At 38.0% G+C, this 72,089-nt stretch overlaps 1 protein-coding gene and 1 long non-coding RNA gene across 2 annotated transcripts; both read left to right on the top strand.

The window, feature by feature from the left end:
* Positions 1–13,542: 13,542 nt before the first annotated feature.
* cdh10a (cadherin 10, type 2a (T2-cadherin)) lies at positions 13,543–39,320 on the top strand. The gene is made up of 12 exons (XM_040044240.1): positions 13,543–13,802; positions 19,374–19,715; positions 25,851–26,145; positions 28,053–28,172; positions 29,295–29,462; positions 29,604–29,785; positions 30,394–30,647; positions 31,634–31,770; positions 31,864–31,985; positions 33,007–33,115; positions 33,781–34,032; positions 37,354–39,320. The coding sequence occupies exons 2-12, from the start codon at positions 19,506–19,508 to the stop codon at positions 37,842–37,844; spliced, it is 2,340 nt and encodes a 779-aa protein (XP_039900174.1). The 5' UTR covers positions 13,543–13,802; positions 19,374–19,505; the 3' UTR covers positions 37,845–39,320.
* A 10,723-nt stretch (positions 39,321–50,043) lies between these two features.
* Positions 50,044–66,880, top strand: LOC120741095. The gene is made up of 3 exons (XR_005697550.1): positions 50,044–50,216; positions 62,782–62,786; positions 66,871–66,880. It is a non-coding gene; the product is annotated as an uncharacterized LOC120741095 (long non-coding RNA).
* Positions 66,881–72,089: the final 5,209 nt, after the last annotated feature.

Here is a 72,089-nt window from a genome sequence, read left to right as displayed (position 1 = left end):
AATGTATAGAATAGATTATTCAAATTTGTTTAGTCACATTTTAATAAGATAAGGCCATTTTAAACAAGGAACTCTTCTAAAATTTTATTGATGGAAATGATGAGTCTGTCTTGTTGTCTTGTCCTTATCTATAGTTATTAAAATATTAAGCACAGATAATGTTATAATGAATTAATTGTGAGTGATGTGAATTATGTGCACAAATTTAGGCATGAGGAGAAATTACTGTGTGTATATGTGAATTTTATCTTTTCAGTTTGATTTTCCTCCTTAAATTTTGTTTTTCTGAAAACATTTTTTGTCCCCTCAAACATCCAAACCTGGCTGAAATCAAGACATGCCACCAGAACAGTCCACCACTCTATTTCTGATGTTTCTGATGAAAACCAAACCTGGAAACCAATATTTACTCATGTGTTGGGAAAGAATAAACATAACTGATATTTATAAATATTAGACTATCTAGAACAATGACTAATTTTAACTTGAAGTGTATGCGTTTCAGTGAATTTTATGGTAGATGTTCCTAAACGTGATGGAGACAGCTTTGGTGATGTAGCGAGTGAACATTAAGGTGTCAGTTTGTAAACATGTACAGACGCTCTGATAGCAACATCTACCATCTGAATGATGATAAAAGACTTTTCAGTTACATGAGGCTTTCCACCAGCTTATTTGAGGCTGTATGTCTCCCTGAGAGTTGCCCTCAAGCCTGCATAATCAATTTTAAGTTGTAGCTTCCATGTTATTGCTATATCTGATTTCTTGCTAGGAGAAAACCCCCTCACTAGTTTAAACCCATTTCCACTAACAGCGACTTGAGAAGACTAAGCCATCACCTTTGATCTTTAAAATTGACCCTCCATTGTATTCGTTGTTTCATTCATTTTTCATAAACAAGAAGCATCTTGGATTTTTAATTTGGTGTAGTCTAATATAGAGGTATTGGTAATAACCTGTTTAAGCATGGTTGTGTTTTTTGTGTGTTGCATACTGTTCTACATACTGATTAGGGAAAGGTAACGCATTGTCTCTCTTGAAAATATCTTCAAGAATCATCTGTTTTTCAGCTCAGAATCAAGAGTTGTGTGGTCTTGAGGCTAGTATTAGTCATTAACCAATCACATCATCACCTACCCGTTATACCCGCTTTGCTGGAAAAGGATAACACATTAGATCACCATTGGTCCCTGGAGATAAACTCCAACACACACAAAACAATGAATACGGTCCACAAACAGATTGGTAATAGACTCAGTGATAATTTTCCCTGGAGTATCTACCAGCATTTGTCACCATTCATGAAGCTCTTTCCAGCAACACCACACACACACACCTCATCATTGCTGATAATAGGAATCCCCCCCCCCCAAAAAAAATAATTTATATATATTTATATATATATATATATATATATATTTAAATATATATAATATGTGTGTGTGATATATGTGTGTGTGTGTCTGTGTCTACGTGTGTCTGTGTATCTGTATTGATCATCGTATTATTTTTGTAAGGGAATAGGATGATGTGATGTTTGTGTTTTTTAGTCAGTTTAATTATTAATTATTAGGAATTTTGAACATGCTGTTCATTTATCTTGTCATTAGCAATACGGTGAAAATAAAATTGGCCAATGACCCATTTGGCTTTGGCCACTTATTCCTTAAAATAATTACTAAAAGACTTAATTATACCCTGGAAATGTAAGGTTTCAAAGAAGTCCATATTTATGAGGCGAGATGGCTCTAAAGTAATACATCACACTGTTGCCACATGGGAAATAAAGGATCCAGTAGTTATGGTGCCTGAACAATACTATGAAATGAAAAAAATTCTCAGCTTTTGCTGCTTTGATTTTCCCCACTCAATCATAAATCTGTCTCTCTAAAGTCCCCCAGTTTATGGAAGTGCATTACCAAATCACTTGAGTACTTCTTTAACAAAGGGACCACTTTATATAATTTTTTTTACTCTGCTTTTAGGCTTTGAAAAGTCACACTGGTAAACAGCTGTTAAAAGAAAAAAAAAAAACCTTTAGAAGATTGTCTTCTTAATAGAAACTGTTCCTAGGTATATCATATGGTAGAGTAACAAGTGCAACACAAAGGATGAAGTTACCTCATACCATCAAAACTTGACAGAGCAGGTGACAGGAAAAATAGTTCTCTTGAGACAAGACGATGACAACTGGTGCCGTTTCCTTGAAGGCACACATGAGTGAGCTTTGCCCGTCAAAATGTCAGCAGCTTCAGATGATGACATCACACCAGATGAAGCCATATCACTTCAATGCAAATGACATAGTTTAGCTTTACATTGTTTAATGCGATGGCAACTTTGCTGAACTGTACAATTTGTTAGTTTACCTATAACCTATATCTTCGGTTATAGGTGACCTCCTTGGGCAGTCCTGCAGGATTTTCTGCAGTATATGAAAGTGCAGTTGTACCATATGCATCTATGAGTACGTTGTATCTACTTTGGTATGTCACGACATCTTTAACTCATTTAAGGCAAGATAGATAAAATCCCAGAGAGTTAACTCAGGTGATTATCCTGGGTGGTCAGCAAACACAACTTGTGTAGCATAAAACATATATGGATTACTGATTTGTGGTTTTAATGATCAAACCTAATTGAAAGATTGCCTTGCTATAAAACATTTTTTTGAAGAAAGACAACATGTAAAAGAAAATACACCTAAAACACCAGAGAGACTCAGATATTGCGGTTTTGCACACAAGTGACCGCTAAACACATTATATTAATTCGAGACCAAAAACTCACCCCCAACCAGTTAATGAGTTTTTGCTAGAGGTTGATGGCAGTCACTGGGAAGCTGATTGCTAAAGCACCAGTCACAGAGGCCTAGAGACTAGTTTGTAATCCCCTGGGAACAACCACTGACTAAGTAAAATTACTTATTTCCTTACTGGTCGGCAAAAACCGAATATTTGCTGGTGTCGCCAGTAGATTACTTAGACTGCCCATAATTTCAATCAATCAATCAATCTTTATTTATAAAGCACTTTTCATACAGAAAAAATGTAGCACAAAGTGCTTTACATAGTTAAAAGCAGCCCACCCCACCCTCCAACGCACTCCCCACACTCTCAATACACATATATCCCCCCACCCCCACCCACACACACATACACACACGCGCACACTTAAAGAGTAAAAATTGGGCTGGGCTCGCATGAGCCAAGTGAGGAAACATTATAACAGAGAGCCGTCTGCACCGGGAGCCGGTCACAGACCGCAGCCTCCGGGCTGGGCACACAGCAGGAGGGAGGCAAAGGAGCCCCCCAACCAGGCTAAGAGGACCCCAGAGACCCAGCAGCCACGGTCAATAACAGCCCCGGTGCAGAGAGCGCCCTCCGAGGAAACACTGGAGATATGGGTAAAATAATTCATGAAACATGACTCTACAAGCGCTCCACTTTCTACTTGCCAAACAATATTGTAAAGTGCAACACAAACCAAAAACAAAGACTGTTTGAGTTCACAGTAAGTTTCAAGTTGTCTTGAAATGCGTTTGCTGTGCTGAGGTGTAAATGTTGCTTTTCAAGTGTTGTAGCGGTTTTATTTTTATTCATTAGAAAGAGTTTGAAAACAAGCAGGCAGCTGCTACAACACAAATTATATGGGAATCAGATAGTGATGAAACAGCAATCATAAGCAGGTTTTCAGTGTAGCGTTCTCTCTAGATTTGATCGACAGCAACCACCGGGAACCACTCGCCACCAACTTGTGGAGTCAAGCTGAACCTACTATTCCCTAGCAGCCCTAGGTATGGCTGTATCACATTCAGTATGGCAGACAACCATTGAGCCATGTGGGTGTGACATCAAGTGAGAAACCTCTATACCACTGCCTCTGCAGCAGAAACCTGCATCAAACCTTATATTCATTAAGCCCACAATGGTCTCATCCAACACATCATATAAATATCATCATCAAGATATACAGTCTTAGATATTTGTTCTCCTTGGTTCTACAATGCCACTGCCAAACTATGAAAATATTATACCTAATAGCATCCAAAGAGAAATAACCAGAAATGTTTTGTACAAAAGAAGAAAAATTAAAATGCCACTTATATTGGGAAAAAAAGATCCTTAATTGTATTTGTTTATCTTATACATTAACGTGTAGAATAGGAAGACTGGTGCAATAATGCTTTGACTTATGTTAACAAAATAAAAACATTCAAAACTATGAATGGTTCATTAAATGTCTTTGCTATATTCTCTAGTTGTAACGATTTAGCTGTTGCTACAGTTAGTAAGTTATCAGAACAAATTACTTTTCAAATATACTTTGACTTCTTGGCCGACCTTTTATTTTATTTACTGTAAGTGACAAATATCAGACTCCCTTTATTGCACAGAGGAATATTGTTAAGCTTAGCTGACAAAAAAAACACTGACTGTTTAGTGTCTTTCATTACATTGTCATCTGTAACCTTTTATTGATTATTTTTCCTTAGTTTTCAGAAATACACAACAAGAAAATACAGTTATGCAAATTTTAATTTATTAAAATGAGTCCAAGCATTATTATTTATCCATAAATGAATGAAAGTCCCAAGAAGACTGTGCTACAAAATCTGGTAAAAGCCCACAAGGGGAAGTGGACTGTGAAATTTTTATGATAGTGCCAATTTAGTCAATAAAAGCAGATGTATCGCCTGCTGAGCACTCCCATAAGTAAGTGTTCACAGACTGAGTGAAGTGTCATCACTTTGGCTAGGACAGGAGCATCCTCAGGGCTTTTCTTGTGAAACCATCATCCAGCACTTCTTCCTACACATGACATCACTCCACACAAATGTCACCGTACATTAGAGAGGATTTGTGCCTACCACTGAAGGAAGTTTCTTCTAAAAGTAAAACACTTTGTTAATTAAAATCATTCTTTAGCAGTAGTAAATTAGATCATGATAGAGGAGTGTCTATTCACACCTCTGTCAGGACAGCAGATTGGTAGATTTGCTGTAATCTCATCTATAATCTAATGCAGGCTATACTGTCTTTTATGTGGTCTGTAGTCTTATATGCACAGAGAAACTATCAATGAAGTCTTGTGGAGGCTGTACCTCTTCCCAGAAAAAAAGAACTGCTGTGGGGAAAGGTCTGGGGAGGGGTCCTCCATAAGGACAAAGATAGGAACAGAGAAGACAGATGGTTTGAAAGAGGAGTGAATGAAGCCATCTATGTCCACGGTGAACGACCATCTTTGAACAGAGGCGGTGGCTTACAACACCAACTGTCTGCCATCTATAATCCACTTTTGAGATCCCTTCACAGATGCCTTAACGCCCACTCACATCCTGAGCCTTCTGAGCTCAGGAAATCGCATGATAGAGTGGGGCTAGGTTTCACAGTGGGTTTACCCGAAGCGTTGGCTGATTGTGACCCACACCCGTTTTCACACCTTGGCTCGTGTGATTAGGTAGAAGATCAACAGGAGGGTCCATGACCCTCTTGGGGGACACTCCCATAGGTCTTAAATCTGGGGCTCTCCACCAATTGCTCTTAGAACTGGAGGAGCTTCTCAGATGAGAAGCTCCTCCAGTTCAAGGAAACTTAGAGAAGTCCAGACACTTTTCTTTCCAATCTCCTTAGAATATATGATCAGTATTTTCAAGATCAAATCTAATTCAGATGTGACAACATAAATTGTTAAATATTATTTTAATATGGCAGAATTGAATCCCCCTACTGTGCTATTACAGAGGTTCCATTTAAACATGAAATATTGTCGAAAATGAAACAACACAAACAAGAGAAAAGAATAAATACATATTCCACTACAATTATTTCATAAGATGATGTTTTTTCCTGCTTTCCTACAGCTCATCAGCCTCTTTTACCCACATCTGTGAATCTCCTGACAGAGAATTCAGTGACCCGGTTCATTTACTGAAGGTTTGGAGAGTTAGTGAATGTGTGAAAATGACTGGGCTCTGTTTTACAACATCATGGACAACAAGTTCTAACTTGTGAATCATGCAGTGAATGACAGTTGAGTTAGGGTTGATATTTTTTTTCCCACTCAGGAGTGTGGTTGTTTAACTCTATCAGCCCATCACAGCTGCTGCTCCACCACTTGCAACGCCAGAAAAAACATGAACATCATTTCTTTAGAGATGCCCTTCATAGCAAGGCTTTCTAACTACACAATGTCAAAAATAGCAACAGCAATTCAAAAAGTTGAGATCAGAATCTATCGAACTCACCTTTTCAGAAAATTCTAATGTAGATTAGCAGACACGTGTTTTTTGTGTATTTTTTTAAGTGTCACGCAAAAACTAGCACTCAGAATCCTTTTGATTCTCTTGTATTTAGTTAGAGGGAGTTTTCATGCTGAAGCTTGGTGGCATAATGAAAAGTGACATTAGAACAGGATCCAGATCATCCCACCATGCAGCACAAGTCCTGAAAATGAAGGGGAAGTTCTATATTTGTACTGTATAGTTTCAAGATGCAGTGCTAAAATCAGTGGGGAGGATCAATCCATCAGGTATTTGATGCTAGCCTTGATGAATGAAACATGACATAACCAGTACTGACCAGTGCTGTTTAACTATTGCAAATTCCTTGAGTATTCATTTTCTTGAAAGGAAAACTGATGGCATAACAATGCCAGGGAGGAACAACTGTACTGTGTGTACTAAATCAAATGATGGTACAAGGTATTGTGTTTACATGCTCCATGGTTTCTAATCAGAGAGAATGGATCTGACATTCACAACATAATAACCTGCAACCCCAATCAGCTTCTGAAAATGATGGAGCTCTATCAAATACATTGCATCATTAATTTACTGCTTTTCTTTCTAGTGAAGCAACAGTTTTGTCAGAATATTACACCCCTGCAGGGGAAATAGAGACACCCGCTGCACCTAACAAGAATCAGAATCCTAAACGGGAGAAAAAGTGACCATATAATACTTATCTCCTTTCTTTTGAAATGTCATACCATAATAAAACTTATTTACGCACAGTACCGCCTACAGAAAAATATTTTATGAATGCTTGCAAATGTAACTAAATGGTCTAAATTGAAAAAAAAAAACAGTACTTTACTTGAGCATCCTGGGGTGTGCACTTCAGGCAAATTTTAGCAAAGTTTATGGAGGTTAGGTAAAATGTTATGCATGAGCTGTCATAATAATTCATGACGTGATAAGAAATTATCAAAATTGAATGTTTCTGTTTACATTTTTTAAACAATGACATGAATGACTTACTCACAAAACTGGATCTCACTTACAGTAATAAACACTGGATCTAGACTATACACATTTTAAATAAGTAGCCAGCTAGTAAAAATGAACAATTTCAATTAGATGACATTGTAAGGATAAGACTAAGAAGACATACTACAATAAAATATATCCTTTACATATAAAAAAAAAAGGAAAAACAAACAGCATTTACTTGATCAACACTGCAGTATGATGCCAAGATGAATACATTTTTCAAGTGGAATAAGGACGAATTATTATTGTTCTCGGCATGTAAAAATAATATTTTCTGCATGATGTTTTTCACAGATATGCATCAGATATTTTACCTATTTTCAGTTTTCATTGCACAAAATACTGCCAAGGTTACCTCATTCCAATAAATGAGGAATGAGGTAACATTAAACAATGACTCATTGTTTAATGTATATTGAGGTTCTGTAAACTAGGCGTACTTACATTTTTACCAAATAAGCCTTACAGTATGTCTATGCTTAGATTTTTCTGAAATTAACCATTTTAATAATTTTATGTTTGAAATGTTACGTGCAAATTCAATTTCAGTTATAAAACTAAACTTGCATAACTAACCAAATTGTAATTCAGTAGTTCTACAACATTCCAGATTTTTGACATGCATTGTAATTTTATGCATTCATTTATTCATTCAATTTCCATTTTTCTGAAGTCAGGTTGAGGTAGTAGCAAACTAATCGGAATATTCTAGATGTCCTTCTATAAAGTAACCCTTTTCAGTTCCTCCTGGGGACCCTGAAGCATTCTCAGGCTAGATAAGATGTATAATCTCTCCAGCAAGTTTTCGGTGTACCCCAGGATCCCATCCCCTTTCAGCATACTCGGAAACCTCCAACATCTGCACCTAACACACATTGTAATTAGGTGCCCAAACCACCTCAGACATCCATCCCTCTGGATGTCTGAGCTCCTCACCCTATCTCTAAGGCTGAGCCAGCCGCCATACAGAGGAAGCTCATATCAGCTGCTTGTATTGACAACATCGTTCTTTTGGTTATTACCCAGATCTCATGATCATAGGTCAGTTAGATTGATCAACTGGTAAATTGAAAGCTTTCATTATATTTTTGGAAGATTTACTTTTACGCTTTTTATGCTAATTAACAAGCTTTACATGTTTAATAAAACAAAAGCAAATTTATTTTCCAATCTTTAAAGCTTATAATAACTGTTAAGAATCAGAAATAGCTATTAAACAATACTAACTCACTGCAATGCTGTCCTAGGATGGAGATATAGCAGTGGAGGTAAAGCACACTGACAAAGCACACCCTGCCAGGAGGTTTCTATGTGTCTGCCAGCACCAGAAGGGCTCTTGAGGCCTAAGTACATACAGTACCTTTGTGCACACTGATGAGCATATCACCCATTGGGTGACCATTTATATCCACTGGGTGTTAGCTAACGGCTAGCGAGCTGTCATTCATTCTCCCAATGATTCACTCTTAACCATTCTTTTCCTTCAAAATTGCTCCAAAATTTATTTAAATATTGTTTTACTTCTTTTCCCTACATATCTGCATTTTAAGAGTCCAGTGCCTTTTCTCTCAGCCTGCTTTTCAGTCTCTCTGCTTTCCGTTGCCTCCTCTCTCTCCTCTCCTTTTGTCTCTCTGCCTTCAGCATCACATTCTTTCTGTTCATTTCTCTCTCTGTCCTCCTCTACCATTCATGTTCTTTTTCCTTCTGTATTTATTGCCTGTCCATTTCTGTGTGATTCCACATGTGTCTCTCCTGCAAATGTGTGTCAAAAATCATTTTTTGTGTGATTATATAAACCAGTTTAATTCAATCCTTTTGTTCGCATCATTTTAGATCTGAATTATAAAAATGTGTCTAACAGTACCAAAACAACACATATTTATGCATTAATACAAGAAATTAAAGTGATAACATTCCTTTTTGTTGTTAAATTGAGGCTATATATTTCACTGTAATAACCAAGAAACATATGCATTAATCTCTGTGGTAATTAGGCCTCCATTACTTGATTTTGACAACAGACGGATATAATGCAGATACAGTCTCAGGCACAGTGGGCAGTAACCACGCTCCCTTTGCCACCTTCATCACTCTCTTTTTTTCCCCTTCATCTCATCAACATGTCCGGTATCTTATGCTTTTGCAGTCTTTCCGGTTTCTTCTGTGTCACTGATTGCTGTGTTAATTAATATTTATCAGCAGAATCTTGCAAATAAATGCACAAAATATAAGGAGCCCTACTCTTTCAAACCTGCTTTTTCAATTCCACACACTGAAATGATACTACTGGTTCGTTAGTCTGACACTGGATTGATGGAATTATTGCTAGCTTGCAAACTAGTTAGATTTATTCAGTAACAAGTCAAAGTCATGACAGTCATGCATTGCTTAATGTAGCAGGACCGAACGGGAACCATTCAGATGATTTCTAAGTGTAAGTGGCAGTGAGCTACAAGCAGTCAAATAGTACAATTTTCCAGTTACTAGCATCACATATTGGGAAAATGGGGGTTATATTTATTGATCAAATGAGAGAACCGCTTGTGTTGAATAAAGATTTTGTAATAAAGGCAGGATCACCAAAGTAGATGCCTATATGTAGATGTAGACACCCTATATAACATAATACGAGACAAGGAAACATGCACAATTACTTTAACATTGTGTCACCCCTGAGTTTTGTTGAATCTAGAAATATAACACATTATGACAGGCATTAAAAATTGTATTTCTCCTAAAGAGCGTTTAGCCAAAGACTTGCATATCTTGGCATGCTGTGTAGCGTGTCCTTAAAAAACTGGACAAGTGGGGGAGAAAATAAGAAGTGGAAGCCTAAAAACTATTTGCAGCAGATGAACAGGACCTTAAAGACACATACTTAAAACATAAGGAAACAAAACAAAACAAACAAAACATACAGAAGACCTTGAACCAGACCTGAAAGTTAATTTCAAAGTCAATTTGTTGTTCAACGAAGCCTCTTCAGAAATGGTCTCAGTGGAAGGGCAGCTGTCAAGACCTCATTCTTCAGTAAAGGAAACAGGTTGATGTCTGACAAACTGCACAAGAACTGGAGAGATAAATCCAAATTTTAAAAATTTTGGATTTTGGTATTAGTGATATGTATGGACAAGGTGAAGAGAGAGGTGCAACAGTGAGTCATAGTAAAGGCTCTATCATGGTTTTGGGCTGCATTTCAGTCAGTGGTGTTGAAGATCTTCTCAAACTTGATGAACTAGAAAAAAAACGTACCATCAGATTTTTACAATACATGCAACACAATCTGGAAACCATCCGATTGGCAACATATTCAGTTTTCAGAAAGAATATGATGCAAAAAACACAGTAAAAGCATGCCTGGATAGAAAAACATACATTATTGAAGCAGTGTTGGATCATTTTGATAGAGCTCAGGAGGTAGAGCAGGCTATCTTCTAACTGGTAGTTCGATCTACATGCCAAATATCCTTGGGCAAGATACTAATCCCAAGTTCCATCGATCCATTAGAGAATGTGCGTGAATGTTAGACGGAAAGCACAACGTGCCTGTATGAATGAGTGTTCATACAAGCACTGGGTGAATTAGGCAAGTTGTATGAAGTGCTTTGAGTTCTCAGGTAGAGTAGGAAAGCTTTATATAAGAACAATTTCCCTTTTTTTCTTTACAGAGAACAAAAAGCAGCCAACATCCAAAAGAGCTTCACCCTTCTAGAAACTGAAGAAGAATTCCTGGAAACTAATTAAAGAACTAACCTCAAGTTTAAGAGTAATAAAAAATAAAAGAAAGCTTCTAAATATTAAAGTTGGTCATAAATCGCTGCACCTATTTCCCATTTCTCTAGCAAAGTGTATATAAATAAGGAATGAGTCAACACTTTTGCACAGTACTGGAAAACTGGAAATAAGTAAAAAGTTATTAACTTAATAACAGTGGGTGGATGATGGAAAACTGCTGAAGTGAAAGCACATGAAAGCACAAAACACATGAGCAAGATGAAGGTGAGAGTCTGCTAGTCGTAATCTACTGCTAGATATAGCCTTTCAATGTCAAACATGAAATCAACATTTAATGTAAGGAAGGTAGGAACAGAAAGCTGCACACTCAAACCTTTTTGCCATTTTGTAAAATATCTTCATATAACCGCAAAAAGCCCCGACAGAAGATGAAATGTGAGCTTTCAGTGCTCAGCTAATGTGGTCTTGTCATTGGCAGAGCTATATCAATAACCTATCTGCAGCTGCAGTTGTTGTGCTAGCACAGCAAACAGTGGGTAGACATCCGCACTTGTGCCTTCCTTTGGGAAGGAGAGGGAAATCAGAGAACTAATCAGCAGCAGCTAGGACTGTGGAGGTGAATGCAAGTGCAACAAGCTCGTGATGCTGATGGGAGCTGACAATGAGAATTGGGAGAGGATCAGGAGACACCCTTATTTAAGCTAGCTGTTTCCTCAGCCTGGAAAACTTTGATTTAATGTAATGGAGTCTTCATCAGGAGGGAAGGAAAAAAAAAACAATGGGAATTTGGAAACTGTTTGCTTGGAAGGCCTGTGAAATTAAGATGAGAAGATTGGAGGGTTTGTTTGTGTGTGTTTATAAGGTAGTGAGGAACTCTGGCTCTGAAAATATGTTTCTATATTTTTCTGAAACAGTTGGGTACAATGCTTGTTCTTGTTCTCTGATGTTTGCAGAGTTGTTTGGGCTGCGTAACAACAGCGTAATTAACGTCCCAGGGGTGTAAATAGCAAATAAATTAATACTAATTCTATGCAGAGATGTACAAAATAGCCTCCATTTTTAGTAGCTTGTTAGCGCGCGCACACACACAAACACGCACACACAAAAACACACACAAAACAGTGGCATGTACACACACAAACACACATGTATATCCTTCCTGCACACATATGCATATAAGTAAACATGATGACACACCTCGCCTCCTTCCAGTCATACATGAGCATAAAACACACAAGCTAACACATTCAAACATGCTACCAATACAAACACACACCTACTTCTTAATCCCTCAGCACCACGAACACAACAAGGAAGTGAATTATGATGTGTGAGGACTTGGCTTGGTATCACAGGGAGGCTACCACACTGCTCATTTGGATGTTAATTAGTTTGGCCTGTTTGCATTTTTATTTATCTGGTGCACAGAGTTTGAGCTGATAATCTATTCACACTGATATTGGGAGATAAAACTTCAGCTCAGATGAGGCTGGCCAGTAAAATTGCTGCTTTTCTTAAATTATTCATCAACAGGGCGGCTCTGAGTGGCATCCCATGCATTTCAAAGTCACTCCATCCCGCCATTTATCTGCTCAAGGTACATGTTGGGGATTGATATCGGCATCTATAATAAGGTATGGCTCCCTGTCCCTCTCTGTCTCACCCCTCAGCATCAAACACCTCCATGACAAATTGGTCCCGTCTCTATTTCCTTCAGTTGAATTAAAATGCTATATCACCCTCAATAGCACATACTGTATTGAGATATATTGATATGCATCCAACACGGGGCATGTAATGAGAAGAGATGACAGAGCGCTTGGATTGCCGGTGCACCTGCCACATACTGCTGGCCAAGTCAGTGGGATGAGAGATGAAGAAGAAGATGAACAGGGCACAAATGCAACCCCCCCAGCCTCCCTCGCTGCGTGGCTGATTTACAAGTTATGGCCTTTTTCTCCTTCATTCCGCCGTCATTGAAAGAAGATTAGATGGGGCCGATTGCTTTAGACATCAAACATCATACAGTCAATCCGTCGGAGCAGTCACTTTCAGTGCCGCCCCTTACGCACAGCTTTGTGGATGCATTCACAGTGAGAAAAGAGGAGGAAAAAAACTGTATGCCTTCCCAGAGTCCACCCTCTTCTTCAGCCTCTAACCTCCCCTGTTTCTCTATTCCACAGTCAACTGATGCTCACTGGGATGTAAGGGCAGTATTTTCTCCCCCCCCCATGCTTTTTTGTCTCGTTTTTCTCTCTCCCTTTTTCTTTATCGCTAACTTGTGAATGGCAGCCAATCAGGGGAAGAGTCGCCTCAGCTTCAGCCTCGGTGACATCCACCGCCAGAAGTGATGCACGGCTAGAGAAAGAGAGAGGAGGGGATAGAGGGAGAGAGAGAGGGAGAGAGAGGAGGGGAGGGGGAGGAAAGAAGGGAAGGGAGGGAGAGAAAGAGAGACACAGACAGAGCAAGAAGAGATGATAGAAAGAAAGTGTAGAGGAGGAAAGGGGAGAGAAGCCAGAGAGCGGGGAGGAGAAATGGAGCGAGGGAGGGAAGAGAGAAAGAGCGAAGCATAGAGCAAGGGAGGGAAGTAAGCAGGAGACTCTCTCTCTTTTCCACGCACACACACTCACACACACTCCCATACACATTCGCACCAGCTGTGCTGTTGTCAGTCTTGGAATGTAAGCACTGCCGTGAGGAGTCAGAGTCTCCACCGCTAAGCACTGCTAAGGAGTAGGAACACAGTACCGTGCACTCAGTGACACAGATGGATGCTAAGCTGTGAGAATCAAAGGTAAGGGCTTTTTCTGATTAATGTTTAAGGGTATATTTATATTTTGTCTGCTCTCAGACTCCAGGGGATGATCTGCTCCTTGCACTGTGACAAAGCCAGACTAATGCAGCAGTGTGGATATCTCAGGAAAAGAAGTGTTGGAACTTCAAAGAGCTAGAAAACAGCTGAATCAAATTAGCTGTATTTTTTATTTTTTTGTATACCTTGAAATGTTTTATTATTTTTTTAAATTTTCTTGAATGTACAAGGAAGACTTGAAAATCAAGGAAACTTCACATTGTGATATCCAAGTAGATTCCAATTTTTTTGCCTTTTTACAAATGAAACTTAAGGATCAATTAGGGTGCTTTCTTTAAAAAAAAAAATTAAAAAGCTTTAGCTTTTTTAAAATTCATTATATTTTTTGACATTGTAAAATATTCAGCCCATGACACCTGTCACACAGGAGATAATATGTACCTGTAAGATACTATGACTATGTAAAATACTTAGTAGTCTGATATCCAAACTTTGTCACTTATTCTTAGTGTGATGTTCTCCATACTGTGCACCCATGGTTGCCTGCATAGCTTATATGCATGAGTATAGCCTATGCATACACCTAAGTGCACTTCTGCTGTATATATGACTCTATGTGTGTGTGTGGAGATGTATTTGTCTGTCTGCTGAAAGCCAGTGAGTGCGGCTCACACTTGTGATGTGCTGTGGGCAGATTTGATGGAGAGGCACTGTACCATTCATATCTCTAAAAATGCATGAAGGTGTTTATGATGGTGTTCGAGCACCGCAACAAGAGCAGCCAACAGTGTTACAGTGTACGTATATGTGCATGTCCTCCACAGCACAAACTTAATCCAACCCTGACTCTCTTTTTCAGCCTTTCTAGCAGCAACAGCAGCAGCCTACTCCCTCTGTGTGCTGCCTCACACGCAGACGGCTTCACAGTCACCAAAGTGATATATGAGGGTTTAGTCGTGTGCGCCAGGATGCCCGTGTAACACCATTATTGTTTAGTGCAAATTAGCCACTAACACGGTCCCTGAATTATTGTCAGCTATGGAGCGACCTTTCAGCATTAGAATGAAAAGAGGTGGAAATCCATTCTCCCACAGAGGCGAAGAGGCTCTCATGAGCATTTGCAAAGCTGGCTTTAAAGAATCAGACATGAATACATATTTGCAAAACACTACATATGTTCAAACAGAGAAGCAAGAGTGGGAAGTGAGTGCATTTTCACAACAAAATGGGAACTGTAATAAGCTCGCTTTGCGCCTGAATTAAATTCTAGTATTTGTAATTTCTTTCCGGTCTCTGTCTAAAACTACTTGGTCAGACTTTCATTCCTACCTAGTTACACTCTCCTAGATGCATCTCAGCATAAACATTTTTTCCTCTTTTAATCTCTTTTTGTTACCTTTTCATTGTCAACGCACCCTTTTCAAGAATAACGCCCCTGCATCCACAACCCCCTTAGAGTAGCTTTTCAACACGGAAGTGTGCACTGTATCACAAAATTGCTTTGAGGATTTCAAAACATGAGTAAAGCTTGCTGAGGTCTGCCAAAGACTGCAGCCGGCAGAGGCCGACTTGGGAAGGTCTAGGGCTCCACCAAGTGGAAGTTTGCGCAGGTGCAGCAGCTTGGTGCATCAACGCCCCTCATGCTAGATTTATACTCTGTCCGTGCTGCTCTGTCAATACCGGCAAGCAATCACTGGAGCCACTCAAACTGCCAATCACATAACACTAGTTTCTAGCACCAACCTCGCATATATGGTTAGCATTTGTCACCGCAAAAAATACAGCATTTTCTTGCTATAAATCATGCCCTTGGACAAACAGTGTAAGTACAAAAGATCACCAAGACTAATCATGACACCAGTTCGATGACCTTGCCGCCTTCCTGTGCCCTCTCTCCATCTTAGTCTTCTCTTTTTCCAATTACTCCACCTCTGCCTGTGTTTATTCACGGCACTTTTAAAATATATTCACGCGCAGAATTCCTTGATTGTGCAACATAAGACTAGAATTTCGATGGGGTCTAAAAGTCTGTGGTTTCAAAGTGGGTCAATATTGGTGTAGGAGGTAGGAGGTTTTGTGTAGCTGAGTCTTTATTATGTTGTCCTACCCTTATGTAACAATGCATCTATTCATGGATAATGTAATGTATTGTGTTACTTTGGGGGACTATTTTCATTTGATAAATCAGTGTCATCCAAAATGAATTTTTGGTTAAGTAGGGCGGTTTCCAACTCCTTTTTGTGTCTTATATCTTCACTAAACAGCTAAATCCCTTATATACTTATTAAAACATGGCAAGTCTATTTACTGCAGACATTTGCAGTAAATAGTAACCACAGTCATATTCAAGTGCCAAAGTTTGCAGCAATATTCTCCCATGTACGGAGGATTATCAGTTTATTATGCAGAGAACTCTTAAAGAGGTTTACTAGCCAGACCTCTGCTGCATATTGCATCTATAATTATTGTCTCACTAGCGTCAGAGAATAAAAGTGCAAGGTTAGCGTGCTCGGTTTGGGCTTCATGGGCAAGCCTGCATGTTCAATTTCGGGGGCATAAAATTTTACACAGACTAATGTGCAAGCCTGCGCTTTTCTAGGAAGCATATCCTGATGAACAGCTAGTTTATATCTGATCAAAGATATTCTTATTCAGCAAAACAAGAATGTATAATTTGCAGATTACAGAAACGGAGCAAAGCAGAGCAACTGCCAGACTGTGTCTTAGCCAAGATTAAGAATAACAACCCTAGACAACACTTAAAAGTAATTCTGTCCCTTCACATCTGTGTGCCTTAATGCCAAGCCATATAAGCTGCCTACAAGTTAATCTAATCATAAACAACTTTTTCTTAATAAACTCCACGATTTAATAGGTTGAATAAGCTGGGATAATTTAGTTTGCGTATATAGGATCTGGCATACATTCAGCATGCTCGCTCATCCTTTAATGGAGTGTTTGGAAGAATTCTGAAAAGAAACACTGGCCTAATGCTTAATAGGCACACCACATCAAAGATTAATATCCAGAATGCTATTAAAACTCAAGGACAGGCTGGGATGATAATTAGAAAATGCAATCACAAGCATCAGACTAGATTAATTGCAAGGCGGCGTTTCCTGATTTCGGCAATGCACGTGTCACACTAATGTCACATTATGAGCAAGAAACTAACATAAAAAATGTAGCACATCAGCAATTTACAACAATATCTACATTTCATCTCCGTTACTGCGGCAATACTTGGACAAAATTAAAGTCTCTGTACTTTCAGAACGCTGGATTTCATTCATATGTGCAGCCTGTTGTTCAACATCTTTATAGTTTCTTAAAAGCTTTGGGTCAGTCCTACCATGTCAATGAAATTTGTGTTAGAGTTATTACATAGTTTTAATAGCTTTCTCCTCTACCTCATCCATATATCGTATACATTAAAAAAAATAAAAAACTTTGATCAGTTATTGAAGAATTACTGTTGACGTAACAGATTTAATTCATTTAAACTCCCCGAGTCACTGAGAATAAATACAATGTTTCAAATTAAGATCTATCAGCTACATGTTTTGATTTTCTATTCACAGTACTGCGTGTACTTAAATTTGCCATTTCGCTATCATCATTAGAAACATAATACTAATTTGTTCCCTGACATTAATAGATCCTTTGTTCATGTGACTTACTTCACAGTCCTTTTTTAAATTCTCTGAACAAAAGCAGAGGCATCGACTCGCATGGGCTTTTAAACAGCGTTCCCTGAGGTACACAGCGAGTGCTTGCTGGGGTAACTCTCGTACCTTAACCTTTATAAAGGGACACTGCTAAATGGGTTCTTTTAGGAAGAGAGGTAAGATTTATTAGGATTAACTTACAAAAGACCATCAATTATGCATGGACACCCAAATTACCTATTAGGACCAGTCAGTGGGGATACAGCCTTTAGTGAAGTATTGGAAGAAGACTGCCAATAACACAAAATACCTTTTCACAGGCACAAAGCCTGACAGACACCTGGGGATAATTTTGGTGGTTTGGGAAATTCTGTGTATGTCTATATGGATTTTCTCCTTTTGGAGTGCATCAAAACATCTTCAGGGAATAAAAATCTATGAAATTAGCCATCAGTAAAGGATGCAAAAATTAAGTAGAGCTAAAAATTGTGAGGAAGTGGGTAAGGAGGGTGAACTGGATGGAAGAGATGAAAAAGACAGACTTCCCTTTAGCAAGACGATCCATTTATACATATGTTAGTGGAAGTCTGTTCTGTAGCTGTAAAATGTAAGTGAACAACTGTGAAGCAGAACATTAAAAAAAATCTACAGAGGATGTTGGGGTAATATCTTTTGCTCATGTCAGAAGCATACTTCTCCCAGAGGTGCCTGTATTAAGCTGTTTAAACATGCTCACCGTCTTTGAAGCATCTCATCAGTGTTTGCATATCATCAGTAATGCAAGTTATAATTAGTAAAGTGCACCACAGTCCTTTAAGATGCAGGGTGTGGAAGAGATATGTCTGATTGTGAATTCTACCATATTTACTAAACTTAAATTATCTGCATCTAAAAAAAAATTTGCTCCGGCTGATTACAGGAAGATGATTTCGATAGGATGCCAGTGTTGGTAATAAAGGATGTGGAGTAGCCCATTGAAAAATTAATAGGACCTAGCAAAGTTTCCCTGCAGGCTAATCATTGCTGGCTTAGTGTGTTTCCACTGTAGTGAAAAAGCGACTGAAGTCAAGACAACCACTGCTTGACCACTCATACATCACTGGTGTTGTAGTCCCTCCATTAAAGTTTATGTAGTTTTCTAAAGTTCAAGCCACTTTGTTTGTTTGTTTGTTTGCTTTTCTGGCCATCACGATTGAATGACATATTTCTAAATGCTTCTGGTCTCTGGGGAATGTTGCTGTGATGGAGACTTAAGAGTAAAAATGTAGTACATGAATAACTGCTTCCAAGAAAAAAAAAAAAGGAATGTCATTAAACCCTATCACATAATGAATATGTCAAAGTCAAAGATCATTTTGATACAAAACAAGAAGCACGATTCATTAAACTGAATTTGATCTTGACATCCACTCCATTGGTTATGCACTTAGATTACCGAAGTCATCTGGTGATACATTTATTATGTTTATTGTCTTGAAATTCTTTATACTTCATGCCTTTCATTTATCATTTACTTAGAAGTTTGTCAAATCAGTTCCACCACGTTAGCTTCATCTCTATTTTTATCATTAGATAAGTTCAATTTTACTAGAAAAACATATACACTCTTTTATGATGACACTATATTAATTTATTCTTAAGCTTACGGCTCTTAGACAAGCCTCAACATTAAATCATGGCTTTGAAGCTTTTAAGGTGATTGAATAACTAGTGCAGCTCTTGGCCTTGTATAGCAAAATCTGAAGGAAATCTGAAGGAAAAGTCATTGTACACAGAGTACCATGGCTTGCAAAGCTGCTGTTTTCACAAGTGCACATGCTGTTTGACTGTTTTAATTGTATACTGTCATGGTCTTTTTCTTGAATACAGTTTCCTCTTTTCACAGGGATCTAAAGGAGATCAAAGAAAGGAATACAATGTCTGTTCTGATGACACCACCTTCCAGTGCTGATCCTCTCAGAAGCTTATCACCATAATTCGGAAGTCATTCAGGACATTTCCCAGCTGATTGGATACCATGATAACCAATCAAGTTCTGCTGCTCCTCATGCTCTCTATCCTCTGGCCCACTATTGCCCTTCCTTTTGCGCCTGGGAATATTGGGAATCTGTTTGGGATGCCAGAGAGTGATGGTAAGATTCTTCAGCGGTCCAAACGTGGATGGATGTGGAATCAATTCTTTCTGCTCGAGGAATATACAGGAAACGACCATCAATATGTCGGCAAGGTAAAACGTCCAACCACATTGTCTGTAGACTAATTATAGGAGTTTTAGCTTGTCGAAGTAGTGTTTGATGTAATTGGCTGAAGATGAATGGGCTGCCAGAAATCTGGCTGTTACAGGCACAGTTACTGGAGCTATCAGACAGAAACAAGTGTACACAACCTCACTTTTTCCATGGTTTTCTTGATTACCCTGTGCAGTGTAAACATACTATTACAGCTAAAATAAAAGTACAGACTTTTTTTTATGTGGCGGACAGCATTAATATAACAATAACATCCCATTTTAACAGTAATACCAAAAACAACCATTTCTGGCTTTATAATAATTTTTGTGAGATCATAATGAGACAAAAAGTCAAAGCATATAGAAGCTGAAACAGCCTGTGGACCAGCCTTTTTCAACAATATGACCATTCCTACCTTCAAATTTGAGGAGGCAGGAATGGTTATATTGTTGAAATAGGCATGGATGTACAAGAACACAGTGATGGGTGATACATAATACAAGAAAAACAGAAATAAAAATAAATAGACAGTGGCACCTACTGGAGTCAAACTATGGCATTTGTACATGCGTTCACCATGAAATGGAGCACTTCAAAACTCGTATATGAGTTTATGCAGCTTGTAAATCACCAGCACATAGAACAAGTGCAAATTTAATATCAATATGAGGTCAAGACCATAGCAAATCCAAGCCAAACAAAAACATGAGACTCGGCTCCTGCAAGACTCTCCTAAGAATCGTCCCAAAAAGTTTTGGGACAATGCTATTCTTCTCCACCCACCTACTTCAGACAGTTCTTTGTCAGCTCACCCGTGCTAGCACCATAAAGACAGGTGTGATGGGGAGCGTTGCAGTTATCAACTCAAGGGAGGGAAATGAGGTGACTGTCGACAGCCAATTTTCTAAGAGGAAGCTGGCTTTCATCACACACCTCATTCTCTGGAGTAAACAAGTGTCTTGTGCAAGGTTGAGTACGGGGGATATGACAACTTCTTTTGCTGAAACCATCATTCTGATGTGGTGAAGAGAAAGGAACAGTAAAAATAAAAAAAGAAGAGAGGGAGGAAGAAGAAAACATATCAATCAAGAAGGCCACTGAAATTCACCTTGTTGTATTATGTGATGAAGCAGCAGAGGAAATGCTAACTATAAATGGGGCCATCCAGTGATATGTCGGTGACTGGTGTGATGTGGCTTTTTCTCGACTCTTTGATGCTTTCTGGCACCCAACTTCTGTGGCATGACAGCAATCACACTCACCGGTTCCGCACTCCTCCTGTGTCCAATATCATTCACTATTAAACTGTCAGAAAAACATGAGCCTATAATAAATTACTGGAGGGGGAAAAATAGGGCAAGCACACGCTGCCATTCTGCTTTACAGAGGAAGCTGACACAAATCACTAATTCCATCAGTTTAACCACAGGGAAAAAACTGTGATGGTAACAGAGACTGGTAAACAGACAAAGAATAAGTTAAGATGAAGGCACATAGCCTGAACCAAGTTTAAGGAGAGTTTAAGAGTGAACAAGTTAAAAGATCAATCAATTAGTTGTCTATGACTAAATTAATCAGTGCCCTACTTTCAACCCTACTTTAATCACTAATTTTTCTCATTTATCGAGCAAACATACCAAGCACCCTCTGGGCCCAAGTCAGTACAAGAAAGCAGGACTAATGCCAAAGATTATATAGAAAGATATACAAAAGACTGATACAGAAAACTGAGAGAGTAACTCTGACTGTTCAAAAGATGGACAGGAAAGAAAAACCCAAGAACTGCAAATAAAATAAGAAAAAAATATGAAAGATCAAAATAACATAAGACCCTCTGACTGTCACAAGAAACTGAATGAAAAACAAACAAGATCATATGGAAGCTAAATAACAGAAACAATGCCAAAGATGGAAAGGTCTATATGAAAGATACTCTTAATATACGACTGTAACCAGAGACTGACAATAAAAACTGAAAACTGTAAGACTATACAAAAAATGGCCCAAAAAACTGACCTATATAAAAGATTATAGGACAAAACTGATATGAAAAAACGGAAAGACTATGTGAAATACAATACAAAAGACTGACAAGTAAAACTGATGGTGATAGCCTGATAAAATAAAAAAGAATGATAAGAATGAATGACGAACAAAAAAAGAGCAATATGAAAAAAAGAAAAATAATGAAAGATTTAGCTTTAACACAAGACTGTAAAACAAAATATGAAAAATCACAAAAGATGAGGAGAAAGAAAGAATGAAAGAAAGAATTAGATATATAGATTATAACCTTACAAGACTAATACAAAAAAAAATGTGAGACCTTAAGAAAGAGACAGACAAAGACAGATAAACAGAAAAACAAAGATCAATCAAAAAAAGCCAGATCAATGTTAAAGGTAGAAGTAAAAAAAAGACAAAGAAGGACAGACAGACAGACAGGTATGAAGGGAAGAAAGAAAATGTAAAAAGCACTCCAGTACCCAGCACAAAGCCACCAAAGCCTCGATGGTCTTTCACATAAAGATCACTTAATGGCCTTTGTAGCGCACTGTAGCAGAACTTGTTTATTTCACATTCAATCAAAGCTCTCCAATCAGCCCACACACACTCACTAACTCTCACTTGAGGTTGATTTCTTGGTGATGGCAATCAAATGTGATGTAAAGAACAGTCTCACACTCGTATGCCTCACTTCTCAACTGAAAAGGAAGCAGTGCACGGCTGCAAATGCACTATAATAAATGCAGATGATATTGCTTATCAGGACTTCAAAAGACACGCAGCTTTGAGGCTTACATAATGAATAGTGCAGTCAGATACCTCACAGGATGATGGAGACAAATAACTTCATTATTAAAGTCGTATTTTCAGCCAGATTCGGCAGCAGTTGTCAAATTGCTAAAAAGCAGAGTGTATTTTATGTTTTTATATATTCTATGTAGCGCGAGTGTGTAGAATCCAAGTGTAAATCCACCAAATCTCATTTTAACTGACTTTCATGGGGGCATTAATGAGTGTGAGCACTCACTGTCTGCAGCTGTGGTGCCCTACTTCTTAAGCAGGGCTATGAAGTGTGAACGCTTGCAATGCTGAGCAATACAAGCGCAAACTTTGGATTGTGCAGCATATGAGTGGTGTGTCTGAAGTGAACAAAATCCTATTAAATGCTCGGTACACTGCATTGTGTTTGTGCCTTGTAGACAAAATGTGCTGCCTAAATTAAAACTTTCAAGGTAGCTCACTTTGTGGTGTTAATATTTTGACAATAAGTATCCTTGGCTTTTTGCAAGGCCTTGCTTAACACTCCTCTGCATGAATTTTGCCGAACCTGTGTGCGTTACAAAAAACACAAAGCGCAACAGAGATACTGTAAGCTGTACCTCTAACCAACATATTGCACATTATAGTACATGGCTCTAATAGTAAAGAATTCCTGCCTATGTCTTAAGAGACGGGGGGAGAGGAGGACGAGTGATTATTCTGTAACCGTTCTACACTCTATTTTGCTATCTCCTCTTTGCAGCACCAAGCAATGCTTACCAGAGACCTGACAAGAATTGCCAATGATTTTGCTGCTTTACTGACAATTCCTCAGTGTTTGTGCAAGGCGATTTAACTCATCAAGGCTCTCTTCTGTGCTTCTGTTGTAAGGCCTTGAAAACGCTGTGTTTGTGCTGCAAGGCCTTGAAAGGAGAGCCACTAAATCTCTGCAAATATAGTGTGGCAGTGCAAACATTAGATTTTGTAAGGGCTGTGTGAAAAACACTTTGTGCCACACTTTCTCGAGAGTGTCAATGGAAGTTTTTCTTTTTTTTATAGCTGTACTAGATTTACGCTACATGTTAGATACAAAGTCTAGCACACTTGAACTGTGTGCTTCAAGAAAAAACACCCCTCATGCCTCTCTCAAAAAAAAAAAAAGTATTATATATATATATATATATATATATATATATATATGATTAAAGTGCATTACAGTACTGAATGCAGTTTCTATAGGACATCCCAAAAGAAATAAAATCCTAAAATCCCATGTTCCTGGCTCATTGCCTTGCTGACAACAGGAGAACAGAAACACTATTATTTTTAGATGCTGTGGTATCTTTTCCTAACATTGCTTACTTGTGCAGAATCCCTCCTTATTTGCAGTTCCACTAAGTCAGAAATCTATATGGCCATGGGGAGAAAATGTTTCTTTTACCCATGACTATGAAGGGAACGTTATGTCGACATCCAATAATTGGCACAAGTGCACAGGGAAAGGGCTTGGGTGGGGGGTGGGGGTTCAATTTAGACTAAGGGAAATATGTAAAATACAGGGCTCTGCAAAGACTGTAAAATTCCTATTATCTTTGAGACAGCTTGGCTGCACAGGTTTAGGCTCCTTTGATGGCTCATTGTTTGTTGTTTTTGCTTCTCAGCTTTCTTTTAACTGGATTAACAAACAAGCCTGAAAAATATGGTAATAATCAGATGAAAAAAATGTGAGAATATCATGAAAAGATGAAAAAAAATGCAATTGCTGTGGTGTGACATGGTCTGAAATTGCGCTGGCCTAATTATCACAGTGTTAGCACACAAGAGTATGCGAGGAGTCACAGTTTTGAATATCAGTAATGAAATATGTTCTTCTTATGTTGCACAGGATTCCAGTGATGCGTAGTGAGCTAACCCTCCTATAACCTATATGCCAATATATGAAAAATTATTTTTAACGATAAGGTGACTGTGGAAATATAGATTCTTTTTGAAGAGTGCAATTGCGCATAGCCAAGATATGAAGCCTATTTGAATGCAAAAATTCACACAAACAGTTTCCTGGCTGCTAAAATTACACTGTCATTCATAGTCAATAGCAGTAGCAGCTTTCACATCCATAACACATCTTAAATCCTTGGTTCACTGGCCTACGGCTCACATTCACCAACAATGAACAGACTGTCTCAGAACGCAAATATATGTGAAAATTCAAGCTGACTGATATTTCTCTTTAATAGCCTTTGGATAATAGAGTTCATCTGCTTGAAAATATTTCCCCACACAGTGCCAAATGCTGTGTCTATTGTTCATCTGAACTTGACAGCATCTTGTTTTCACATGCATCCTTATTTATTTATTTTTTAATTCTACCTGAGAATAGCTACCACTCTGGTAATACATTTCTGATTTCCATCCGGAGTTGTACTGTTGACATTATTCTTCCAACTGCAGGAAAAAATAATTAGTTTCTTCACAGCATGCAGATATTAATATTAATAAGTTACTGACGTACATTCTGTGTCCCTAACTACTTGTCATTTAAAATGTGAACCCATGAGATAGTGCTCTAAATATATCTGCTGACAGATCCAGTACAGTAATGAGCTTGAATCAAGTGTCTGTCACAGTATGCCACCATTACTCGTCTGTGACACTTAGGAGATGCTTCAAGGTGATGGATAGGTCAGAGGTGACTAATTTTAGCAATTGTTGCTGTGGGTCAGGTTCTCATCATTTTTCAAAGGCACAATCTGGAAGAAAAATCCACGACTAATTTGATTTGGAGTAATGGAGTGCGTCACACTTGATGCTCTGGGTGCAAAGGCACCATTTTCAAAGACTGAACCAGATTCCTTCGTGGGTTTACACAATTATTTCACAAAGGAACAAAAGTCAAAATTGGCAAAAGAGGAAAAACTGGCCAACTTGAGAAAGACGAGGGCAATACAAAAAAAATCATTTCCCTCCTACCAGTAGTGCATGCAGTGGGTTTTTTTCTTATTTAAAGTTAAAGAAAATCTAATTAGGGAGAAATGTAGAAGCAAAGTTCTCTAGATCATTTCCAAAGGCTTGAAAAACTAACAACAGCAACTACATTTGATGTTAGCATTGAGAAGCACTGTTGTTATTGTATGGAGAAGTGTTCAAAAGTAGAATTAAATTTTAAATAGCTTTGTACTTTATAGCCACTGGTTACACAAAATCAATGCGTCTTACTGAAAGCTGAAGCTTTCTTGTCAGCCTGAAGTCCATGACGGAAGAGTGTGCAATTCCTCCAATTACACACCCATACAACATAACACAATTTGTACAGGTCTGTCTTAAGATTCGTTTCAATTTTTAATATGGATCTCTCTGATTTTCAGCTGCACTCTAACATGGACAAGGGCGATGGCAACGTGAAGTACATCCTGACTGGAGATGGGGCAGGCACCTTGTTCCTGATTGATGAGAAGTCTGGGGATATTCACGCCACAAAGAGGCTGGACAGAGAAGAAAAAGCCATGTACACACTGAACGCAAAGGTTCTGGACAGAAACACCAATGCAGAGCTGGAGCCTGACACTGAATTTAATATCAAAATTCATGACATCAATGACAACGCCCCAAAGTTTGCAAAGGAAATCTACTTTGCTAGTGTGCCTGAAATGTCTGAAGTGGGTAAGTTATGGTTCGTTTAATTTTAACACTGATTAATCGACAAAATTAAATCAACAACTGTTAATTGGCTGGATAGCTACAATATAAAACTGGCCATTAGTGCTCTGAAAAATCGCATCCCCATTGGACTAAACAATTAACTAAAGATCATATTTAGCTTCTAAATCTATAAGGAAAACCATTAGTCCACATTTATTTATCTGAGAATTGATGCCATTATAATGTTAATAGAATATGGCAAAACAATTTTCAGGCAATGCAGAAAAAGCAAGCCACTATTCATCAGTCAGCTGGTTTGGTTTAATGTGACGCTGTGTTCACTTTTTTCACAGTTATTTGCTGTTTTGCGATTGTTATTCGCGCGGTCAGGCTCATTGGGCATTCATAACAAGTAATGCCATTTGCCATTTTTAATAGGCGGTAGAAATATTAAAAGTTTAGATTGTCACAGTCTTTCCAATTAAGGATTTGCTTCATTGCACTCCACTTCATTCCATTCAAGTAATATAAATAAGCCAGTTGGCATGAATATAAACAAAGCTTACGAAAGTAATGCATGCAACTTGAAATCAATCCTCAATTATGCAACCACAAATTAATACACGGGAACAATCAAGGGTAAATCAAAACCCAATTGCCTATATGACAAAAAATTATATTCCATTTGGAATTCATAATGCATTTTTCTTAGACGTCCTAGTTTCAAAGACTGGCAAAGGATGGCTCAGTGTCACCGCTACCCCACCGCTAATAAACCTCCTTATATGTTCAGTCTGAACACACTGGTTAGCCAAGTCACCCAGCTATAAAAAAAAAACAGCAGCCTCCTTTTATACTATCAGTGCTGGGACTAAGTGGGACAGATGTTCGAGAGTTCATTAGTATGCACGGAGACCGTTAGACCCAAACAGGACACGGCAGAGGTCTCCTGAATGCCAAGGACAGTATTCGCAATGTAGCACTACTGAAACGCTTGGGTGGATTATACAGGACTTAATATGGAAGTGATTTCAGTGACAGCATATCTGAGAGGAACTGAGTTCTTTCGAAGCTTGAACTTTTTTTTAGACACATCTTTAGAGTCCCCAGTGTATGTGTCCTGGTGGTAATTAGTAATTGCAAACACTCTTTCAGTCGCATAAAAAATACATAAATAAAAATGATTTAGTTGAGTGGTAATTGTACCTAGACGAGCATAAAAGCATGTCAGTTGTACCTTTATCTCTCCACACTTTGGGCTGTTAACAGAAAGGGGGGGAAACCTTTTCCATTTTTGGGGGATTATTATTATTATTATAGTTTCAGCTTCTCACAAAATATTTTATGACAGTAATTGGTGTGCAAAATGGCTACGGGCTGGCGTGTCATTAGTCAAAACTGCATGGCATGAATTGAAAAACTAAATGTGTATGTTATTACTACATCTTTTCATACCAGGTTTGATTTATGAGACAGAGAGAGTATTCTTTCCTTAAGGCTTGACAAACCATCATTTTTTAGTCTCACTGATATTTAAATTAGACCCATTACCTGGGTTTAATCAAAGTAATAATTTTGACTGTGGATCCAGATGAGATCTAATCACAGTCTGAAAGTGTAGGTTATCAATTTTGATTCACTGTTTAGTCACTCGCCTATCTCGGCATGCTTGCTTTTTTGGAGAAAATTGATTTTGTTCAGAGGCCCGGTCGTCGAATAAATACGAACAATATCAGGACACTGATGGCGTTAATAATGGTCACTTTGAGCAACTGGCTTTCTGGAAATGAGTGTCAGATTTGCAGAAAACTTTCTCTATACACATGGAACTAAATTTCAAAAGTTGACTCAGTTACTTGATCATGTCTTGTTTTAATAAGCGCAGTAACAGAATCAATTAAAATTGACTTTCGATGTTTGTTTTGCAGGTACATCTGTTGTCACTGTAACTGCCACTGATGCTGATGATCAAACATATGGGAACAGTGCCAAGCTTGTGTATAGCATTCTACAGGGACAGCCCTACTTCTCTGTGGATTCTGAAAATGGTAAGCCAAACGCAGCAGGATCTCTTAGAAGCAGCTTCTAATGTGTTGCAATGTGTGTGAGAATTAAATCGGAAGAAGGGGGATTCATCTGACTCTCAGGGTTATTAATCCAAATAAGTGCAAGATTGATTTCTTCCACTAATTTCAGCTGAAATTTCCAATTGTGTTTGTGTTTGGCTGAAAAAAAGTGTTCAGGTTCAAGTTTTCTGTCAGGAAAGTAAGAGTTTAATATTTACAAGAACACTGCGGTACTTGTAGCCATGTAATCTTTCATCTTGCATATATCATGGAAGAAACCAAACATTTTGTCTGTGAGTCATAAAATATTAATAAGACAAAACCTTTCAAATCCATTAGTCCCATTATTTACGTACAGCATTTCTAAAATTGGATATAAGTAATGCCTGACATTTTGGGAAGTGGGCTGATAGGCTGTCGTACCAAACAGAGCTAGATGGGACGATCAATGTCAATTTCATCTCTAAGCATTCACTCAGTGTCAGATGGAAACAGAGATTGATGCAACCAAGCCCTGTTAAAGCAACAAACAACTGCACACTGTCTTATTTACAGAGCGATTACCTTATAATTTAAGAAGAAAATGATTTGAGAAAGTTCGATCACAACAACTGGGCTCTGTATTCACAAAGCAGGTTAAAATTCCCTATTTCCAACCATAAGCTGACCCTGAAAGGTATTGTTCTCAACAATGTTACAGAGGTTGTCACAGAATTTATTTCTAGTAAGTAAAACCAAACTAAAATGACATTTATTAAGGACTTTAAACAAAATGCTTATATTGTGTAATCATAAAAAGAAAAGAAAAGACAGAGAAAAGTACTGCATCGTGCATCTGGTATACAAATGTAGCACTTCTGACACTAAAAAACATTGCCAAGAAACATAATCCGGGCAGCAATTAGATTTCCCTTGAAAACTTAATTGGCAAACTAAATCAGAGGCATATAAATGTAATTTTCTAGCAGACATGGTTGCGACAGAGACAGAATTGATAATAATCTCATCGCATTTACAGTAAGAGAGGAAATAATTTCTCAAAATAAAATGTATCTTTAAAACAGCAAAAGTGGTGACTAACTTTTTCTTTTTTCTTATTTCCAGGCACGATAAAGACAGCTCTCCCTGGTATGGACAGAGAAGTCAAGGAAAACTACCAGGTTGTGATCCAGGCTAAAGACATGGCTGGGCAGATGGGAGGGCTTTCAGGAACCACTACAGTCAGCATCACTCTCTCTGATGTAAACGACAGTCCGCCTCGCTTTGCGAATCGTAAGAGGCCTCCCTCTTGTACTTTATTGTTTTGCAAAGCATTTTAAGACAAGAGTTTTGAATCTATGTACAATAAAAATGATCATGGATTAATGAAGCAAGCACGCAACCAAAGATTTTCCCATTTAATGTCATGTTTAGATTCCTTCCGTGTGACTGCTGTCGAGTCCACAGTGATTGGAGCTGCTATTGGGCGAATTAAGGCTGATGATCCAGATGTGGGCCGTAATGCTGAGATGGAGTACACCATAGTTGGCGGTCATGACATTTTTAATATTATCACTGACCAAATCACACAGGAGGGAGTCATCATAATAAAAAAGGTACCTCAATTCTATTTCATCTTTTGTTTCTCTCTATTTCTTATAATATTTTATATGTGTTTTACACAGTCACTGTTCAAGTAACCAGCTAATGTCATAGCTGTAACATCAGACAAAAAAAGTAGTTACATTATTTCACATTTTGTAATTGGTTTGAATATTCCAGATTTGGGAAAAAGTTTGAAATATAGCCCAAAAGTATGGTTTTGATTTTAATTTGACATAAGATATGTAAAATATCTAAAATAAAGATCATTTAACTTCAAACAGTAAGTCAGGACAGCATAGTTTCAGATTAGATATTAGTTAGCAGTTTTGATGTAAAAAGAATATGACAGCCTATTTTTGAACTGAAATGTAAAATCACCCTAAGGTAGTAAAATGAATAATATAAAAATTTGTGTGCTACAAATTCTCTCAAAAGATCCCCAGATCAGTATTCCTTATTTGGATTTGTAACCTAGAATTTGGAATATGATTAAGATAAAGGCAGACAAATGAAAAGCAATCAATTGCACATCAAAATCCTGGAGGCAGATAGTTTTTTTCCCCTTTCTTTTTAAGTGGAAACGTCTACAGCTTGACTTCTGATGTGCTTTCATCTCTAGCCACTGGATTATGAAACTAAGAGGGACTACGAGTTCAGAGTGGAGGTGAAAAATACCTACTTGGATGCAAGGTTCATCCATGGTTTGCAATTCAAAGACTACGCCACGGTCAAGGTAACGGTAGAGGATGTGGACGAGCCCCCAATTTTCACCAGGAACCCTTACATCATCGAGGTGCACGAGGACACGGCTGCTGGCAGCTTTGTTGGTGTGGTATCAGCCAGGGACCCAGATGCTGACAACAAGCCAGTCAAGTATGCTACAGGGCTCAGAAGTGCTGAGGCCTTACACTGTGCCAGACTCTTTGAGTAAAATGCCAAATAGCTTTCCTAGCCTACAACAACAAATTCCCTTTCATCTGGAATTAGGTACTCGCAATTTTGTAAACTTGCAAAACAATCAATGGCCTGTTAAGCAAAGATTTCCTAACCAGCCAATTGGGTGTAATGCTTTATTGTAGTAATTTGATTGTTTCAAAACTCATTGTCCCAGCTTTAATTATACCAGAATAAAATCAATGCAAAAACAAGCAACACATGGACGAAATACAAAGTCTCCTCTTATCAGTTTTATAGAGTGAGGATTAAAATGTGCCCACTTAGTTAAATCTAATCCATCAGCCAAGCCATGTGTCAGTGTAGAAGGGGGGAGAGAATATTATTCATGGGTCCCTCTTGGTGATTTCCCAGTGGAAGATGGCGGCAGCATTGTGAAGTGAATACAGACTGTTTATTTCCCGGAATTATGTAAGCCCTCTGTGGCACTGCACAAAGTCAAAGTGAAAGAGCCTAATTTGCTGTATCGATTCACACAGCTCAGCGCCGCCGTTCCACACATATGGCGCCTGCCCATCTCTGACACAGAGATATGCTGCTCTTGAGCCAATGCCACATGGCGTATTGTGTTGCATATTCCAGTTTCACTTGTGTATGAAAGGTGACTATGACAAATGAGCAGGCTCACAGAAAGATGTATCATCTTTTGACAATGGGGAGCCTGGAAAGCAGTTTCTTTTGCAGGAATTAATGCACTTTGTAAAACACAATTTTAAGTAGATAAGGACGTTAGTGTGTTTTTTCTCACAAAGACAGCCCCGTGCAAGCAGAATGACTTTTAACTGGTCTTCATTTTACAACAACAATAACACTAATCTGTTGTAGAGTTAACGTGATTTGGTCTGTTTGGAGATTTGTGAGCACTTCTATCTCACTGGTATGAATAACTACGTTATTTCTTGCAGATACTCCATTGATCGACACACAGATCTGGAGAGGCTGTTCAACATTGATTCTGTGAATGGGACCATCACAACACTGAAAGCACTGGACCGAGAAACATCCAAATGGCACAACATTTCTGTGGTGGCTACAGAAATAAGTAATTGTTGTTTTTGATATCCAATTTATAATAATAATAATAATTTTTCATCTGTGCCATAAATAACTGAAATTATTTATGTAATCATTTTAGATAATCCACGTCAGACAACTCGAGTGCCAGTGTTCATCAAGGTGTTGGATGTCAATGACAACGCCCCCGAGTTTGCCATGTCCTACGACACATTTGTCTGTGAGAATGTCAAGGCAGGACAGGTATCAGTGGTTTCCGTCATTATCATGGTTTCATGGGCAAAATAAGAATATATATAAATGGCACTGAAGCACAGGGTCAAATTCGTCAGCTGCATATATTGCATAAGTATTCACACAACAGAAAATACTTAGATGCGACTGTATTCCCAGACACAATTTTCATGACACAATTACATTTAAATCTGCTGCTTGTATTGGCTTGGGATGCTGTTGGAACCCTGCTTTAGAACTACTTTATTTATTTGGGATAGTGTATTATCCTGCTGGAAGCACCTGACATGGAAATTTAATGCTGTTTACATCAAATTCTGACCCTGGTATCCAAATTTTGCAGCAGAAATCAAGACTCATCAGACCAGGAAACCTTTTTCCAATATTATAATTGTCTAACTTTAGTTGAGACGATGCAAAATGTAGCCTCGGTTTGCTAATCGTAACTGATGGAAGTGGTGCCTGGTATGGTTTTCTGCTGCTGTACATTCAGAGATGCTCTTCTGCATACCTTGGTTTGGTTTGAGATACTGTTGCCTTCCTATCAGCTCAAAGCAGTCCGGCCATTGTCCTCTGACCTCTGGTATGAACAAGGTATTTTCTCCCAAAGAACTGCAGCTCACTGGATAGTTTCCGTTTTTTAGAAAATACTATGTGAACTCTAGGTTATACAGGAAAATCCCAGTACATCAACAGCTTCTGAAATACTCAGACAAGGCCACGTATCACCAACAACCATGCCATGTGGAAATTCACTTAAATCACCTTTCTTCCCTATTCTGATACTGAACTTCAGTTGGTCGTCTTGACCCTGTCTAAATGTCTAAATTTAGAGTTTGAGTTGTTGCCATGTGAATGGACCAATTCTCATCCACACTACTTCATAATTCATATTTGTGTTTCATTAAATATCCCAAATCCTGAAACTGACAAATGTCTTAAAAGTTATTCCAGTGTTCTACGACATTAATTGCATATATTCATATGCTTTCTAATGCTTTGCCCTAACCTTTTGTTCTGTTTTTTACAGTTGATTCAGACAATAAGTGCTGTTGACACAGATGAACCTCTCGTGGGACACAAGTTTGTGTTTAGTATAAGTCCCACCAATCCCAATTTTACCATTGATGACAGGGAAGGTAAAATATTCTTCTCTTTTTTTTTACCATTTTTACTCTTAGAAATATTCATAAATACATCCTCATTAATAAACAATGATTCAAAATCAAAAGCCTTGTGCGATTACAGGGTTTTTTTCTGATGTTGTAATTTTTGTATTCTTTCTTGAAGAGCTCTAGTTGATTGCCAATTATCTTTCACTGCACAATAAACACAGTGGAAATGCCAACCTTCACAGTCAGATATATTGGACTGCACTGTGTTACAAACATATTTTAATTTTCTCTGCTCTACAATAGAAAATATTTGCTTTTCAAGAAAGTGGAAATGCTCATGAAGCTTTTCAAACAAGATATGCAATGGTTGTTCAGTAGCCATGCAGTAACAGGTCTGAAAACTTTACATGTTTTTTCAGTTTTCTCCATTTAGTCTAAGACTTTAAATAATGGCATGTATACTGTAAGATAATGTGACATAACAGACTCATAACAAGGACAAATATTCACAATTTCAACAAACAAACACAACTTCATACTTGGACCAGGTTACTGTGCCTTTGAATGAAGATGTCTATAATTACCTAATAAGCTGCAATTTGCTTTTATAATAAAAGCCTTTATTTACAGAAATTAAAAGAAAGCTATTCTAAAATCTCGTCATTGACAAGGTCTGAATGTTTCCACAGATAACACTGCCAATATCCTGACACGGAGGGGAGGTTTCAGCCGCCGTGAGATGAGCATGTACCTCTTGCCTGTAGTGATCTCTGACAACGACTACCCCATTCAGAGCAGCACCAGCACACTGATCGTGCGCGTGTGTGCTTGTGACAGCCGTGGAAACATGCAGTCGTGTAACCCTGAGGTCTTGCCCTTCTCAGATGGTCTCACAACTGGAGCTCTAGTGGCCATACTGCTCTGTGTCATCATCCTTCTCAGTAAGTCCACTCTTGAGTTCAGTTCAGTTTTATTTATATAGCGCCAAATCACAACAGCAGTTGCCTAAAGGTGCCTATGAAATCTGTTTTTTGGGGGGGGGGGTTTCTCTCTGCTTTTTGTGAGTCTAATGAAAGAAGTAAAAAGTCTTGACCAAAAAGAATAAATAAATAAATAAATATAATAATAATTTTAAACTAACTTCCCTTTAGGGTAACTAGCCAGGCCTGCTTTATTGTGTTAGTGACCAGTTTGTTCACTGACAATGGATGGCTCGTTCATGGGATCATGAAAACTTTAACTTCTTATTCTTGTAATGTTTGCTTCTTCATTTAGGCACAACAGTATTCAGTGCAAATAATAGCAACTCGGTTCTCATATTCAATTCAAGTCAGTGAAAACAATTATAAATCATTCAAAACAAAAACAGCTGCAGCTCCATCTCTATTACTGTATTTTAACAAGTTGCACAACTCTATAAAGTAGGGGTGTAACATATCTAGTTACAAATGAGCAAAAATCAAACAGTGGAAAAAAATGTAGAAAACCAGAATGGTTTTTAAGTATCCACTTGATGGAAAAACACTGAGGGTAAAGGTGTATGTACAAGGCAAGACATTATTATGCTTTAAGTGTAATATAGGGATGAGATGTAAGCAATAAAAGCAGTAAGGAGACTTTAAAGTTCAGAACTACTGTGAAGAAAACAATATAATATTATATTTTTAGCAAATAAGATCCAGGTAAAACCTGCTGGGAGTAAAAGATTTTCTGGTGGAAACCCAGAAAACCACAGCATCATCAGGTTAGCTAAAGAACATCTGTTGCCATGGAAGAACTCTTGGTTTATGAGACGTGGCAACAAAGAAACTGGATTTAAGAAACATTGTTACAAGTAAAGCACTTATTGAAATGAACAGAATTCTTGCTGATCCCAGTTTTATTCATTGTCTTTTGGAAGAGGTCTGTGAAGATTTTTTATTCATTTGTTTTTTTTTTTAAATCGAGGCTTACCTGTCTTTGAAGGTCACATCAAACCCATTGGTACACATGTTTAGTTATCTGTCTACTTCTTATCCAACCTCATTACCATTGCTACCATGGTTATGTTGAGAACTTGCTGTTCTTTTGGCATATTAGCAGTTACCATAACTCCAAAATGCAAACTTATCACCCCAGGCAGGCCTTATACGTGTCATGCTGCAGGCAATTTTGGCTGAAAAAGTCAATAACATGGACCAGAGTGACTTGTTTGCTCAAGTACATGCTGTTAAGTGGCCGCATGGAGTCGAAAAACCGAATCTCTCTTCTATCACAAGGTCTGCCATTATAAACAGGGAATTGATTAAAAGGTTGGACTCCCAAATTTTTTTTCCCTAAAAGATGCCACTCTATCTAGGGACTCCACTTTGACTGGCAGCAGCTTAGCATCTTAATATGTTAAAACAATGATTAAATCCTGCATTAAAGAATAGCTGATTTAAGTATTTCACAGTCAAACATTACAGATTGTTTTAACAATAACAGAGTGAAGTGCCTCAGTCTACTTCATATGAGCTGGCTGATGACCATAAAAAGCTTGCAAACCATAGTGAAGATGGCTTATACAAAAAAGGTTTAAAATAGAAACCTGCCTTTGTAATACCAGTGACCATGTTCCATGCAAACAAATGTGGCCAGTACAAGGATGCCACACATCAGCACTTAAACCAGGTGGTTCCAGTTGTCATGGAAACTTAGTTACGTGTTAAACTAGTGTTACTAAATGAGATGAAAACGCTAACACCAAAAGTACCCACTGCAATGTTCTCCTTAAGGAGAATTGAGGGTACAAAGTAGCTTATTGAGAAAACAAGGAGTTATGCAATTTTAGACATTTGAACAGACTATTACATTTGGTATGGATAACAAATAGAATCAAGGACCCTGAGAAAATCTTTAAAATATCTTAAATTATATAACTGGTAGCAAAGTGCAACATGGGGTCTTTCTGGATTCCTTTTAAAATGTGAACAATCAAACATAATTACTTTTGTCTCAAAAAGGAGTACAATGGTGCTTCTAGGCACCCTTCATTAAGACATAAAACCACTTAACTAAACAGTCGGTATTTCTCTGGGAGGTAAGGTTGTATGCTCCTTCCTAAGTAATAAAGCATTTCTTTCACAAGTCCTTGTGATCCGCAGTCAGGGAACAGCAGTAGCAGTTCTACTGAGGAGAATTTTAAAAAACATGTAGGAGTATTTTTTTAAGTGCATGTCCAATAAGTAATGGGTTTCAACCATCACTGAACCTTACCTCCTCTGTCAGCATAATACTTGATAGAAGCACTTAAGGCTTAGGATTCCTTGCAAACTGCTGAGGGCAAAATAAAAGACAAGTAGAGATCTGTCCTCATGAATGTGTATGTGTTTACTCCTCTGTCCCTAACCTTTTTCATGAGATGAATTTGACCCTTTTCCTCCTTCCTTCTGTCAAAATATTGCTTTGGAGGTTCCTCGAGTGACTAAATTTCTAATACAAGCCACCAGATTTTCTTGTGTCTGTCTGCTTTAATTCCAAATTTTAAATTCTGTCAGGTGGTGGGCAGACCGCATTGCACAAATTTAGTGTGCTGAAGGTTAAACTCTGCACTCTCCTCTTGAGCAAAATATCATGACATCTGCTCATTATCCAACGCTTTTCGCGCTTGAAGCTCCCTGACAGACTGTCTCATTCACCTCTGCTTGACTCCAAAAGACAGGCACTGAGCTGGAACAGTTCGTCATAGCTGGTCCATATCTTGCTGCATCTCCTTAAAAATGACGCTGGTCAATCACAAATGTTCCTAAAGTACACTACTCAGCAATTTAGCCTGAAGGCATTAAAATTAACGTCCAAGTGGGATGCAAGTAGAAAACTATGCTACCTGTGTTATCTTTTTATCTGATGAATAGCAGGTTAATTTAAAATAATACATTTCTTCCAAAACTGTCACTCACTGAAAACATGCTCACTCTGCAATCTCATATTCTCTTTTACTATTGGGGAGAAAAAAAGATGAGGATGCATGTTAGAGAATGAAAAAGGGTCCTCTAACCATCGTGCATTTTGTACAGTGAATGTAACATTCAAGGGGGAAAGAAATAAAAAGCTTTTTCACTGAATCTTCAATAATAGGAGGTGAATGCCTGAGGCAGTGTTGAGGATTTGTCACTGGTAGCAAATGTGTTTCCCCTATGTGCCTTTGCTCTCCTGTGCTCTTTAATGCATGACACATGTTCGGAGGCAGACATCTTATGCTGTGCTTTCTCTCTCTGCATTTCCCGCTGATTCTTGTGTAGTGATTGTGGTGCTGTTTGCTGCCCTGAGGAGACAGAGGAAGAAGGAGCCTCTGATCATCTCCAAAGAGGATGTCAGAGACAACGTTGTCAGCTACAACGATGAAGGGGGTGGAGAGGAGGACACTCAGGCCTTTGATATTGGCACGCTGCGCAACCCAGAGGTGATGGATGCTAACAAGCTACGCAGGGACATCATACCCGAAATGCTGTTTCCCTTTCGGAGGACATCACCTATAAAGGATAACACGGATGTCAGGGACTTCATTAATGGGAGGCTTCAGGAGAATGATTCAGATCCAACAGCACCCCCTTATGACTCCCTGGCCACGTATGCTTATGAGGGCACTGGGTCACTGGCAGAATCCCTCAGTTCCCTGGAGTCCGCTGCCACTGAGGGGGACCAGGAATATGATTACCTCAGCAACTGGGGACCACAATTCAAAAAGTTGGCAGAGATGTACATAGGGAAGAGCCCTGGCAGAGAAACTTAGACAAAGATAGTCTCTCTTTTCCAAGTTCATGCTTCTCTGTCTGTTTATCTAGCTATCTGGCTAGCCAGCTATTTGTCTAGTCAGTTAGCTAGCCAGCTAGTTGACTGTCTGTCTGCCTATCAAGCTATCTATCTGTTTGTCTAGTTTGCTAGCTAGCTTGCTAGTTAACTAGTTGTCTATTTGATTCTCATAAATGTGTGTGCAGGCACAAAAATAAACACACACACAGACACACACACACACACTTAAACAAAAATCACTGCTATCCACATGTGGATGCTAAAATGAAAATTAAGACTTGAACTGTGCAGAATTTTCTCTTAATGGAGATACAGTATAAATCTCAAAGTTTTACTGTTTTTGGTCATAATCAGTAAAGATGCCTTTGAATTTTAGGATTTTTTGTGAACAATGATGTGGACAATGTGTTTTGTAATTGACATGAGCGATAGTAGTATTGTATACTATCAATGTTTAATGGTACCGGACTGGGTTTGGGTGGGATAGGGATGGAGTCGAATGGCTTTTCGAGCCAGCTCCATTAAATACTGTACATGTACAAAATGTTTTTAATGATGGACATCCTATATACTATTTGCTATATCTGTTTGACAAGCAATGTTCATGTGAATGGTTGGTGCAGTTTATTTGTCAAACTGTGGATTCATTTCATCATATAGGTGTAACATGTAATGGAAAGTGTATGTTGTAGAAAACTGTCATACACTGAATTCATGCTGTTTGAATGCTGAGTCATATTGTTTTATATTTATATTTTTATACTTATTTTCTTAATAAAACAATGTAAAAAAGAAACCACACATTTCCAGTTACGTAATTTCAACTAATGTGGTTCATTAAACTGCTTTTGTGATGAAATACAGAAATAACGAGAGAACTGTAGCTATTCACTGAGTAAAAACATGCTGATATTGACAAACTGTCTGAATTGAACAAATCTGTAAGAGGTACTAAACTGGGCTTGGCAGATATGATGTGTAAAATAACTGACAGTGTAAGAAGCGGGTAGTTGTGCTATAAATCAACATCCTGATAAATCTGTATTTGGAGAAATATGGAGTATTTAGAAAAGTACACAATTCAGAGACTCACTTCTTCTGATTTTCATTTGGATTTTCACGAAAGTTTGGATTTGAAAATGTATTTGGGTTTTGTTTTTTCCTTTCCCTTGCCAGCAGCAAACTGCGTTTTCCTAGATACATTACACCAAACTCTATGTAGTTAATTTCACACTCATCTGCATTTTATTTTTAATAGAAGGTAACAGTGGGTGGCTTTGGAGAACCTCCCATCAATGTCTTTCTTATGTTGCTTCATTAGGTTACAGATCTTAACACCTACAATCTCACTGCTGTAGTGCCAGTTATGTAGGTGCCGTCCTACTTTTAAGCACTTTTCAGTATTCCAACCACACCAAGAGGAAGTACTTGCAAATTAAAACAGTTGTCAAATGCCTGTCTGGTCATTTATATTTTTATGTTCTGAAACATTTTTGCAGATCAACACATTTATTCTTGACAACAAAAGAGGTGCAACTGAAGTAACTTACCTCTGAAGAAAAGCTGAGCAAAGGGAAGTTGCATGGCTCTACAGTAATGGCTGCTTAATACCATCATACGTCCTATCATAGCTATTACCATATCAGAATGAAAGACATGAAAATTGAAGCTCTCATGGCACAAAACAGCTCAATGGTTCTTATGCAAACTGAAAATTCCAATATTTAAAACCATTTTGAAAGATACCTACAAATACTCTGTAGAAGTACCAACTATTTAGTTATGTACAAGCTGTCCGTCATCCCTAACAACAAAGATGTATTTCATAAGGCAGCTATTAATTGCATAATGTTAAGTGGTGATTATGTGCAAGCTAATAAATTCAATATAAGAGCTATAAAACCTTCAGTGAGTAGAAAGCAGAGATGTTAAATTTTCTATTCTGTGCAAAGACTTCATAAAAAGTTCAACCAACACCTCCAACATGTTCTGTACTGGATTAACTTTTATTTGATTTAATAGATGTAGACATTTTGTGTTAGGCACTTTGTTAAGTGCAATGTGCTTTCCAAGACTGCAGTCAACATAAGGAAACAATGCGTCTGCCCTTTTATCTGTGGTCATGACTTTTCTGTACGTGAGAGCAGACAGTTTGTTAACTTTAAAAAAAGAAAAAGAAAAATAGACTTGTGGATCCAAGGTCTGTACAAAACCATAAGCAAGCAGCTCTTGTTAACTTTCCGGCGTAGTTTTGACCACCCTGATTTACAGACAGCACATAGCATAACTGCTGCATAATCGTAAGCATACGTTTTTCTTATTGATCACCTTTCAGCTCCTAATAATGATGGGTGCTATTCATCAAACAAAGTATTTCAGCCTGCAGTTGTGATCAGATTATGATCTAGCAGATAGCAAGTCAATATGGTTCTAACAAATGTCTTGAGACACATAAATGTTTCCTACACATCAGATCTTGGTTTAAAATACTTGAAATTCATGATCCACGAAAGACATTTTTTTAGGAGCACAAAATATTTGAATTATAATTTATATAATGTCATATTCACTGCTAAACATAGCAAATACAGCAAAATGTGATTAAAAAAAAGTGTTTTACCACGGGATTTGCAGGGGTACATTTATAGATCTGTAGACCTTATAGACTTGTTTTAACTAAGTCATATTTCTCTCATTTTTACCTTCCACTTCCTGCCAGGTTGCTGTAACGAATAGGTGTCGGTTCTTAGAAACTACCTGTTCAAACAAAAGTCATGCTGATTTGTTACACCTTGTTGGGAAACAAAGGCTTATTGGGAAACAAAGGGGTGCTAACCCAGCCCTAGTTCAACTTGTGTCACTTCAACCCAATGCATAGATGCTTGGTACATCTTTCTTCTGCTGTTGATAGATTTAGTTCATTTTGGAAGGGTTTAAACCATTCTAAATACACTAATTTACAGTCATAAATGTTCATCAGTGAATGGAAAGAAGGACTGTGAAATGATTTTGCCTCTCAAATGAATTTCATTCTTTGACCAGTGCACTGAATCAAAGGCAATATTCTGCATTTGGCCTCTAGTGCAGACACATGTGCCCAGTGTGGAGTGATTATTCTTCAACATTTTCATTAAAAGTGTATCGCCATCATGTTTTATGTCTAGCCACTAATTCAACCACGGTGAGCTCCAAATGTGCAGAGAAGGGAGCTGCATTTTTGAGTTTACACTGGCTTTTTGCACAGAAACTATTTTCTCTACCCATCATGCTTCACATATGACTGCATGATTAGCAAGTAAGTGGAGGATGGTTCTGTTGTTGTTCTAATAAAGGTATTTGAATATCATGTGGAATACTAGGTAACAGCATAGGACTGATGGTTAACCAACTGTGGGATTCTGAAGCTTTATGACTTCGGGTTAAATAAAAGAAGAGAAGAATCCATGCTACTTTTTCTGTATTTGACACGCTGCAGGATATGACCACAGAATCTGAGGTTTGAGGTTGTTTGCGTGATATTTTCACTGATTCCTGATTGTGTTTTTCATTCACTTTTTTAAACATCAGGTTTCGAAACACCGAAATCATAAACAAGATGTGGTTTTCTTGCTGCAAAGTGGCTACATCCATGACCTTAAGTTCAGCTCCAACTTGCTAAGGTGCTATCCCATTGTTTGTGGCCAGCTGCTCAAAGATTATCACAACCAGGCTGCAGGCACCGGGTTAATGCAGTAACTTCAAGTCTTAAGCTTTGAGGATGTTTTTGTGCCCCCTGCGAGGCTTGTAAGAGACAGGCCTCGTGTCATGATTCATAATGCATGATGTGTTTTATGGGTCTATTGTGGCTAGAAAGACTAAAAGATTCAAAGTACCGCAATCAATAATGCAGGTGAAATATTGGTATGCAGACAAGATGTGACAGCACTGGCGAACTGCCTGAGGCTTTTTTTTCTTGACCAGTGCCTGCTCTATTAGAAAATGTCCTTTCTTGCACAACATTTTCCCAAACAACAAGCAGACAGTTACTAACGCTGCCTGTGTTTCATGGCTAAAATGTAACTAAAGAGACTTGTTTCAGTTTTTATTCCCCAACATACATTGATGATGTAACTGTCCATCTGGCTTCTTGTAAAGGCCTAAGTTAACCCCCTTTAGTACTCTAACTGAAAGAAATGAAAACACCCATGTGCCACTATGAACTGATGTCACAAATGTGCTGTGGAATATTTTAAAGAAATCATGAACAGAATTTGTTTTAACATGTAGTGCTGGAAAAACCAACATCTAAGGCTATAACCTATATTCATGTTACTTTTTCTTTGTTCGAAATTTCATGTTTTGCATCCATTTTATATTCGGTCAGGATTAGAAATAGGTTTGCCCCTTGTTGCCAGGTTGTACACCTTAGGACAGACTGTCACATGTATGTGAGCCAGAGAAGTCACAGCATGACCCTGTATGGCCTTGTGAGGAGAACATAATTCTGTGAAGCTTGGTTGAATCCTGGGGTCCTGACATGTGATGACACCTGCTTTGTTTCTATTATAAGGTGTGGACTTTTGAGATTATGAACCATTTTCAAAGTACGTGTTTTTGAAATGAGTAGGAAATTATTCACGCAATTTATGTCTAATAAGATCCTGTCCTGAGCGTGTTTTTAGTGGTTACCAACTTTGAGCCACTTTTCCAGGTTTAGAGCAATTTCAGTGCATCACTGGCTAGTAGTCATGGACGTGGGTTGAACATTAAAAAAACAAAACAAAAATAAAAAACAAAAAAAACCACAAGGCAGCTTTTTTTCCCCTCAGGAAAGGAAAATTACTTCTGAGCACAAGGGAATGCATCAGTGACATGGCATACTGCCTAGTTTGTTATAATTACAAGCAAAAGCAGCTCTGAATAGGCATCTTAATGACCAAACAAATTGTTGCATATTTCAAACCCATCTGGATAATTTCCTTAAGGGAAATGTAATTGCCTTCAGAAATGGTGAATGCTATCTCTGTTGCGTGCATGCATACAAACACGCATATAGCACCTGAGATGATACGTAATGACTCTTTAATCACTGCCAATGAAATGGTTTCCTGTCAGGATTAATACAATACAGGTGCACACGCGCCTGTCTTTTGTCTTTCTTTTAATTAGGTATGCAAGAGTTTATTTAGTGTGGATTTGAGACACAATTTACTACACTTTTTTGGGGATATCATGACATTTTTAATGGGGAATTTTTCAAGCAGATATTCAGTACTGTCCAGCAGTGCTGGTTTGTTAAGTACTGTGGAAGGAATTACAGTATCAGATTAACCTGCCATCTCTGAACATGTTGTTCTATAATGTGCTTTAAGAATACAGCATATTACCATGTGAACAAGAGACATCTTCAATTAGTATTTGGCTCCATCTCCTGGAAAACTCCAACAACAACATTCAGATGACGCACTACTTTTGTGATTTTATTTACAATTGTGCAATATATGTGATATTTTATCTGAGGTATGCAGTTTTCTGCAATGCTATCGCCCTGGCGACTATGTAAATGATACAGTACCAAAGTAAAATTGGCATCTAATCTCGTTGAGGGAAACAGAACCTCAACCAGATGTATGCAGATGTATTTAACATGAAATATTTTTTTAGAAGAGTGAAACTGCTGAATGCTTTATTTGTCTATGGCCAGTATTACTTACTCAAAAAAAAAAAAAATGTATAATTAGAATGGAAAATTCAACTTGAATTTTAATGTCTATGAAAAAACACATAAGATTTGAAAAACTACTAATTTGAACAATCAAAGTTACAACGTCAACACAACTATATAAAAACACTTGATTCAGTGCATTTGTTTCACACCTATAGTGTTTCAGTCTGGCATTTGGGTTATAAGATTAAGTTTGCAAGGATAGCACACAAGCACCAGAGGGCACTAGAGATCTTTCAACAAGGACTGGGGAGCAGCAAGAAGCCCTCTGATGTCATATGAGCTGTACACTAACCTAAAGCAGCTCCAATATTTTGTAAACAGGGCATCTTCCAAAATGCAAAACACACAAAGGGAGTTGTTCTGAGTCTATATCCATTTTAAACTTAATAAGCTGCACTTGCCTGTTCTGTAGCCTGTTCAGCATAAGCAATGTACTGTAGCTGTACTTGGGACAAAGTTGGGTTGCTATATAAAATGGAACAAAATGAATCATTTACAGTTCATTAAAGCTTATATCTACGTAACATTCACACAAAAACATAATATTACAAGTTGGGACTATTCTTAGTTATAGTTATGTAGTTTTTAATAAATACATGTCATTTGATGCTGGCATCACATGTTCTCTTTTAACAATAACCAGGGACAAGTGTTTTCTCATTTGTACTTGATTAAAGCTAGCTGCTCCAGTTTCCTTTGTCTTCTGGATCATTTTCTCTCAAATTATTTTGAAAAACTACCTGTAATTTCCTTGAAAATGTTATGGATTAACATTTGGACATGGTATAATCAAAAACCATCATTAGATCAATGTATTTTGAAACCTAGTTACTAGTTTGATGAGTATTGACAATTATTGGCAAGTATTTTGACATTTGCTTAATGTGTGGATTAGTGGATTTTTCTGCAATTCCAGTCATGATTAACTAATAATATAATCAAACACAAATACAGTTTATTTCATAGTTTTTACACAAGTAACTACATAATGTATGCAGCATTTGTATGTGATGGTAAAAGTCTGTTATTTCATGGTTCTTTTCTGGCGCCCCAGCTGCCAAAATATTATTGTTTTTAAAATGTTTTTAACAGTGTATGTCAAGTTTTACTACAAAAGCAAAAATATCCTTACATAATCAAACCCAAACAGAACAAAAACTGTGTGGAAGTGTGGAAAAAGTGTGGGGGGAAAAGAAGGGTCAACAGACAGTATTTTTATATATGAAGCTGAAATTTCACAGCAATAATTATTTATGTCCAGTCTATACACGATAATTTTTTTTAGAGAAATCATTGATGGTTGAGCAAAAAGTCCACAAGAATTTGAAATAATCCTCTATCCTCTTGTTTTAACTGGGTGGCACGTTGCTGGTAATGTAGCATGTAGCTTGGTGTTAGCTTGCTGGAATAAACGTGTTTATGAAGAGCACAGTATGGATTGAAGCATGCTGCTCTAAAACCTTAATATACCTATACACATATAGCTTTTATGTGTCATAAAATAACAACAATTTATTAACAATTTTTCTATGCCATGTTCATCAAATCATATGGCAAGCGATTTGCTGCCATCAAATTCAAAATTAGCATTTGAATGCTGCTGTGGAGGAGCCTGTCCTTCCATCATGGTTCCTCTTCTTGCTCGGGCTTCTGCTACCTAAGGTATTCACTAAGCATGTGATCAAATTTGGTGGTTGCGGCTTTCCTAGTGGCCTCTTCATGGTTCCCAGCTGTATATATCCTCAAAGCCCTCAATGTAGCCTTCTGCAGTCTTTGCGGAGAAAGGTTATTGACCATAGTTGGGTGGAACGAGTCCCTTCTGGTGATGCTTGAGGATCAGGACTGTCCAATCTACAGATAGCCATTCGGGCAGCATCTCATCCATCAGCAACAGGTCCATTTGTGCTGCCAGATGCTCATGGAGTGCATTTCACTTCTTTGGCCAGTAGGTGTAAATCATGTCAGGGCCTCGGGCCTCTTGGATGTCTGCCACATATGTTATCCTAAGAAGTAATCCTACGGGTATCCTCCCATACAATAGTAAACAGTCTTTTTCTGCAAATGAAACAACCTAGCTGTTTCCGGTGTTTCTAATTTTTATGGTAACCTAGAAAGTCCCTCTGCACATTATACTAGTGCAATTTTGGCAAGAAGGTAAATAATTACCCACCTTATGACTTTGTAAGTATTGCAGTTATCAGATGTGATACATTTCTATCTATATGAGGACCACAAATTGATTTTGCACATTTGAAAACCTATGCATTCATAGGACAGTTTCTCCATTTAGGTTTCTGCCATGCAGCGATTGAACTTACACCTCCGTGAATTCACGCTTCATTAAGAGAGAGTTTCAGTGCTTCAAACAATGATAAAACAGTGGCCATGCAACACAAGGTGCTGAAATTGCAGCAATAGTTCGGGAGGCCTTTTCATTAGGTGCGGTATATCAGTTGCACCATCAATGTTTATGATCATCGACATTTTATTTCAGGATACACAGATGAAACGCTCCCCATACCATATACCCTTTGTAGAGATGATTACATTTCTTGATTTTGACTTGTCCTTACTTTGACCCCTCTTACAGTGCAAACACAGAAGAGACAGATACCCTCCATCAGTGAAGAATTTACGAGATATCAGTCCATGTGACCTCTCTGAATCTGCCTAGAAAAGCCTTTACTAACCCATCTTTAACCCATTAAAAAAAAACTAAATAAAAGCTACATAAATTACATAAGTTTATAACATTTAGGATCCTTACTGTACTTCTTCTTCAAACCATCTTACACCTTTGTAATGTAACAAAATCTTGACCATAGAACATATGAATGATCATCAAGTTTATGTATTGTGCAGTGCCAGCACATGACAGACTGCAGAATGTATATTCCTCCTTCTTTAGACAATCTCTGTGATTGCAGCCCCAAGCTTTTGTTGTATGGAGTGTGTTCCAGAGGTCAGCTCGGATCTCATCTTTTATTTTCTACGTTCGTTAAGCTCCATTCTGCTAAGCGTGTCCAAATAGGGTAATTCTGTGTTCAATTAAGCAGGGCAGACACAGGACATTTAATACAATGTCAATGAGATGCCACTAAGAGTGAGCTATCAGTTTGATAGACAGTCAGAGAGGTGGATAATAAGCTGTTGTATGTCCCCTAATTCTGCACTACCCAAGGCCATCCCTATAACTGAATTACACCAGTGCCTTGGTAAGTCACAGCTGATGGGCCCTCATGCAATGCAAAACCACCTTGCACTGACTGGCTATGTTGTATAATTGCGTGGCTGTCTGTAGCTATCATGGCACTGTGTTCCCACCAGCCATGGCCACAAAGCCAGTATAAAGAGACCCGCTAGGCCACACAAAGCACTGCAGTTGTCCTTAGGCAAGTGGCCAGAGAGAGCAAGGAGAGGGAGAGAGAGTGAGAGAGAGGTAAAGATGGGAATTAGGGGGGTGGGGTGATTCTGCTATGCACAGCAGGCCAAATATCCCTGGGCCACAAGCCAAGTGGCCAGCCACAAGGATGGTATGCCAAGAGAATGCCATCCGGCCAGGTTGCACAGCCAGATAAAATGCTCCATGGGTTGCCCAAAGCTCAACACAGACATCCCGCAATACAGCAGTTTCTTCTCTTCTTACTAACTAGCGCCTTTTCATAATCCAGTTCACGGCAATACATATTTGTGGCAATCACTGCAAAGAAAGCCAGACCAGAAACAGAACAGTCCTATGATCTTGAAAGAAATCTGCCCAGGTGTTTATCCCAAGGTTAGCAAAAAAGAAGAAAACAAAATTCAAAGCTTTGATTTTGTTTAGCCACAAAGCCCAGTCTATGAACTGACATTTCTGTTGTTCTGTTTCTGAAGAAAAGTTCCCTGGGGTATTCAAGCATCTACCTGCTGTCTCTCAAAATATATAGTTGAGAGGTGAATGAAGTAGTTAGGAAAAAAACTTTCAGAAGTGCTTAAAATTCTTGGTCCCGGAGACTGGCAAGTGCAGACCAAGTAATGGTCAACTCGACCATTTATTTTACTGATGAGCTAAGTAGATCAAATGTATTTATTTTTATAAAAAATACTAGATGGGATCTTATTCAGGATTTTAGTACAAGAGTAACATATAGAGATGAGTTACAGTACAACTACCTATTGTCCAATTTCCAAAAAGTTTCTCTAGGCCTGTCTGTCAAGCAATTACTTCAGTATTTTTGTTTGCTTTACTTAAAATTCCTGCCATGAACAGTATTTATCTGTCATTATTCTTCTATTTTTGTACTAGCGAATTAACTATCCTTGCACATTTTTTATCCACTCACTAAAAGACTCGACTCATAGCTGGTCTCTTTGCGGCTTTGACCTCCAGGTTCCTGACGAATAAGAATTATAAAAGAAGGAAGAGGGGGAGAATAAAAGCCTTTTATATGCTTTTGTCCTGCTCTGATTCTGTTAATATACCAAACATGCCTAATCCTTAAGTCCACTTATTTAAATACAGCTAAAAGGCCTGAATATTTAGTTAGGACATTTCAAGATATAAATGCACACTCTCGTGTGTGTGTGTGTGTGTGTGTGTGTGTGTGTGTGTGTGTGTGTGTTGGTTTTTCTTCGTGTGTGCCATATGAGCACCATGATGATGTCAAGAAAGGAGCTTGAGGGTGGCAACTGAGCAGCAGGAGGGTGTAATGACAAAATTGGGAATGGCAGGAAAGTGACAAAAGCGAGACAGCAGGGTGTCAGAGATGGGAAAACTGGCATCCTCAAAAACCCATGATGTGTCTGCTAAAAATAAGAGAAACACGGTTAAAGGATTATGTAAAGGAGATAGGAGGAGAGAGAGGTGAACACTAACTCGCAGGAATTTGCAAAGTAAGCAGATAGGTACACACTTCAGCCAGCTTTTTCCCCTCCTTGTTTTAAACAGTATAATTTTAGTCATTTATTACTTTGTTAGACTATCCTATGCAAAAGGCCTTGATATGCAGTGAGAACTTCAAACATTTGTGGATGTGTCTTGTATGACACAATAACATTCTGTAGATCAGTCTTTCTCAAACGGTGCTAAGCGTACCACTGGTGGTACTTGGGCTCTCTCTGGTAGTATGTGGGAAATCTCCAATTTTTTTAATGATTAATTAATATACCATTGTTGAGGTATGCAAAGACGACACGAGAGTTCCCGAGGTTCTTCTGGGAGCCGGCGTAAACCAGAAAACGTCTCTTCGAGCGCGAGTCCTCAATGAAGAGCAGCCTTTCCTTATCGCCAGTGGTCGCGGCCACTACAGAGTGCTGGCAGGTTAGTTTGCCTAGGCCTTAAAACTGCAAAGGCGCCACGGCGCTGTCACGCTAATGGTAAAAACATGGCCCTTTTCCGCAGTGCCGCGATCCCAGCCACCATCGTTGAGTCGGAGGCTCCTGGGAGAATCGGTGGGGGCGCAGGCGATACCGTCGTTGAGTCGGGAACTATCACCCGGATGCCAATGCTCCTGGTAGCCAGAAGAATGCAATCCGCTTCTTCTGCGAGAGGGCGTTAATCCTTTGGGGCCCGCAGCGGGGAGTTGGCGAGGCCACCTCTCATGGGCAACTGTCAGAGAAAAACGTGAGTTTAGAGGAATCCGCCGTCGTCCATTCCTATCAAGGACAGCCTGCTCTCCATGAGCTGGAGAGCAGTACCATCACCCAGGCCCGAGAGAGAGAGGAGTTTCACAGCCCGCTCTATGTGAGAGGGTGAGTAGCGCCGTAGTAGCGGTCTATTTCCCCTGGCTGGGGGGGATCCCAGAGGAGGGTCATCACATGGCGGGTGAACAGCGGGTCCAGCAAGGCCACCACATTTCATGTCGTCGGCTGAAACACCACGAAGAGCAAACTGAGCTTCAACGTACACGAACTACAAAGGAGGGTCATGAAGCCAAAAAAACGGCAGCTTATCCACCACAGCAAAAATTCAAATGTACAGCTCTGCTATCACGTCCGACATAAATGAAAACAGAAAACTAAACAGGAGTTGCATTTGTAGGGTTACTGAAGTTGGGCGAGCTGGTATATAATGATGTGCTGCGTGGTGGCTAGCTACACAGCTGTGGTTAGCATAATATAAACACCGTGAAGCTAGAGGATGAACGCTAACTTTTTTACACTTGATAAAAGTTAATGTGAGGTTAGGATAATGTAAACGGACCAAACTTCAGTCAGGAGAACAACTGAGATAATGCATTCACAATACGAGGTTAGTCATTAATATACTGCTGCATGAGCTGGGCTGTAGTTACATTGTAAGGTTTTAGAAACTGAGCTTTAAAATGAATAGTGTTTTAAAACATTAACACCTGCTAAAAACACAACAGCCTTAATAAATGCAGAGTAGTTTGGACCCAGAAGCAGGATTCATCAGGTCATCACTTAAAGATTGGATATCCCACATGCTGTGAATGTTTTAATGCAGTACAGTTGTTATTATTATCACTTTATGACAGTTAAAATAAATAACATTCATATAAGAAATAAAATTGTCTTGTGTAAACTGTATGTGGTGTTAAATAGGCCTATACTACTGTACTTTAACATCGGTCATAAGGGTGGTACTTCAAGAGCCATATATTTTATGAGGTGGTACTCATTGTAAAAAGTTTGAGAACCACTGCTGTAGATAAAGCAGTTAATGTTCCTCAGTTGCAAAAAACCTCTACACAGGAAAGAAGTCATCATGTATGGATCGAAGGGTCATTTTAAAGAGTTAATGGTTTATTTCATAATTAAAATACTCATGTCAAAGGTTTGCAAACCCTAACAAAGGTTTCTTTTTAACCCATACCACAGCATCTTCCCAGCCTTAAACAAATATCTAACCCAAACAAATTATCACTGGTTTCAGAATGTAAAACAACTGGAACCAAGCCACGATCATAAGCATAATCTTCGCCAACTCATTGTCATCTAATGTATGTAATAAAAACATAAAAACTTGAAAGACTAAGAATAAGCACAGCAATCTGCCAGATCATTTGTTAAAAGGCCGTATAAACATCCACACAGCCTCAAACCATATAAATATCCCATTGCATTTAACTATGGTAAAGAGATATAGCAATAGACATAGCCCTTTGTAAGCATACACTGGTGTCAACATAAATGTGTCTTTTAAACTTTTACACTTACATACTGCATTTCAGTTCATTAAAACTAAAAGTTCAACCCAATTACTGATGTAAACATTGAAAAATTATGATCATTTCCACAATATGAAACAGAAAAATAATCCTTTCCCATCTTCCATCAGCACAGTTAAGGATCCATAATTTTCATATATCCTGACTAAAATCTCAAGTAGTAAGCTTTATGATCTAAATAGCCTAGTACAGCGGTCCCCAACCTTTTCTGCGCCACGGACCGGTTTATGCCCGACAATATTTTCACGGACCGGCCTTTAAGGTGTCGCGGATAAATACAACAAAATAAAACTAGTACCGGTACAGAAAAAAAGAAGATTTATTCATAACACACGTGAAAAGACCCAGGAAAACCGAGTTAATGATAAAAACGATAACAAAATAACGCTGAAAACCGATAAAAACCCTGAAAACCATACATTTCACACCTCAGCCTCAAATCTCGCGGTCCGGTACCAAACGACTCACGGACCGGTACCGGTCCGAGGCCCGGGGGTTGTGGACCGCTGGCCTAGTAGCGTAGTAGACACACTGCAAATACTTCATGCAGTTGTCATGGCCTAAACTGACTCCCACCACCTCTTAAGATTGGAAAAGTTTGACATTTAAGATGTTTTTCTACAACTATTAAGCCAGGATATGTATGTAATTAGCCTCATGTTAATGTTATATGACATGGTGATGTAGTAGATCACCTCCCCTCTCATGAGTCAACACAATTCACAGATTATTGCAATGTATGAAGTCATAAAGAAAGTTACGACTTTTCTTGGCATTAGTCGGCTGATAATTAAAATCTATTGAGAAGTCAGAGAGGCTGAGAAAAAGTCATATGCAGAACAAATTATTCACAATTCACCTAAATCCAGGAGGAGGAGGAGCTATTCTTGTGAATGGTGAAGAGATGTTGCATGATTGATGTCTCACCATGGCATAAGCTCATTGGTCCTTCAGCTGGATTAACTGAAACAGCCTGAATTGTTCAGTTGTTCAGCTGTTATGTTTCCATATATGTTCAGTCATTATAATAGGCTAATTAATGCATCTCTGTCTCTACGAGTAGCAGTCCATCTTTAGTCTGAAGCTGCACCTTGAAGACATACTGCTGTTCCGACACAGTATGCGGTATTGTAGATGGATTGTGCTCTGTTCAGCTCTGTTGTACAATTAGTGTAGAAAGTATTTTATTTTCAGAAGCTCATAGGTGGATTCATGCCTCTAAACCTGACTGCAGTAACATGTTCATTTCACCATTTCAGCCTTAGCTGGGTGCTCAATTGTTACAACTGCTTTTCCTATTATGTATTCTTTAAAATTTACTGAAATGCACCAAAATACGATGGCGTTTCAGCAATTTACAATGTTACTATCAACATTTTTTGTTTCATAGAAGAGAGAGTTGTTTTTTTTTTTTCTGTTTTGGCCCAACCCAGAAGGCACAAAGCTCCATAACTCAAGTTGGTTTGTGAACTATCAATCTGTCTTTATATGTAGCCCCATGAGTGACTGAATCTTTGCTTCTGTGACTGGAATTGCGTGGGCTGAGCAACAAAATATCATTGATTCAGGTAACAATTATCTCTTGAAGGCAGCTCAAAACTTTGGCAGCTCCTTGAATTCAAATGGAGTCCTATTCCCTTTCCAATTAATAAAATATTGAACCTAGTGTTTGAATGTCAGGATAAGAAGGAAACAGTACACTCCTTCAGGCAGTTTTTTTTTTAAACAAAATTAGAATAGACACAGAATAAAGCTGTCAGGAGAATGCATTTTATTACTTAGACATTCTGCGATAGCGGTTGTTGAGAAAACAACTGAAAGGGCTAAGGAATTTTACTTATTTATGTATATATTTGTGAGTGTGTGTGTGTGTGTGGGGGGGGGACAGAATCAAAATATTTGACAGGGATTTCAACAAGCCCAGCATGAGCAGATTTCACCTTCACAAAATATACATACTACTGTGACCTCCAGAGGTACAATCAAGGGCAGTGATGATAGAGGACACTTGTCTGTTGTTTCATGGGAAGCTCTCCTGCTGGTGAGGGGTGCCAACTTGGCTGGGCTTTGTCGATACAACTCATATGTTTCATATTTATAACCTCCTCTCCTTTTTACCCTAAGAGCCTGTGATGCATTATTTATATGCCAAGAAGACATATTGAATTTTGGCCTGACACGTCAATAAGATGTTGTCTATCCAAAGTTAATGGGGATATTTAACAATCACAACATTTGTTTCAGGAATGTCAAAATTAAATAAGTCATTTGGCTTTGATTTCAGCAAAGTACAGATGTATTTAATCAAAGTTAAAACACTGACAGACTAGCAGGTCGCTAAATGATTTTGGTTTTCAAGCCAAATGTCTCCAACCTATATCAAGTCATTGTCCTTTTTCATGTTTAACATTAAAGATTCATGCATTTTTAATCATCAACATGGCAAAAGTTGGGTTTTTGTATTGGCAAAGTGCTATCTTTAGCACTCAGCTCAATCACACAGGCTGAGGAAGGTAATATGACCTTAATGTGTCAGACCCAAAGACCTCTCCTGGCTCAGCACCTGCCAATAGTACAACCGGATCAGCATTTCTTAAAGAGCACAGTCCCCCACCCCACCTGAATCTCCGCAGAATGAGGTGCAGAGTGGGTTTTACTCATTTACTGTTTACAAGCACGACAGGGTCGTATTTTCCACTCATGTGATGCTGCTTCAAGTGTCTCTTTCAATAAAAGTATGTGTGTTTCAGGTTGAGTACGATAAGGCTGTGCCAATATAAGATTTATTGGAAACAGGATATAAATGTGGTGCAACAAATAAGTCAAATGATGTGACTTGGCATATGCTATACATCATGTCCCAGTTATCTCTAACCACATCAAATTGCTTGTTAGATATTAAACTACAGGTGCAATTTTACAAACCTGCTACATGCTCTATATTTAAAGTTTGACCTTGCTGAAAGTTTCAGAAATGCTCCTTTAATGCATATGTTATCTCTTGAAGTAATCAGAACACGAGTAATCTGGTCACCTTTATATTCATGGAGATGAGATGTACCCAAGCTGGAGAAGTGTATTCATTTCAGGACCAAGTGACACACATGGACAGATTATGAATGCAAATGTGTACAACCAAGGTCTCAGTAATGTATTGTGTTTGCTTGTGCACTATCAATCTAATGATATCTTGTTTTTAGCTAGCATAAAATACCCTAGATGAAAATCTAGCAGTATTTATGTGCACACAAAATGTGTGCAGACATATTGTCCTTACTATGATATGTTTTTTGATACACGTAAGCGATAAGGGTTCACTTTTTTATTTTGAGTTTTAATACAAACTGACCGACTCAGCACACACCTGAAAATATAACTCACCAGAACATCTTAAAAATAAATACACAGACTGAGATTTATAAGTGATTAGTATATGTAAATGAATGCCTATATTTAAAATCTGCACCTCAAATATGTTTGTTTACCAAGAAGTTTTATTAATCGACATATAAAGGCTGTGTAGTGTGTGAAGCAAAGATGCCTGCAGCAGAAACACCCCCTCCTCACTAAGTATTAAAACAAATAACATCTGCTTCTGTTAACACCTCCTTCACTGCAGCTGTGTTGATTCCATATAATCCCCAAAGGACATATAAATCCACACTGGTAATTCTTTCATGATTGTCAGAACTGTTTCATCACCAACAACAATTGTTTATGCTGAGCCCATCAGTTTTTTTTATTATTACTAACAAAGACATCAAAAGCTCAATATCGCTGGCATTGGGCGACAAGTTACTTGCCTTTTAATTCTGTCAGTGCTGGGAAAATTAACAATCACATTGACAGACAAAAGTCTACTTTATACTCCAGAAACATTTTCTTTCCGTTATGTTAAAGGACGTATGATGCACAGTCTACAGATTCTGCCAAGCAAGCAGATTTTTATTTTATTTTATTTTTTTTGTGATTGGAATTGTTTTTGTCAGGTCATACACTGTAAGCTATTGACCATTTCATGCAGTTATGGCATGATGGTGACATTGGAATAAGGGTCCACTTTCTTTTTTTCTTTTTTAAATTAAAAAAGCTCATCCACTAAGAAAAGCGTTGTGTGATGTATTTGCACATGCAATGGCCCAGATAAAAGGAACTGCAAGAAAAGGAAACTAATTCTATTGTAGCAAAGACCTCATTACAAGGTTTCAACTCTTACAGGAGAATCCACAGTCATATGTCTCCAAAAATACTTTTTTGCACAATTAGAACTCTCTTGGACTGCTAAACATGCAAACAACAATACTCAAATGATGCAAATAATGTATGTAAATCATTGATGGTATATATAAGATTCAGCAGCACAGTGGTGTGGTGGTAAGTGTTGTTGCCTTACAGCAAGAAGGTCCTCTGTTTGACTCCACTATCTGGCTCTGTGTGGAGTTTACATGTTCTCACCATGTTTGCATCAGTTGTCTTTGGGTACTCTGGTTTCTTCCCACAGTCTAAAGATATGTTGTTCGTGTGGTTAATTCTAAATTGGCCATATATGTGACTGAGAGTATGAATGATTGTCCATTTCTCTGTGTTAGCCCTGTGTCAGATGGCAGGTGACCTGTTTAGGGCGTACACCCCCACAAGCTCAAGACCTAAAACAGGGCTGAAGCTAACTCCCTACTCAAAATGAATTACCAAAACTGCAAAAGCAACAGAAAAATACTCGTTAAAAGTGGCCTGTAAAAGTCTGATCAACTGGCCCAACACTGAAAAAAAAGTTACATTGGACACTGATATGTAACCGCAGCAGGAAACTGTTAGTAGTTCTTGGTTCATTTACCCAAGCCACCGAGGTTATCTGCCTCTGACCTCCATTTCTACTATCTTTCATATGTGAGTATTACCCCTGCTGCCATCCTGCCACAGTCTTTCTTTAGAATTCATCATCATCGATGCTACACACTGAAATAATTTAATGTGGGTGACTCCCAGCATGGGCTAATCTCTGATAAACTCACCTTTTCCACACCACACCATTAGGTGGGAAAAATTCGGGGCACCGGATATAGTATTGTATACTGGCTCGCTGTTACAGCTAACCTCCTGAGGCCATCTTAAAAAAGTAAGTTAGAATGCATCGCTATGTTATGCCCACTGCACCTCACTGAGCATTCACCCCCTATTTGTGATGCACTTCTGCGCTTCAACAAGCAGTGAGATCCCTGAGCACTCTGTAAATTGGACAATCAGTAATGGTATTTGATGGCATTAAGAGTGGAGATGAAAGGAAGGACACTTCAGTTATCAACAGGATAATGGGGCTGTTGCCTTGCACTTTGTGTCCAATGAAATGGGACTCAGTTAATTATCCTTGCCATTAATTAGGCCATCGTATCAAGGAGAAAGGGGTTACTCTTCATTGACAATAACCCGTATTATACTGAATTACTGGCCTGCAGAAATGCGGGTTGCTTTGTGCCTGCATTTAAATAGGATTGCACTCCGAAAGTGTACTGACCAAATCTCATCTTACAAGAATGTCCACCAAATAAACCCAATCTATCTTTAATCTATCTGTAATACTGTCAAAGGGTGTTATGGTGGGCACATAGGTAATGATCTCTGTCAGTGGGTTGCTTTGTCACTTTGTTTCCATGAATAGGAGAGTTTGCCAAATGCATTTTTCCTTCTTTATGTTGGGACCCAATCCACTTTAGGGTTGCCTTTTTGTGCATAGTTTCTAAAGAAACACTACACGAATGTGCTTTGCAAACGTATATACCCATATGCTGGTATTTTAGCTACTGTTAATCAAAAACATCCATATCCACATATTAGACCAGCGGTCCCCAACCTTTTTTGCGCCACGGACCGGTTTATGCCCGACAATATTTTCACGGACCGGCCTTTAAGGTGTCGCGGATAAATACAACAAAATAAAACTAGTACCGGTACAGAAAAAAAGATTTATTCATAACACACGTGAAAAGACCCAGGAAAACCGAGTTAACGATAAAAACAATAACAAAATAACGCTGAAAATAAACCCTGAAAACTATACATTTCACACCTGAGCCTCAACCAAACGACTCACGGACCGGTACCGGTCCGAGGCCCGGGGGTTGGGGACCGCTGTATTAGACAATAGAAGCCAACTGGTGAACTAAGTAGAGCACCAAAACAACAGTTATTCTCTTTCAGGTATTGCAGGTCTGAAATCCACAGCATCTTAACTTAAAAAGTCCTTTGTTCTTTTCCAGATCCTGTTCGCTCTCTTACTTGATCAAAGCCCCACCTAGAGTATTCATTCTTTAGACTCTTGATTAGCTGTCTAACTTGAACCCACATCTACCATCATTCCAAGGTGACACAATCAATTGTATATATTATAGTTTATATATATATATATTATATATATATTCACAGTTTTGATATGGTTGTTCTCTCCAGCTTCCTCTTTAATAAACTAATTATAAGCTCAACTGACAATAGGAAATAAGAAAAGGCTCATCAAAATGTCATGACATCAAAAAATTTGTTAAAATATGATGGGGTAATATGGAATATGCGGAAAAACTAAAAGTCCAATGCATTCAATTTACATCCATCCATCCTCTTCCACTTATCCTTGTCAGGGTTGAGGGGGGGCTGGAGCCTATCCCAGCTATCCCAGCTATCCCGCCCCCATAGAGCGAGAGGTTCAATTTACAAGAAGAAGCATATAGAGAAACATCACTAATGTTTGACGGGAGTTGTGTTTATATATGTATGAAGCATATTTGAACATAACAAAATACAATGAGCAATGAGGGTATCACCTTTTGACACGGAAAAGAGCTAAGTGTAGAGCTAAGTGTATCAGGTTATTACACTAAAAGCCAAGTGATTATCCTGTTTGAGCACAACGATGAATGGAAAATGTTTTAAAGAAAGTATGCGTTTTCTTTTCACTTTAACAGAACGGACTACAAAAAATGTTAATCTTTTATGCATAACATGACTCGAGTTTCAAATGGAAATATGTGTTTTTCCTCAAGTTAAGTCACATATAACTGCACAATGTGAGATAATGTTCTTTTGGGAGTGTCTATGTGATGGACAGACATGGCAATTATAATAATGAAAGGCTCTTAGAGGACTCCAGCTCCTCTATTTTGAACCCACTGACGTGCAGATACCATGTCCCAAGTGGGCTGCCAAACACAGACAGAATAATTCGTTTTTATTATCAGGTACCAAAAGGGGGTAGTAAAGGTGTGTGCTTCGAAGATTCCCTTTATGTCTTTATTTTATGAGATAACACAACTGGCACACACGGCCTAATGAAGAAAACTGTGAATGAAATATTTGGCAAGTACTGAAGTAACATTAGTTTGTGTACTCTGATGAAATGCAAGTTTCAACTTAGAAGTTATACCAAATTAACACCACAGTTGCTTATTAACACCACTCGGAGTGTGCTAATTTAAACTTAAATTGGCCCCAAGACACATCGCAGATTGTTTTTCTAATCTGTTCTGCAGGAAAATATTCTGGTAACCCTGGGTCACGTTATATCTTAATTTGGCTGCATGACAGAATTAAATTATTGAGAAAGATGGGAGCAGCTAAGGGAAAAAAAGGAGCAGACAGTTTTCAGATTTTCCAAGTTCACTATCTCTTTTCCGGGTTAAAAAGAGGCCTTAAAAAGCATCTTATCTGTGCTTTACTTTTAGTACCACTACTTCTCAGGAACCAAAATGTAATGATAAGTAAAATGGGCAATGCCTTTCTTACAGTTAACAAATTATGCGGTCTTTTCAGTATCTGTATCTTTTCTAAGTTAAGCTATTTACAAAATATACAAACTAGTTAACAGGTAGTTGACAGACTTCCAACAAGACTAAATCTGAAAGAAGACTGTTCCAGCTAAAGGTGGAAACAACTAACTTCTTTCACTGCAAACACACTCTGTCATTGGCTATGAAGACACATGAGGAGGAGATAGCAGCCGGTGATGTGCAACCCAGAAGTAAACAAATGACTCAATGAGAGGCAGAGCAAACAGTGGCTAGAAATTCTTGACACACTTACATGCTGGAAAAGAAGTGTTTAACCAAATTGTTAAAAAGCTTGACCTAAGATGACGTGTTACAAAGACAACATTTTGAATCTATGTAAAGTTTTGTATACGGAAATACTGGTTCTTTTTTTGCATGGTGAACTTAACACACTCTCATAATTATCTTTACTGTCATCATCATAAACTCTTTAAGTGCTCTTAAAGAAAAGTCAATTAGCTGATGGGTCACAAAGTATGAGTTCAAGGTGTCAATGAAGGTATTTTTTTCCCTCTTTTGTCTTCAGCCATTAACTTTTTGATGAAGGAAAAATAATTCATTTTATTTTAGGTGGAAAACAATACTGGGATGTAAACTTTCTCTTGTTCAAAATTCTAACAAGATCATCCAGGTGTTGTTTAAGTAGAACCTTGAAATGAGCAAGTGTCACTGATGTTGATGTCAACTTTTATTTTGGAGCTATTTTTCAACCATGACTAGACTGCCAACTAACAGTCATTCAACACTGAAATGTTTGCTGGGTGCCTGCGAGCTGCAATCACTGATAAAACATTGTTCGGTATTTTTGTCCAAGTTGTCATAAATCTTATTATTGCATTTTTTTTTTTTAAATGTGAGACTTTTTGAGACTTTAAGACTATACATAGCACCACTCCTTCAAAATATAAATCAGTAACAGACTGTTTTTATTCCCACACTAGTGTAAAAACTAAATAAAATTAACTAATTAAATGAATTAATAATTTTTTATTGTCATTTCTTCTTCTTTTTTTTATTGTTATTGACAATCTTTCAATTGATATCATTTAAAGTCATTTCACTAAGCGGCTACTTCTGCACACTTTAAGCTGTAGATTTAATTTTCAGTTGATAAAAACAAAGTGCAAAATTTTGCCGCATTATTTTACTTTTCAAATGAATTAATGTACAAAACTGTAAAATAACGAAAAGAGCAAAGAGATACAAATCATTTCCAAAGCAGCTGTGGGGGCATATATTCAAGTTCAAGAATATATGACTTACAAAAGTCATATAGTGCAGTCATAACTGCAATTTTCCTCACTTAAATTTGCATTGCAGTGCATATTAACAAGCAGACCACAGAAAACAAAGATACACAAAGTAGCAACCAGCTGCCAAAATAACAGGGAAATTAAACAGTAAAAAGAACAGACAATGCTATTTACTGCATTGGCTGATTTAAGATCTTAATGAAAACTAAATTTTGTAACTGACAGCGAGCAATTAGCATTCATTGTTTTAAACACAGGCATTGCCATTCCTCATGATAGCAATTTGCTGTTTATTTGAAGGCGATCTGAGCTCTCTGGCTCCCTAGTTGATCAACTCCTTTAATTAGTTCTATGGAGAATTTCGTAATATCAGGAAACGTGATTTGCTAGATAATATGCTCCAAACTTTGGAATATGTTGTCTAGTTGCTCTGCTTTGTTTTGCGTCAGTTTGATGGAAGCAGAGCTATTCATCAATTAAGTAGCCGGTTAAAACTTTTTCAGGCAACACAATACGATGATGGTCAGGAAAGCAACAGCATCAAAGCGTTGGTGAAGGAGGTAAATCTGTAAGTTTTCCTACCGCAAGAAATTCACAGATGCACTTCTGTTATGTCTGTAGGTGTCGGTGTGGTTAATGATGAATTATTTGGCCAACATATATCAAAATTAATTTACTAATTTAAAGGAAGTTTTATCCAGATCATACATCATTTTTAATGACTCGTACTGTATAATGTTACAACACCAGATGGCAAGAGGAAGGGTGATAATGACTGAATAGAAGAAAGAATTTTAATGGGAGATTATCGTTTTTGATTTCATGGTTTTAAACTATATAGTCAAAAGAAAACCAGAAGTGCTGGGCAGGTGGAGGATGTTGCCTCCTGCCTCCTAGTGTTTTACAAATTCCCTAAATGGAGTTATAATTATTATGTTTGCCGTCTTCAAGATATCACTGTCAAATTTTATGTTATGGTACATACCAATAACAGCTTGAGTTCATTTAATTTTGTGAAAATTGGGTCGAGGTCACACTCAATTTGAAAAACATTAAAACTTCCTATTACCCATATGGAATACCAAGGTTGGTGAAGCATTTGACCTTGACATACTTGTTAACACCGAAGGTTAAAGTTGATCTTAAAAAAAAAAAAAAAAAGACACCATGTAAGAACTCAAAAAAAAAAAAGAATAAATGGTTCACACATTGCAGAAATCCAGATTCCTTATTTATTGCATCTAATGATGTTTCGAGCACACCAGCTCTTCATCAGTCCAAGAAACAATATTGAGCAATATATCATATGAAGGGGCACGGAGCAAGCTGTGCAACACTCTTTGTCGCAGACTCACACACTGCATGAATATGTCTTTAAATATCAAGTTTTTAACAGAAGCCAAATCACAAAGATTTAGTATTAAGCAATATATCTGTCATTAGGGGAAATAAGGGTTTTTGTTTGAGCTCCTTAAGACATTGTCTTTTCAATACAACCTTATGTGATTTCACAGTGACACAAAAAGATTAATACACTGCACTAGATTACCATATTAATAATGCTGACATTAGCACAAATGATCTTTGAAAACAATGTCATTATTGGGGATTTCCACATTGGTATACCAATGCTCACATCAGCATAAAACATCAAATTTTGGGTTTTTTTAAATATTTTTGAGTGTTAGCAAGACCGAGTGTGTCTGTTTGTATCTCTGAGGGGTTTTTTGATAAAAGAAAAATTAAACTACATCTCATGGATAATTTGAGCTCTTAATGCATACAGACATACATTCTCTGTGATAAATATACTAAACTGGAGATCGATAGGGTTACCGTTTACTGACTTTCTAGTAGCAGCTTACGGTGAAGACACTACAAAATTGGCGATGCATACTTTGATACATGTGCTGCAGACAATCATATAAATATGTAAACATCTCAGTTCTAGGATGCTGATAAATACCATACACTGTATCGCTGATACAAGCTGCTGGTAGCACAGCGTCTAGCAATAATATCCACTATCTATAGCTGATTAGTAGTCGGGGTCTACTCTTATTTACATGTCTGTGTTCAAGGCAAAACTATTTGGTCTTTTTTTCTTCTTTTTATCCTAACAAACTTGTTTATTCGAGTTTACTATCCATAGAAAATTTTGCATGTTTGCATGTGCAAAGACAAAAAAAACAACAACTGTGACCTTTCCATTTCAGAACAGTCTCTCTAATTATTCAACCCATCTGGCATGGGTCACTGTTGCTGACTATTCTCCTGGCCTTAAATTCTGCAGCTGCAGACTGCTCACATTATCTTCTGGGTATGAATATATCCTCAGGGCAACATACCAGGAATTTTGTACAAGTATAGGTCAGTTAGTCAGCATGGTTATGCTACTACTGTTCAAGTCAAAACCACTGAAAAGTGGAATACATATACAACAGCTGACCCCTCTGTCAGCTCAGCTGTTACATTTATTCCACTAAATAGTGGTGAATGAATGCATGCACCCACTTTTTTTTATACCCTGTTCTGTGCTATTTCAGTCTCTTTGCAACCATATGCCAACAGGGTGAAATAGTTGAAAGTGTCCTAGTTGTTCTGTGCACTGTGCTGCCTTGCTCCCACTCTTTGTGTATACCTAAGCAACATCTGCCACAGGGTATGAAAAAGAGTGTCACATTTGACACTTAAATGCTTCCCCATATCTGTTATATGTGAAATAGTTTTCTCTCTCCCAGGGACAGCTGCATACCCACTGCACATTCCATCTGCTAACACCTGGTATCACAATTCCGAGGGCTGTTCTGGTAATAAGTAATCTTTACAAAGGAGGGAAAAAAAACAGAGTATGCAAGTTCTACAAGCTGAGAGAATTAGAAAACTGGGAAGATTTCACAAATTGATGTGCTGCAGCCTTGAAAAGTGTGCACGTGTGATGAATCTTCCAAACAGCTGCAAGGCCACTGTCAAGATAAAGTCTGGAATGTATTCAGCAAATTATACAGCACATGTTAATTCAATTTTAACCTTAAATCGGTCTTTAAATGTATAAATAGGTAATTAGAATAACCTTTAGATATAGTACTGTGCAAAAGTCTTCAGTCAAAATAAATATTTTGCTCAGAACATAGGAAATACATGCAGTGACTTACTAAAGCATCTAAACATCCATGGAAATAAAAGGATTTAAGTATAAGGCAGAAAAACAAGCTCAACCACCTTTTCTTCAACAGAGTTTAAATTCTCTTAGTCGAGCTTCCTTGTAATTTCTTTAAGTAGTCTTCAGTAATAGTATTTTTTGGAGTGCATTTTTCTTTGGATGTTTGCCTTTTGTTCACTTTGCTGTTAAGATGGTCCCACACTGCTTTAATAATGTTGAGTCCAGGCAATGTGGAGGCCAAACCCATTCGAACCCACTGAATGCAATGGGAGTGTGTTTGGGATCATTTCCATGCTGAAAAATGAATAAGACTAAAACCAAATAAGACTGCATGGTACATTAAAATGTAACTGTGCTTTTCTTAGTTAGTGATCTCCAACATTACTGGCTGAAATGCAATCCCAAACCATGACGGAGCCTCCACCGTGTTTTACAGATGGTTGCAGATGGCAATCACTCCCCTGAGCTTCTCTGTTTAGAATTACAATTTGGATCAACAATGTAAAAATTTTCAAAGTTTTTGTCATTTTATCTATCTCAACCTTTTCTCTGTGGCTTTATTGCAGACACCGCTGAGATCATTTATTATGAAGCAAACACTATATTAGGTCCTGTATCAGGTGATTGCTGGATTTCCTTCCTCTTTCTTGAGGACCTGTATTGTAGATGTTTTTATTTTTTAATGTTTCTTTCTCATATAGGCCTGACATTTCTTTTGGCCTCCACTCAACCAACTTCCTAAATATTTTAAACAACACATTATACACTATGGCAAGATAGGTTTTCAGCTAATAGCTTTTTGGGAATCACCTTGTTGAGGCAAGCATTTCTTTTTTTGCCTGATCTTTGGCATTTTTCATATACTCATCTAAAAAAAATCAGTAAACATTGTTTTTGCATCAGGCTGTTGGTAACAAGGTGCCTAAAGACACAATTTTAAATAAATTCTTTGCTAAGTTCTTTTTTTGTTCATCCTGGTTCATTCTTAGAGAAAAAATGAGGAGTATCTCAAACTTTTGCACATAACTGTAATTATAAAACAAAACAAACAGAAACAAAATGAACTTTAGTTTTTCAGTTTTTTTCTCACAATGTTGTGTTTATCCTTTTGTATCCTTGGTGTGCTGTGGCTTCATAAGAATAAAATCTTTTCATTTTATTCATGTTTCATTTCTATAACAGTTTACGCGATTAGCCAAAGGTATAAACTACCTGAGCAGCACATCAGTTTAATGTTTTGTATTGAAACTGTGATAAACTGCCTCTTCCCTGTCATATAAAGTAGAAGGTACATAGTCTCTTGTGAATTATAACAGGATTCAGCATTTTCTTTTACAATTGTTTTTCAGTTTGATAAAAAAAAAGTGTTTATCTGCAAAAGTTATTAGCAGGATGTCAATAATATGACATTCCTGTAAAACATTCATTCACAGTAGCTGAGCGCTTAATTGTACTTGCCACAATAACTGAAAGATTATGTTTTTTACTTGACATTTTACACAGGCTGAACAAAAGTGAGAGAACATCTAGTGATATGCTCTTGTGCGTTTGTTTTTACCTCACTGTTGTGCAGTGAAAATGTCATTAATAAAAATGGCAACACTGAATACATTATTTGCTCAAGTGATTTAGTGAAAAAGGCGCTGGCATTTTAAGACTGCAAAAATCTAGATGAAAAACATTTCTCGCTTACAAGTTTCTTTCTTTCAGTTAACAGATCTTTGACTATTATTTGTTAAAAGCTATAACAAAGTCATCAGAAAAGCTTAATTGGTGTAATCTTAGCAAACATATAGAAGAAAATTCTCAAAGAATTTTTTAGCAAGCAGTTATCCGTAAATCATGTTTCTGCTGATAAGAATTATAAGTGATTATGGCACATGTTATCAAGGTCACATTTGTTTCTACAAGAAGAGGGTGCATGCTCACAATAACAAATGTGAGAATTTACAGTAACTTGACAACACAAAAAGATACAACTGAGTCATACCACCACAGAGTACAGGCTGGCTGCCTCCAAGGACTTCTCAAGGTTGTACAATGAATCAAAATTTTTCCTTTCAGTGGTCTTGATATGTTGTACCAAATTTGTTTCTCCAGCCTTGCCATAGCGTGAGGAGGTTTTTTAAAGGAAGGGCATATTCAATTGTACACAAAATAAAGCTCTGCAGATTTCCTTTCCCTCTATTTTGCTGTTGGATGGGAGGGGATTAATTAAGTTCATCTACAACAGGCAGAGTTGACTGTGCAAGAAGTCAGTGATTATCTGTGACCCAGGAGAGGAATGGCTGCACAGCTGTGCAGTGCAGCTGGCAAAATGTCAGACACCCCCACCCACTTTTTTTTAAATTATTTTAAAGAGTCACTATGAGTTAGTTCATTCTTAAAATCCCTAATTGTAATTTGTTTTGCAAACAAGTATAAAAAGTCTCACTTTACTTTGATGCGATTACTGTGGCACCAGTGGGCCGAGGTGTGCTTGAATTAATGGAAAAGTCTAGAATATCCTTTAGGGAGTCTGTGCGTAAAATTTAATTCAATAATCTAGATCATGTTCATACATTATTGTGTCACGGCACTGCGTTACAGTAAACATTGTCCCACTAGTTTTCACCTAAAGTAAAATGAATGTGGCATTTATGAATGTTTCTGCAGTTCTGTTTCTATATGAGTACATATAATTGAGGTATGTGCAATATTAATTCTGCTTTTTAGTCAATGTGTAAAAAAACAAAAAAACAAATAACTAATGGTCATAGAATTAAGGTAAAACTGATTGACAGATGTTTTTTTTCCCCGCATATAATGGAAGTTCATTCAGACAGTGACTTAGAAAGTAATAAATATACATGACATTTTGGGAATGCATAAAATAACTGCATATGTCAACCAAATTTTTAATGGACACTGTTTTAAGGCTTTAAAAAACATTTCTAACTAAATTCTGTCTCTTGTGCCGCATAGCAACCTTACATGTTTGGACTGTTACAAACATTATCTCTCTGCCTCCTGGTGTAAACATCATAAATCCACTGTGCATTTAAATCAGTGTCTAGATCATTTATCTTAGGAATGCAAGAAATAGACTTTAGAGCAAGAAGAAGGGCTGATCTTGAGACACATTTTTTTATTAACGTTCTTATTTCTCTCTAACTTTCTTCTCTTGATCCACATTGTTTTCTCAATTTGATTTTGGTAATCAATGATCGATGGTTGGGTCATTTGAGGCAATTACTGTACACAAATGTCCCCCAGACTGTTGTTGCTTCAGCATTTAAATCTAACTTGAATGTCAAGGCAATATTCACATTCAAGAAAATCTAACATCAGTGATGTTGGCATAGATTTTATTTTGAAACAGTTTTTCAACCAAGGCCAGTAGTTGGTTAGATTTTATTTACTTATTTTTTACCTCTGTACACCACCAGTTTGTTTTTTGACCAAGATGTAATTGACTGTATTTAAAGTGCAGACCTTCAGTTTTAATTGCAGGGTTTTAACATAAGGATTGCATCACCTCTTTAGAAATTACAGCCATTTATACATAGTGACCCCTTTTTTAGAAGCTCAACATTAATTGAACAAATTATAATATTTATAAATATAAGGTTTGGCTACGTACTTGAATAAAAATGCTTTGCAGATAATGACTGCATGGAGATCTGAACAACACCAGACTTTGCCTTGAGAAACTCTTTATTTGCTTCAACCAATTTAGCAGTATTTGGCTGAATCTGAGCAGAGAGTATCACACTGTACACTTTAGCATTCATCCTGCTACAACAGTCAAATCATCTGTAAGCACTACTATATCAGTTCCATAAGCAGACATAGATACCCATGCTATACCATTGCTTTCAACATATTAAATAGATGATGTCGTATGCTTCAGATCATGAGCTGTTTCTGTCCTCTATACTTTTGTCTTCCCATTACTCTAACACAAGTTATTATTGGTTTCATCAGAATTTTTTTATGTTCAGATCTTTTCTGGTGAAGTCTAATCTGACCTTCTTGTTCTTCATTGTAACCAGTGGTTTGCACCTTGCATTCTCTGTATTTCCTTTCAAGAAGGTGTTTCATCTACTGTGATGGTGTGCAGAGGAAAAAATAAGAAAAACAAAATTTTCCTTGTTTAAATTATTATGGACCTAACTGCAGAGATGGGCAGTGACACGTTAAATGTAACGCGTTACTGTGATCCAATTACTTTTTATCAAGTAACGTTTAAAGGGATTACTATTGCAAAAAGTAGTCAGATTACTTTTACTTTCCCGTAAGCATGCTGCGTCACTAAATTATGTTTGTGAGAGTGTCTCATGACAATGACATACAAGTGTGCAACGTCTGAGGCTGCAACAGACGTGTGCAGATCAGCAATGGAAAATATGGAGTGCGGGAGAGAGTACAACCATAAAGCGTTTAAAGCTTGGAAGTACTGACATTACTTTGAGTTTGATTCTGTAAAAACTGACAAAAACATTTGCGTCTGCTGTACGCTCAACGTGGGAAGAAAAATTCTTGCCACAGCAAATGATTCAACTTAAAATCTGAGCAAGCGCCTGGCATGCTGCCACGGGAATGTGAACTTCACAGAGAAACCCCTGGATGCCCCCACTGACATGCCCGCTGCGGCTACAACATCCATTTGCACCGGGCAAACTTCTAATGGCCCCATTCCTGGTAAACAGGCGAAAATAGACTTAAGAGTGACAGAACTAACTAATAAAGTAACTAATTACCTTTGAAAATAAATAAACAGAAAAGTAACGGGATTACTTTCTTGGAGAAGTAAAGAGTAATTAGTAACTAATTAGTATTTTCAAGAAACTTGACCAACACTATACAAACTGGGCAAGACACTTCACCTACCGCCTACTGGTGATGGCCAGAGGGGCCGATGGCGCGATATGGCAGCCTCGCTTCTGTCAGTCTGCCCCAGGGCAGCTGTGGCTACAGCTGTAGCTGCCTCCACCAGTGTCTGAATGTGAGAGTGAATGAATAGTGGAATTGTAAAGCGCTTTGAGGGCCCAGAAAAGCGCTATATAAATGCAATCCATTATTATTATTATTAAAACTGTACAAAATATGTTAAACTTTTTTACTTAAGATTTACTATTGTTTGCCTATAGGCACATTGAAAAGAGACTACACACAACCATGCTATTCAGAAAGGTGCAGGTACTGATTCAGACTCACCACTGATTTAGTTTTAGAGATTATGAAATTGTAATATCCTTCTTCTATAATTTGGCAAGGCCATGATAGAAACCAGACAACATTGCTCAGTAATGGTGTTAACCTCGGCCTACATGATTCACAAAACAATCAAATAAAACAAATAGTTGTATTCCAACAGCTTTCATTCTCCAGGTATCTTTCATTTCCTCAAAAATATTCCATTCCTCTCATGTCGTCAAAAATAATATGGCCTTGAAACTGTTAGCCCACAGTGAGAACACATGCCATAATTCACATAAACTGATGTTGTTTGACAAGCTCTATGCTAAGATTCACTTTATTTAATTTCCCTCCCTTTTCACTCCGTTTTTAATCTCAGAACATTATGCCTTTGGCAATATCACAACATTTCACCTTGAGAGAAATATTCTGAAAAAGACAAAAATTAAATTCCAGAAGATGGACGATTTTGGCCTGCAAACCACTTCAAAGTCACATACCTTAACGTGGAAAAATGAGAATGGTACCCTATCAGTGGAGGATGACTTATTGCTGTGAGGCAGCCTATAGACAATCTGTCCCGTGGTATAATATGTGTGTAAATGATAATGTTAAAGGTTATTGTCATGCTTCACTGGTGACTCAAAATACATTGCCTCTCTGGAAGCTGGCTGATCATTAACTCAAGGTGTCAGGGGACACACATTTGCTCAGTGGCATTCTCCAAAGCCAAAAAGGTATGTAATACTTCTCCTCTAGAGAAAGGTACAGAGGGAGATGTTCTAGTTGTCTGATGTATATCAGTGCTGAATATCTCAGAACCAACCTCTTGAATATCTTAAGATTTCGGTATAACCTTGAGAAGGCAGTGTTGTTTCTTGTCACTTACTTCTAACTTTCACTAATCCCAGTTCCTAAATGTAGGAGACAACGTGATGATCTACTGATAGCAAGGATTTTTTTTTTTCTTGAACTCACAGGCCTATACTTTATGAAAACACCAATTTAATTTCTAATAGGAATACTGATTGACATCCAAAAGGGGGAGACATGGACAAGAACATGTTTGCTAAAATCAAAGCCAATAAGGGAACATGGTGTCAGGTACAAGGGACAAGTAATTACAGAATGCTATGTAGCTTTGCGCTTGACCTTACAGGGGTGATGAATGATCCAAGTTTTATCCATAACACACAAGCAAAGACCCATCAGTGTTTGTGGGCTACTAGAAGGTATGAGGTAATTAATCATGTAACATGGCTCTGGTTCTCATTTTAATTAACAGCAAAAAGCGAGTTGTTGTCTGTCTGTGGGGAAGAGAAAAAGGCCTGACCTGAGCCAAAGTGCCTCAGCCTTTGCAAAATTTATGATCTGACCATTGCAGCTTTTTGAATGCAATCTGTTATACTTGACCAGGAGCTTTCACAACACTAATGATATAAAAATCACTTTCCACTATTTCCCAATAACAGAATAATCAGCACATTTGTTGTTGATATGCAAAAACTTCAAATCGTGATCATTTAAAAGTATCTGCCAGATCTTTCCGTGCAGCAAGATTACAGTAAATATTCAGTTTCATAAGTACTCAGTACTCTCTACCCACAGGGTTCTGCAGTGGGGTGTTATTCTAATGCTAATAACAGCTAATGTAGCCTCGAGTCACAACCCTCAAGCAGAAATGAGGAAGCTTCAGAGGTATAGTCAGCCTGCTTCTTTCAAGTCCCACACCCCCAGATTTTTTTCATTTTCAAACTTGTTGTCTTAAAGTGACAATCGCTCAAGGCGATTTATACAGTGTTGCACAGCTTCTAAAAAAGGCAAAGCTGGATTTTCACCCCACGCATATGAAACACTATTCCCAAGAGCTGTAAACAAACAGTATGAAATACCTACAATACCTACATTTACCCTTACCAACCTGGGAAATGTGCCTTGGCTCGACCCTGCCACTGCCCTCTGAAAACAGAGATGACTGTGCTGCCCCCCACCTCCACTCAGCGCTGCTATGGAATCACTTAAAGGTAAACTTGTGAAACAGTTTCATAGATCTGGTTTCCCTCAGTTTTCTTTAGATGTAAAATGCATTGATGTTCAGCCAACCCTCTTTTAATTTTGGGCCAAAATACTGTAGACACTTTTTTATCAATTTTTTTTCAGCCGTGTCCTTGATACCTAACAATTGTGCAGCCCACCAGCTGTTGTCTATTATTGGTATTAATTTGTAGTTGGAAAATTCGAACACCCAATTCCACAACAGAAAGATTATTTAGTCTTTTCATTATATACTTTGGTTTATACGGAACCCTGCAAGGGACATGGGAGAAAAAGAAATAAAGATGAACATTTACGAGCTTTTGCGAGATCTCGTAAATGTTCATCGTTATTTTGCCACTGTGTCAGGAGTGCGGTATTCCCCCCAGCTGTAGTGGGCCTCCACCTCCCGTTAGCTTCGAGCTGGTGGGTAACAGACGAAAACGTCAGAACACTTATGTGACAAATATGTGATGTCTTGATAAACCGAGCAGATATTTGAAGTTTACACAGCTACATTCACGCCTGAAAATATCTTAAAAGTGTATTTTGTGACCCAGAAAGAGTAATATTAAAACTAAGTATCTGCCACCATTGTTGGAAACGAATTGGCTGGGCCCCGCGATGAATTCTGGGATAGGTTGGGTCACGAAGGACTTACCGACTCGGCCTTCAAATGCAACCTGCGAAGGACGCAGTCTATTTTGCGAGATCCCGCAAAAGTTCATCTTAATTCTTTTTTTCTCCTATGTCCCTTGTGGGGCTCCGTAGGTTTACCTTCAATTTGGTTGCCCATTATTATAGTGTTTTGCCTTCATGTTTCTTAACTAGATCTTGAAAAAAGCAACATTTGCAAACATAAATGGATACTTTTCTTGGCCACGTCCACACAATCTATGCTCAACACTTACCCTACTTGCCAGATTTGCCTCCATGCAAGGGTCACTGTTCTAATGCGATGGTGGAGATCCAGCATGGATCGCAAATGCACAACCGCAAAGGACAGAACAGACTTTGATTGAGCAATCTAAAAATAGCAACAGTGCTGGAAAGAGATGCCCAAAAGATGACGTTGAAGGACAGGATATGTTTGGGTTTTTTATTCTTATGGGCCAGTTCTCTGAAATGTTTTATAATACCTTGTAACTGCCATCCACATTACACAGAAGTAGGCAACAGCTGAAAAATAGAAAGGGGTCAGAGCTGTTGTTAAAGGTACTTATTTCAGCTAGTTCTGTTATGATTGGAGAAAATAACCCTGTCTCCGCATCTGTCATATGCCACCCTTTGTGTCTATATTACTGCCTCTTGCGTGTCGTGTGTGTAGTTATCATTAGTTTTAGTTATAGTATTAAGTTGTCCTCAATTTTTAGTTTGGGCACTGATTCAAATTTTACTTTAAAAGTTGTCATTTGTTGCTTTTTTTACCCTAATTAATTCAAAGAAGTCCTTTTTATACCTTGGTGTCTGACACATCATCAACGTTTTGGGTAACAACAGGTCATCTGTGAGGGGTCCCAGTGGTGAACTTAACATCTCATCAGTGACAGGGTGCTTCCTCTGTTCAGTGCCTTGTAAATGTTTTTGCATTTTTCATCAGTTTCTTGCGCAGCCACTTGCTCTTCTCCACTGGTTTCCTCTAGCAATATGGTCTCTTTGAGTGGTCTCTCTTGCTTGTCTCTGGTTGTAGACTGCATAATTTAAGAGACATGGCAGGCAAACATCTCTTTGTTTTCACAGACATTTGATCAGGCTCTCCCCCATGATTGGTTTGAATCTTCTAATACCTTGTGTTGAGGGCCCTTGGTAATGTGGTATCATTGGTACTGTCACATAGGTAAGGACGTATTCACTGTGGCTCATTTCCAGTGTCACTTTAGTTCAGTTTCAGTGGCCTACAGTCT

Source organism: Simochromis diagramma, unplaced genomic scaffold (assembly GCF_900408965.1).
Source record: "Simochromis diagramma unplaced genomic scaffold, fSimDia1.1 OVJJ01000602.1, whole genome shotgun sequence".
NCBI lineage: Eukaryota > Metazoa > Chordata > Actinopteri > Cichliformes > Cichlidae > Simochromis > Simochromis diagramma.
This window is presented reverse-complemented; position numbering and strand designations above follow the sequence as displayed.

What these genes read in the sequence shown, in the direction of transcription:
- cdh10a (XM_040044240.1), top strand. Translation starts at nt 19,506, where the DNA reads ATGATAACCAATCAAGTTCTGCTGCTCCTCATGCTCTCTATCCTCTGG. An exon ending in GCCTGAAATGTCTGAAGTGG is followed by an intron (nt 26,146 to 28,052) that starts GTAAGTTATGGT and finishes TTTGTTTTGCAG; the next exon opens with GTACATCTGTTGTCACTGTA. An exon ending in TCCGCCTCGCTTTGCGAATC is followed by an intron (nt 29,463 to 29,603) that starts GTAAGAGGCCTC and finishes TGTCATGTTTAG; the next exon opens with ATTCCTTCCGTGTGACTGCT.